This window comes from Pelophylax lessonae (assembly GCF_965119305.1).
Source record: "Pelophylax lessonae genome assembly, chromosome: 11".
NCBI classification, from domain to species: domain Eukaryota; kingdom Metazoa; phylum Chordata; class Amphibia; order Anura; family Ranidae; genus Pelophylax; species Pelophylax lessonae.
In genome coordinates, this window is record NC_138778.1 from 81,801,721 (window position 1) to 81,873,809 (window position 72,089).

Here is a 72,089-nt window from a genome sequence, read left to right on the forward strand (position 1 = left end):
AGGGAGGCAGAAAATGTGTCAAAACTGGATCAAAAGTCCCCAAAACGGATACAACAACACTTTAAAGCCCAAAATGTGAAGGAGAAAAGTGTTTTAATGCCACTTCCGGTTTTAAGGAGGTCACTTCCGGTTTGTCACTTCCGGTTTCAGACAATGCCAGTTTCCCAGGTAATTTCAAAGCTTTTTAAGTGCCCGTTCACACTTGTGCGGCTGAGGAGATCGCATTTAATTCAGAGCGCACTGCTCCTTCATGACATGAGATCTCATGTGCGGTGCGAATTTCAGCCATACACTTTGTATGGCTGAATTCGCACTGCATCCACACCAAAGACGCACAGGAGGCATTTTTTGAGCCGCATCAAAATCAAATCGCACAGTGGTTCACACTTGTGCGATCCGATTCTGTGCGTTCTTGCAGATCGCATTGCGATATGCAATCAAACTGGGGGTGTCGTTAACTTTTAATTGACACCCCCTGCGTATGGCATATGGCAGTGGGAACTGCTAGATGTGTGGATGCGATGCGGTAACACGCTGCATATTCGCAGCGTCCCCGCATCGCACAAGTGTGAACCGAGCCTAAGACTGAAATCCAGTCATTTTTCATCTCTCTGGTCATTTCTTGGTAAAAGGAAGCAAACACAGGTAAAATGGTCCCAAAATTAAATTTTTGCATATTTTGGGGGTTTTGCCCTTAAAATGTTCACATCTTTGGCCAAAGGCTGAGGGAGGCAGAAAAATGTGTCAAAACGGGACCAAAAGTCCCCAAAACAGATACAACAACACTTTAAAGCCCAAAATGTGAAGGAGAAAAGTGTTTTAATGCCACTTCCGGTTTTAAGGAGGTCACTTCCGGTTTGTCACTTCCGGTTTCAGACAATGCCAGTTTCCCAGGTAATTTCAAAGCTTTTTAAGTGCCCGTTCACACTTGTACGGCTGCGGAGATCGCATTTAATTCGGAGCGCACTGCTCCTTCAAGACATGCGATCTCATGTGCGGTGCGAATTTCAGCCATACACTTTGTATGGCTGAATTTGCACTGCATCCGCACCAAAGACGCACAGGAGGCATTTTTTGAGCAGCATCAAAATCAAATCGCACCGTGGTTCACACTTGTGCGATCCGATTCTGTGCGTTCTTGCAGATCGCATTGCGATATGCAATCAAACTGGCGGTGTCGTTAACTTTTAATTGACACCCCCTGCGTATGGCATATGGCAGTGGGAACTGCTAGATGTGTGGATGCGATGCGGTAACACGCTGCATATTCGCAGCGTCCCCGCATCGCACAAGTGTGAACCGAGCCTAAGACTGAAATCCAGTCATTTTTCATCTCTCTGGTCATTTCTTGGTAAAAGGAAGCAAACACAGGTAAAATGGTCCCAAAATTAAATTTTTGCATATTTTGGGGGTTTTGCCCTTAAAATGTTCACATCTTTGGCCAAAGGCTGAGGGAGGCAGAAAAATGTGTCAAAACGGGATCAAAAGTCCCCAAAACGGATACAACAAAACTTTAAAGCCCAAAATGTGAAGGAGAAAAGTGTTTTAATGCCACTTCCGGTTTTAAGGAGGTCACTTCCGGTTTGTCACTTCCGGTTTCAGACAATGCCAGTTTCCCAGGTAATTTCAAAGCTTTTTAAGTGCCCGTTCACACTTGTGCGGCTGCGGAGATCGCATTTAATTCGGAGCGCACTGCTCCTTCAAAACATGCGATCTCATGTGCGGTGCGAATTTCAGCCATACACTTTGTATGGCTGAATTTGCACTGCATCCGCACCAAAGACGCACAGGAGGCATTTTTTGAGCCGCATAAAAATCAAATCGCACAGTGGTTCACACTTGTGCGATCCGATTCTGTGCGTTCTTTCAGATCGCATTGCGATATGCAATCAAACTGGGGGTGTCGTTAACTTTTAATTGACACCCCCTGCGTATGGCATATGGCAGTGGGAACTGCTAGATGTGTGGATGCGATGCGGTAACACGCTGCATATTCGCAGCGTCCCCGCATCGCACAAGTGTAAACCGAGCCTAAGACTGAAATCCAGTCATTTTTCATCTCTCTGGTCATTTCTTGGTAAAAGGAAGCAAACACAGGTAAAATGGTCCCAAAATTAAATTTTTGCATATTTTGGGGGTTTTGCCCTTAAAATGTTCACATCTTTGGCCAAAGGCTGAGGGAGGCAGAAAATGTGTCAAAACTGGATCAAAAGTCCCCAAAACGGATAAAACAACACTTTAAAGCCCAAAATGTGAAGGAGAAAAGTGTTTTAATGCCACTTCCGGTTTTAAGGAGGTCACTTCCGGTTTGTCACTTCCGGTTTCAGACAATGCCAGTTTCCCAGGTAATTTCAAAGCTTTTTAAGTGCCCGTTCACACTTGTGCGGCTGCGGAGATCGCATTTAATTCGGAGCGCACTGCTCCTTCATGACATGCGATCTCATGTGTGGTGCGAATTTCAGACATACACTTTGTATGGCTGAATTTGCACTGCATCCGCACCAAAGACGCACAGGAGGCATTTTTTGAGCTGCATCAAAATCAAATCGCACAGTGGTTCACACTTGTGCGATCCGATTCTGTGCGTTCTTGCAGATCGCATTGCGATATGCAATCAAACTGGGGGTGTCGTTAACTTTTAATTGACACCCCCTGCGTATGGCATATGGCAGTGGGAACTGCTAGATGTGTGGATGCGATGCGGTAACACGCTGCATATTCGCAGCGTCCCCGCATCGCACAAGTGTGAACCGAGCCTAAGACTGAAATCCAGTCATTTTTCATCTCTCTGGTCATTTCTTGGTAAAAGGAAGCAAACACAGGTAAAATGGTCCCAAAATTAAATTTTTGCATATTTTGGGGGTTTTGCCCTTAAAATGTTCACATCTTTGGCCAAAGGCTGAGGGAGGCAGAAAAATGTGTCAAAACGGGATCAAAAGTCCCCAAAACAGATACAACAACACTTTAAAGCCCAAAATGTGAAGGAGAAAAGTGTTTTAATGCCACTTCCGGTTTTAAGGAGGTCACTTCCGGTTTGTCACTTCCGGTTTCAGACAATGCCAGTTTCCCAGGTAATTTCAAAGCTTTTTAAGTGCCCGTTCACACTTGTACGGCTGCGGAGATCGCATTTAATTCGGAGCGCACTGCTCCTTCAAGACATGCGATCTCATGTGCGGTGCGAATTTCAGCCATACACTTTGTATGGCTGAATTTGCACTGCATCCGCACCAAAGACGCACAGGAGGCATTTTTTGAGCCGCATCAAAATCAAATCGCACAGTGGTTCACACTTGTGCGATCCGATTCTGTGCGTTCTTGCAGATCGCATTGCGATATGCAATCAAACTGGGGGTGTCGTTAACTTTTAATTGACACCCCCTGCGTATGGCATATGGCAGTGGGAACTGCTAGATGTGTGGATGCGATGCGGTAACACGCTGCATATTCGCAGCGTCCCCGCATCGCACAAGTGTAAACCGAGCCTAAGACTGAAATCCAGTCATTTTTCATCTCTCTGGTCATTTCTTGGTAAAAGGAAGCAAACACAGGTAAAATGGTCCCAAAATTAAATTTTTGCATATTTTGGGGGTTTTGCCCTTAAAATGTTCACATCTTTGGCCAAAGGCTGAGGGAGGCAGAAAATGTGTCAAAACTGGATCAAAAGTCCCCAAAACGGATACAACAACACTTTAAAGCCCAAAATGTGAAGGAGAAAAGTGTTTTAATGCCACTTCCAGTTTTAAGGAGGTCACTTCCGGTTTGTCACTTCCGGTTTCAGACAATGCCAGTTTCCCAGGTAATTTCAAAGCTTTTTAAGTGCCCGTTCACACTTGTGCGGCTGCGGAGATCGCATTTAATTCGGAGCGCACTGCTCCTTCAAGACATGCGATCTCATGTGCGGTGCGAATTTCAGCCATACACTTTGTATGGCTGAATTTGCACTGCATCCGCACCAAAGACGCACAGGAGGCATTTTTTGAGCCGCATCAAAATCAAATCGCACAGTGGTTCACACTTGTGCAATCCGATTCTGTGCGTTCTTGCAGATCGCATTGCGATATGCAATCAAACTGGGGGTGTCGTTAACTTTTAATTGACACCCCCTGCGTATGGCATATGGCAGTGGGAACTGCTAGATGTGTGGATGCGATGCGGTAACACGCTGCATATTCGCAGCGTCCCCGCATCGCACAAGTGTAAACCGAGCCTAAGACTGAAATCCAGTCATTTTTCATCTCTCTGGTCATTTCTTGGTAAAAGGAAGCAAACACAGGTAAAATGGTCCCAAAATTAAATTTTTGCATATTTTGGGGGTTTTGCCCTTAAAATGTTCACATCTTTGGCCAAAGGCTGAGGGAGGCAGAAAATGTGTCAAAACAGGATCAAAAGTCCCCAAAACGGATACAACAACACTTTAAAGCCCAAAATGTGAAGGAGAAAAGTGTTTTAATGCCACTTCCGGTTTTAAGGAGGTCACTTCCGGTTTATCACTTCCGATTTCAGACATTGCCAGTTTCCCAGGTAATTTCAAAGCTTTTTAAGTGCCCGTTCACACTTGTGCGGCTGAGGAGATCGCATTTAATTCAGAGCGCACTGCTCCTTCATGACATGAGATCTCATGTGCGGTGCGAATTTCAGCCATACACTTTGTATGGCTGAATTCGCACTGCATCCGCACCAAAGACGCACAGGAGGCATTTTTTGAGCCGCATCAAAATCAAATCGCACAGTGGTTCACACTTGTGCGATCCGATTCTGTGCGTTCTTGCAGATCGCATTGCGATATGCAATCAAACTGGGGGTGTCGTTAACTTTTAATTGACACCCCCTGCGTATGGCATATGGCAGTGGGAACTGCTAGATGTGTGGATGCGATGCGGTAACACGCTGCATATTCGCAGCGTCCCCGCATCGCACAAGTGTGAACCGAGCCTAAGACTGAAATCCAGTCATTTTTCATCTCTCTGGTCATTTCTTGGTAAAAGGAAGCAAACACAGGTAAAATGGTCCCAAAATTAAATTTTTGCATATTTTGGGGGTTTTGCCCTTAAAATGTTCACATCTTTGGCCAAAGGCTGAGGGAGGCAGAAAAATGTGTCAAAACGGGATCAAAAGTCCCCAAAACGGATACAACAACACTTTAAAGCCCAAAATGTGAAGGAGAAAAGTGTTTTAATGCCACTTCCGGTTTTAAGGAGGTCACTTCCGGTTTGTCACTTCCGGTTTCAGACAATGCCAGTTTCCCAGGTAATTTCAAAGCTTTTTAAGTGCCCGTTCACACTTGTGCGGCTGCGGAGATCGCATTTAATTCGGAGCGCACTGCTCCTTCAAAACATGCGATCTCATGTGCGGTGCGAATTTCAGCCATACACTTTGTATGGCTGAATTTGCACTGCATCCGCACCAAAGACGCACAGGAGGCATTTTTTGAGCCGCATAAAAATCAAATCGCACAGTGGTTCACACTTGTGCGATCCGATTCTGTGCGTTCTTGCAGATCGCATTGCGATATGCAATCAAACTGGGGGTGTCGTTAACTTTTAATTGACACCCCCTGCGTATGGCATATGGCAGTGGGAACTGCTAGATGTGTGGATGCGATGCGGTAACACGCTGCATATTCGCAGCGTCCCCACATCGCACAAGTGTAAACCGAGCCTAAGACTGAAATCCAGTCATTTTTCATCTCTCTGGTCATTTCTTGGTAAAAGGAAGCAAACACAGGTAAAATGGTCCCAAAATTAAATTTTTGCATATTTTGGGGGTTTTGCCCTTAAAATGTTCACATCTTTGGCCAAAGGCTGAGGGAGGCAGAAAATGTGTCAAAACTGGATCAAAAGTCCCCAAAACTGATACAACAACACTTTAAAGCCCAAAATGTGAAGGAGAAAAGTGTTTTAATGCCACTTCCGGTTTTAAGGAGGTCACTTCCGGTTTGTCACTTCCGGTTTCAGACAATGCCAGTTTCCCAGGTAATTTCAAAGCTTTTTAAGTGCCCGTTCACACTTGTGCGGCTGAGGAGATCGCATTTAATTCAGAGCGCACTGCTCCTTCATGACATGAGATCTCATGTGCGGTGCGAATTTCAGCCATACACTTTGTATGGCTGAATTCGCACTGCATCCACACCAAAGACGCACAGGAGGCATTTTTTGAGCCGCATCAAAATCAAATCGCACAGTGGTTCACACTTGTGCGATCCGATTCTGTGCGTTCTTGCAGATCGCATTGCAATATGCAATCAAACTGGGGGTGTCGTTAACTTTTAATTGACACCCCCTGCGTATGGCATATGGCAGTGGGAACTGCTAGATGTGTGGATGCGATGCGGTAACACGCTGCATATTTGCAGCGTCCCCACATCGCACAAGTGTGAACCGAGCCTAAGTCTGAAATCCAGTCATTTTTCATCTCTCTGGTCATTTCTTGGTAAAAGGAAGCAAACACAGATAAAATGGTCCCAAAATTAAATTTTTGCATATTTTGGGGGTTTTGCCCTTAAAATGTTCACATCTTTGGCCAAAGGCTGAGGGAGGCAGAAAAATGTGTCAAAACGGGACCAAAAGTCCCCAAAACAGATACAACAACACTTTAAAGCCCAAAATGTGAAGGAGAAAAGTGTTTTAATGCCACTTCCGGTTTTAAGGAGGTCACTTCCGGTTTGTCACTTCCGGTTTCAGACAATGCCAGTTTCCCAGGTAATTTCAAAGCTTTTTAAGTGCCCGTTCACACTTGTACGGCTGCGGAGATCGCATTTAATTCGGAGCGCACTGCTCCTTCAAGACATGCGATCTCATGTGCGGTGCGAATTTCAGCCATACACTTTGTATGGCTGAATTTGCACTGCATCCGCACCAAAGACGCACAGGAGGCATTTTTTGAGCAGCATCAAAATCAAATCGCACCGTGGTTCACACTTGTGCGATCCGATTCTGTGCGTTCTTGCAGATCGCATTGCGATATGCAATCAAACTGGCGGTGTCGTTAACTTTTAATTGACACCCCCTGCGTATGGCATATGGCAGTGGGAACTGCTAGATGTGTGGATGCGATGCGGTAACACGCTGCATATTCGCAGCGTCCCCGCATCGCACAAGTGTGAACCGAGCCTAAGACTGAAATCCAGTCATTTTTCATCTCTCTGGTCATTTCTTGGTAAAAGGAAGCAAACACAGGTAAAATGGTCCCAAAATTAAATTTTTGCATATTTTGGGGGTTTTGCCCTTAAAATGTTCACATCTTTGGCCAAAGGCTGAGGGAGGCAGAAAATGTGTCAAAACTGGATCAAAAGTCCCCAAAACGGATACAACAACACTTTAAAGCCCAAAATGTGAAGGAGAAAAGTGTTTTAATGCCACTTCCGGTTTTAAGGAGGTCACTTCCGGTTTGTCACTTCCGGTTTCAGACAATGCCAGTTTCCCAGGTAATTTCAAAGCTTTTTAAGTGCCCGTTCACACTTGTGCGGCTGAGGAGATCACATTTAATTCAGAGCGCACTGCTCCTTCATGACATGAGATCTCATGTGCGGTGCGAATTTCAGCCATACACTTTGTATGGCTGAATTCGCACTGCATCCGCACCAAAGACGCACAGGAGGCATTTTTTGAGCCGCATCAAAATCAAATCGCACAGTGGTTCACACTTGTGCGATCCGATTCTGTGCGTACTTGCAGATCGCACTGCGATATGCAATCAAACTGGGGGTGTCGTTAACTTTTAATTGACACCCCCTGCGTATGGCATATGGCAGTGGGAACTGCTAGATGTGTGGATAAGATGCGGTAACACGCTGCATATTCGCAGCGTCCCCGCATCGCACAAGTGTGAACCGAGCCTAAGACTGAAATCCAGTCATTTTTCATCTCTCTGGTCATTTCTTGGTAAAAGGAAGCAAACACAGGTAAAATGGTCCCAAAATTAAATTTTTGCATATTTTGGGGGTTTTGCCCTTAAAATGTTCACATCTTTGGCCAAAGGCTGAGGGAGGCAGAAAAATGTGTCAAAACGGGATCAAAAGTCCCCAAAACGGATACAACTACACTTTAAAGCCCAAAATGTGAAGGAGAAAAGTGTTTTAATGCCACTTCCGGTTTTAAGGAGGTCACTTCCGGTTTGTCACTTCCGGTTTCAGACAATGCCAGTTTCCCAGGTAATTTCAAAGCTTTTTAAGTGCCCGTTCACACTTGTGCGGCTGCGGAGATCGCATTTAATTCGGAGCGCACTGCTCCTTCAAAACATGCGATCTCATGTGCGGTGCGAATTTCAGCCATACACTTTGTATGGCTGAATTTGCACTACATCCGCACCAAAGACGCACAGGAGGCATTTTTTTGAGCCGCATAAAAATCAAATCGCACAGTGGTTCACACTTGTGCGATCCGATTCTGTGCGTTCTTGCAGATCGCATTGCGATATGCAATCAAACTGGGGGTGTCGTTAACTTTTAATTGACACCCCCTGCGTATGGCATATGGCAGTGGGAACTGCTAGATGTGTGGATGCGATGCGGTAACACGCTGCATATTCGCAGCGTCCCCGCATCGCACAAGTGTAAACCGAGCCTAAGACTGAAATCCAGTCATTTTTCATCTCTCTGGTCATTTCTTGGTAAAAGGAAGCAAACACAGGTAAAATGGTCCCAAAATTAAATGTTTGCATATTTTGGGGGTTTTGCCCTTAAAATGTTCACATCTTTGGCCAAAGGCTGAGGGAGGCAGAAAATGTGTCAAAACTGGATCAAAAGTCCCCAAAACGGATACAACAACACTTTAAAGCCCAAAATGTGAAGGAGAAAAGTGTTTTAATGCCACTTCCGGTTTTAAGGAGGTCACTTCCGGTTTGTCACTTCCGGTTTCAGACAATGCCAGTTTCCCAGGTAATTTCAAAGCTTTTTAAGTGCCCGTTCACACTTGTGCGGCTGAGGAGATCGCATTTAATTCAGAGCGCACTGCTCCTTCATGACATGAGATCTCATGTGCGGTGCGAATTTCAGCCATACACTTTGTATGGCTGAATTCGCACTGCATCCACACCAAAGACGCACAGGAGGCATTTTTTGAGCCGCATCAAAATCAAATCGCACAGTGGTTCACACTTGTGCGATCCGATTCTGTGCGTTCTTGCAGATCGCATTGCGATATGCAATCAAACTGGGGGTGTCGTTAACTTTTAATTGACACCCCCTGCGTATGGCATATGGCAGTGGGAACTGCTAGATGTGTGGATGCGATGCGGTAACACGCTGCATATTCGCAGCGTCCCCGCATCGCACAAGTGTGAACCGAGCCTAAGACTGAAATCCAGTCATTTTTCATCTCTCTGGTCATTTCTTGGTAAAAGGAAGCAAACACAGGTAAAATGGTCCCAAAATTAAATTTTTGCATATTTTGGGGGTTTTGCCCTTAAAATGTTCACATCTTTGGCCAAAGGCTGAGGGAGGCAGAAAAATGTGTCAAAACGGGACCAAAAGTCCCCAAAACAGATACAACAACACTTTAAAGCCCAAAATGTGAAGGAGAAAAGTGTTTTAATGCCACTTCCGGTTTTAAGGAGGTCACTTCCGGTTTGTCACTTCCGGTTTCAGACAATGCCAGTTTCCCAGGTAATTTCAAAGCTTTTTAAGTGCCCGTTCACACTTGTACGGCTGCGGAGATCGCATTTAATTCGGAGCGCACTGCTCCTTCAAGACATGCGATCTCATGTGCGGTGCGAATTTCAGCCATACACTTTGTATGGCTGAATTTGCACTGCATCCGCACCAAAGACGCACAGGAGGCATTTTTTGAGCAGCATCAAAATCAAATCGCACCGTGGTTCACACTTGTGCGATCCGATTCTGTGCGTTCTTGCAGATCGCATTGCGATATGCAATCAAACTGGCGGTGTCGTTAACTTTTAATTGACACCCCCTGCGTATGGCATATGGCAGTGGGAACTGCTAGATGTGTGGATGCGATGCGGTAACACGCTGCATATTCGCAGCGTCCCCGCATCGCACAAGTGTAAACCGAGCCTAAGACTGAAATCCAGTCATTTTTCATCTCTCTGGTCATTTCTTGGTAAAAGGAAGCAAACACAGGTAAAATGGTCCCAAAATTAAATTTTTGCATATTTTGGGGGTTTTGCCCTTAAAATGTTCACATCTTTGGCCAAAGGCTGAGGGAGGCAGAAAATGTGTCAAAACTGGATCAAAAGTCCCCAAAACGGATACAACAACACTTTAAAGCCCAAAATGTGAAGGAGAAAAGTGTTTTAATGCCACTTCCGGTTTTAAGGAGGTCACTTCCGGTTTGTCACTTCCGGTTTCAGACAATGCCAGTTTCCCAGGTAATTTCAAAGCTTTTTAAGTGCCCGTTCACACTTGTGCGGCTGAGGAGATCGCATTTAATTCAGAGCGCACTGCTCCTTCATGACATGAGATCTCATGTGCGGTGCGAATTTCAGCCATACACTTTGTATGGCTGAATTCGCACTGCATCCACACCAAAGACGCACAGGAGGCATTTTTTGAGCCGCATCAAAATCAAATCGCACAGTGGTTCACACTTGTGCGATCCGATTCTGTGCGTTCTTGCAGATCGCATTGCGATATGCAATCAAACTGGGGGTGTCGTTAACTTTTAATTGACACCCCCTGCGTATGGCATATGGCAGTGGGAACTGCTAGATGTGTGGATGCGATGCGGTAACACGCTGCATATTCGCAGCGTCCCCGCATCGCACAAGTGTGAACCGAGCCTAAGACTGAAATCCAGTCATTTTTCATCTCTCTGGTCATTTCTTGGTAAAAGGAAGCAAACACAGGTAAAATGGTCCCAAAATTAAATTTTTGCATATTTTGGGGGTTTTGCCCTTAAAATGTTCACATCTTTGGCCAAAGGCTGAGGGAGGCAGAAAAATGTGTCAAAACGGGACCAAAAGTCCCCAAAACAGATACAACAACACTTTAAAGCCCAAAATGTGAAGGAGAAAAGTGTTTTAATGCCACTTCCGGTTTTAAGGAGGTCACTTCCGGTTTGTCACTTCCGGTTTCAGACAATGCCAGTTTCCCAGGTAATTTCAAAGCTTTTTAAGTGCCCGTTCACACTTGTACGGCTGCGGAGATCGCATTTAATTCGGAGCGCACTGCTCCTTCAAGACATGCGATCTCATGTGCGGTGCGAATTTCAGCCATACACTTTGTATGGCTGAATTTGCACTGCATCCGCACCAAAGACGCACAGGAGGCATTTTTTGAGCAGCATCAAAATCAAATCGCACCGTGGTTCACACTTGTGCGATCCGATTCTGTGCGTTCTTGCAGATCGCATTGCGATATGCAATCAAACTGGCGGTGTCGTTAACTTTTAATTGACACCCCCTGCGTATGGCATATGGCAGTGGGAACTGCTAGATGTGTGGATGCGATGCGGTAACACGCTGCATATTCGCAGCGTCCCCGCATCGCACAAGTGTGAACCGAGCCTAAGACTGAAATCCAGTCATTTTTCATCTCTCTGGTCATTTCTTGGTAAAAGGAAGCAAACACAGGTAAAATGGTCCCAAAATTAAATTTTTGCATATTTTGGGGGTTTTGCCCTTAAAATGTTCACATCTTTGGCCAAAGGCTGAGGGAGGCAGAAAAATGTGTCAAAACGGGATCAAAAGTCCCCAAAACGGATACAACAAAACTTTAAAGCCCAAAATGTGAAGGAGAAAAGTGTTTTAATGCCACTTCCGGTTTTAAGGAGGTCACTTCCGGTTTGTCACTTCCGGTTTCAGACAATGCCAGTTTCCCAGGTAATTTCAAAGCTTTTTAAGTGCCCGTTCACACTTGTGCGGCTGCGGAGATCGCATTTAATTCGGAGCGCACTGCTCCTTCAAAACATGCGATCTCATGTGCGGTGCGAATTTCAGCCATACACTTTGTATGGCTGAATTTGCACTGCATCCGCACCAAAGACGCACAGGAGGCATTTTTTGAGCCGCATAAAAATCAAATCGCACAGTGGTTCACACTTGTGCGATCCGATTCTGTGCGTTCTTTCAGATCGCATTGCGATATGCAATCAAACTGGGGGTGTCGTTAACTTTTAATTGACACCCCCTGCGTATGGCATATGGCAGTGGGAACTGCTAGATGTGTGGATGCGATGCGGTAACACGCTGCATATTCGCAGCGTCCCCGCATCGCACAAGTGTAAACCGAGCCTAAGACTGAAATCCAGTCATTTTTCATCTCTCTGGTCATTTCTTGGTAAAAGGAAGCAAACACAGGTAAAATGGTCCCAAAATTAAATGTTTGCATATTTTGGGGGTTTTGCCCTTAAAATGTTCACATCTTTGGCCAAAGGCTGAGGGAGGCAGAAAATGTGTCAAAACTGGATCAAAAGTCCCCAAAACGGATACAACAACACTTTAAAGCCCAAAATGTGAAGGAGAAAAGTGTTTTAATGCCACTTCCGGTTTTAAGGAGGTCACTTCCGGTTTGTCACTTCCGGTTTCAGACAATGCCAGTTTCCCAGGTAATTTCAAAGCTTTTTAAGTGCCCGTTCACACTTGTGCGGCTGAGGAGATCGCATTTAATTCAGAGCGCACTGCTCCTTCATGACATGAGATCTCATGTGCGGTGCGAATTTCAGCCATACACTTTGTATGGCTGAATTCGCACTGCATCCACACCAAAGACGCACAGGAGGCATTTTTTGAGCCGCATCAAAATCAAATCGCACAGTGGTTCACACTTGTGCGATCCGATTCTGTGCGTTCTTGCAGATCGCATTGCGATATGCAATCAAACTGGGGGTGTCGTTAACTTTTAATTGACACCCCCTGCGTATGGCATATGGCAGTGGGAACTGCTAGATGTGTGGATGCGATGCGGTAACACGCTGCATATTCGCAGCGTCCCCGCATCGCACAAGTGTGAACCGAGCCTAAGACTGAAATCCAGTCATTTTTCATCTCTCTGGTCATTTCTTGGTAAAAGGAAGCAAACACAGGTAAAATGGTCCCAAAATTAAATTTTTGCATATTTTGGGGGTTTTGCCCTTAAAATGTTCACATCTTTGGCCAAAGGCTGAGGGAGGCAGAAAAATGTGTCAAAACGGGACCAAAAGTCCCCAAAACAGATACAACAACACTTTAAAGCCCAAAATGTGAAGGAGAAAAGTGTTTTAATGCCACTTCCGGTTTTAAGGAGGTCACTTCCGGTTTGTCACTTCCGGTTTCAGACAATGCCAGTTTCCCAGGTAATTTCAAAGCTTTTTAAGTGCCCGTTCACACTTGTACGGCTGCGGAGATCGCATTTAATTCGGAGCGCACTGCTCCTTCAAGACATGCGATCTCATGTGCGGTGCGAATTTCAGCCATACACTTTGTATGGCTGAATTTGCACTGCATCCGCACCAAAGACGCACAGGAGGCATTTTTTGAGCAGCATCAAAATCAAATCGCACCGTGGTTCACACTTGTGCGATCCGATTCTGTGCGTTCTTGCAGATCGCATTGCGATATGCAATCAAACTGGCGGTGTCGTTAACTTTTAATTGACACCCCCTGCGTATGGCATATGGCAGTGGGAACTGCTAGATGTGTGGATGCGATGCGGTAACACGCTGCATATTCGCAGCGTCCCCGCATCGCACAAGTGTAAACCGAGCCTAAGACTGAAATCCAGTCATTTTTCATCTCTCTGGTCATTTCTTGGTAAAAGGAAGCAAACACAGGTAAAATGGTCCCAAAATTAAATTTTTGCATATTTTGGGGGTTTTGCCCTTAAAATGTTCACATCTTTGGCCAAAGGCTGAGGGAGGCAGAAAATGTGTCAAAACTGGATCAAAAGTCCCCAAAACGGATACAACAACACTTTAAAGCCCAAAATGTGAAGGAGAAAAGTGTTTTAATGCCACTTCCGGTTTTAAGGAGGTCACTTCCGGTTTGTCACTTCCGGTTTCAGACAATGCCAGTTTCCCAGGTAATTTCAAAGCTTTTTAAGTGCCCGTTCACACTTGTGCGGCTGAGGAGATCGCATTTAATTCAGAGCGCACTGCTCCTTCATGACATGAGATCTCATGTGCGGTGCGAATTTCAGCCATACACTTTGTATGGCTGAATTCGCACTGCATCCACACCAAAGACGCACAGGAGGCATTTTTTGAGCCGCATCAAAATCAAATCGCACAGTGGTTCACACTTGTGCGATCCGATTCTGTGCGTTCTTGCAGATCGCATTGCGATATGCAATCAAACTGGGGGTGTCGTTAACTTTTAATTGACACCCCCTGCGTATGGCATATGGCAGTGGGAACTGCTAGATGTGTGGATGCGATGCGGTAACACGCTGCATATTCGCAGCGTCCCCGCATCGCACAAGTGTGAACCGAGCCTAAGACTGAAATCCAGTCATTTTTCATCTCTCTGGTCATTTCTTGGTAAAAGGAAGCAAACACAGGTAAAATGGTCCCAAAATTAAATTTTTGCATATTTTGGGGGTTTTGCCCTTAAAATGTTCACATCTTTGGCCAAAGGCTGAGGGAGGCAGAAAAATGTGTCAAAACGGGACCAAAAGTCCCCAAAACAGATACAACAACACTTTAAAGCCCAAAATGTGAAGGAGAAAAGTGTTTTAATGCCACTTCCGGTTTTAAGGAGGTCACTTCCGGTTTGTCACTTCCGGTTTCAGACAATGCCAGTTTCCCAGGTAATTTCAAAGCTTTTTAAGTGCCCGTTCACACTTGTACGGCTGCGGAGATCGCATTTAATTCGGAGCGCACTGCTCCTTCAAGACATGCGATCTCATGTGCGGTGCGAATTTCAGCCATACACTTTGTATGGCTGAATTTGCACTGCATCCGCACCAAAGACGCACAGGAGGCATTTTTTGAGCAGCATCAAAATCAAATCGCACCGTGGTTCACACTTGTGCGATCCGATTCTGTGCGTTCTTGCAGATCGCATTGCGATATGCAATCAAACTGGCGGTGTCGTTAACTTTTAATTGACACCCCCTGCGTATGGCATATGGCAGTGGGAACTGCTAGATGTGTGGATGCGATGCGGTAACACGCTGCATATTCGCAGCGTCCCCGCATCGCACAAGTGTGAACCGAGCCTAAGACTGAAATCCAGTCATTTTTCATCTCTCTGGTCATTTCTTGGTAAAAGGAAGCAAACACAGGTAAAATGGTCCCAAAATTAAATTTTTGCATATTTTGGGGGTTTTGCCCTTAAAATGTTCACATCTTTGGCCAAAGGCTGAGGGAGGCAGAAAAATGTGTCAAAACGGGATCAAAAGTCCCCAAAACGGATACAACAAAACTTTAAAGCCCAAAATGTGAAGGAGAAAAGTGTTTTAATGCCACTTCCGGTTTTAAGGAGGTCACTTCCGGTTTGTCACTTCCGGTTTCAGACAATGCCAGTTTCCCAGGTAATTTCAAAGCTTTTTAAGTGCCCGTTCACACTTGTGCGGCTGCGGAGATCGCATTTAATTCGGAGCGCACTGCTCCTTCAAAACATGCGATCTCATGTGCGGTGCGAATTTCAGCCATACACTTTGTATGGCTGAATTTGCACTGCATCCGCACCAAAGACGCACAGGAGGCATTTTTTGAGCCGCATAAAAATCAAATCGCACAGTGGTTCACACTTGTGCGATCCGATTCTGTGCGTTCTTTCAGATCGCATTGCGATATGCAATCAAACTGGGGGTGTCGTTAACTTTTAATTGACACCCCCTGCGTATGGCATATGGCAGTGGGAACTGCTAGATGTGTGGATGCGATGCGGTAACACGCTGCATATTCGCAGCGTCCCCGCATCGCACAAGTGTAAACCGAGCCTAAGACTGAAATCCAGTCATTTTTCATCTCTCTGGTCATTTCTTGGTAAAAGGAAGCAAACACAGGTAAAATGGTCCCAAAATTAAATTTTTGCATATTTTGGGGGTTTTGCCCTTAAAATGTTCACATCTTTGGCCAAAGGCTGAGGGAGGCAGAAAATGTGTCAAAACTGGATCAAAAGTCCCCAAAACGGATAAAACAACACTTTAAAGCCCAAAATGTGAAGGAGAAAAGTGTTTTAATGCCACTTCCGGTTTTAAGGAGGTCACTTCCGGTTTGTCACTTCCGGTTTCAGACAATGCCAGTTTCCCAGGTAATTTCAAAGCTTTTTAAGTGCCCGTTCACACTTGTGCGGCTGCGGAGATCGCATTTAATTCGGAGCGCACTGCTCCTTCATGACATGCGATCTCATGTGTGGTGCGAATTTCAGACATACACTTTGTATGGCTGAATTTGCACTGCATCCGCACCAAAGACGCACAGGAGGCATTTTTTGAGCTGCATCAAAATCAAATCGCACAGTGGTTCACACTTGTGCGATCCGATTCTGTGCGTTCTTGCAGATCGCATTGCGATATGCAATCAAACTGGGGGTGTCGTTAACTTTTAATTGACACCCCCTGCGTATGGCATATGGCAGTGGGAACTGCTAGATGTGTGGATGCGATGCGGTAACACGCTGCATATTCGCAGCGTCCCCGCATCGCACAAGTGTAAACCGAGCCTAAGACTGAAATCCAGTCATTTTTCATCTCTCTGGTCATTTCTTGGTAAAAGGAAGCAAACACAGGTAAAATGGTCCCAAAATTAAATTTTTGCATATTTTGGGGGTTTTGCCCTTAAAATGTTCACATCTTTGGCCAAAGGCTGAGGGAGGCAGAAAATGTGTCAAAACAGGATCAAAAGTCCCCAAAACGGATACAACAACACTTTAAAGCCCAAAATGTGAAGGAGAAAAGTGTTTTAATGCCACTTCCGGTTTTAAGGAGGTCACTTCCGGTTTATCACTTCCGATTTCAGACATTGCCAGTTTCCCAGGTAATTTCAAAGCTTTTTAAGTGCCCGTTCACACTTGTGCGGCTGAGGAGATCGCATTTAATTCAGAGCGCACTGCTCCTTCATGACATGAGATCTCATGTGCGGTGCGAATTTCAGCCATACACTTTGTATGGCTGAATTCGCACTGCATCCGCACCAAAGACGCACAGGAGGCATTTTTTGAACCGCATCAAAATCAAATCGCACAGTGGTTCACACTTGTGCGATCCGATTCTGTGCGTTCTTGCAGATCGCATTGCGATATGCAATCAAACTGGGGGTGTCGTTAACTTTTAATTGACACCCCCTGCGTATGGCATATGGCAGTGGGAACTGCTAGATGTGTGGATGCGATGCGGTAACACGCTGCATATTCGCAGCGTCCCCGCATCGCACAAGTGTGAACCGAGCCTAAGACTGAAATCCAGTCATTTTTCATCTCTCTGGTCATTTCTTGGTAAAAGGAAGCAAACACAGGTAAAATGGTCCCAAAATTAAATTTTTGCATATTTTGGGGGTTTTGCCCTTAAAATGTTCACATCTTTGGCCAAAGGCTGAGGGAGGCAGAAAAATGTGTCAAAACGGGATCAAAAGTCCCCAAAACGGATACAACAACACTTTAAAGCCCAAAATGTGAAGGAGAAAAGTGTTTTAATGCCACTTCCGGTTTTAAGGAGGTCACTTCCGGTTTGTCACTTCCGGTTTCAGACAATGCCAGTTTCCCAGGTAATTTCAAAGCTTTTTAAGTGCCCGTTCACACTTGTGCGGCTGCAGAGATCGCATTTAATTCGGAGCGCACTGCTCCTTCAAGACATGCGATCTCATGTGCGGTGCGAATTTCAGCCATACACTTTGTATGGCTGAATTTGCACTGCATCCGCACCAAAGACGCACAGGAGGCATTTTTTGAGCCGCATAAAAATCAAATCGCACAGTGGTTCACACTTGTGCGATCCGATTCTGTGCGTTCTTGCAGATCGCATTGCGATATGCAATCAAACTGGGGGTGTCGTTAACTTTTAATTGACACCCCCTGCGTATGGCATATGGCAGTGGGAACTGCTAGATGTGTGGATGCGATGCGGTAACACGCTGCATATTCGCAGCGTCCCCACATCGCACAAGTGTAAACCGAGCCTAAGACTGAAATCCAGTCATTTTTCATCTCTCTGGTCATTTCTTGGTAAAAGGAAGCAAACACAGGTAAAATGGTCCCAAAATTAAATTTTTGCATATTTTGGGGGTTTTGCCCTTAAAATGTTCACATCTTTGGCCAAAGGCTGAGGGAGGCAGAAAATGTGTCAAAACTGGATCAAAAGTCCCCAAAACTGATACAACAACACTTTAAAGCCCAAAATGTGAAGGAGAAAAGTGTTTTAATGCCACTTCCGGTTTTAAGGAGGTCACTTCCGGTTTGTCACTTCCGGTTTCAGACAATGCCAGTTTCCCAGGTAATTTCAAAGCTTTTTAAGTGCCCGTTCACACTTGTGCGGCTGAGGAGATCGCATTTAATTCAGAGCGCACTGCTCCTTCATGACATGAGATCTCATGTGCGGTGCGAATTTCAGCCATACACTTTGTATGGCTGAATTCGCACTGCATCCACACCAAAGACGCACAGGAGGCATTTTTTGAGCCGCATCAAAATCAAATCGCACAGTGGTTCACACTTGTGCGATCCGATTCTGTGCGTTCTTGCAGATCGCATTGCAATATGCAATCAAACTGGGGGTGTCGTTAACTTTTAATTGACACCCCCTGCGTATGGCATATGGCAGTGGGAACTGCTAGATGTGTGGATGCGATGCGGTAACACGCTGCATATTTGCAGCGTCCCCACATCGCACAAGTGTGAACCGAGCCTAAGTCTGAAATCCAGTCATTTTTCATCTCTCTGGTCATTTCTTGGTAAAAGGAAGCAAACACAGGTAAAATGGTCCCAAAATTAAATTTTTGCATATTTTGGGGGTTTTGCCCTTAAAATGTTCACATCTTTGGCCAAAGGCTGAGGGAGGCAGAAAAATGTGTCAAAACGGGACCAAAAGTCCCCAAAACAGATACAACAACACTTTAAAGCCCAAAATGTGAAGGAGAAAAGTGTTTTAATGCCACTTCCGGTTTTAAGGAGGTCACTTCCGGTTTGTCACTTCCGGTTTCAGACAATGCCAGTTTCCCAGGTAATTTCAAAGCTTTTTAAGTGCCCGTTCACACTTGTACGGCTGCGGAGATCGCATTTAATTCGGAGCGCACTGCTCCTTCAAGACATGCGATCTCATGTGCGGTGCGAATTTCAGCCATACACTTTGTATGGCTGAATTTGCACTGCATCCGCACCAAAGACGCACAGGAGGCATTTTTTGAGCAGCATCAAAATCAAATCGCACCGTGGTTCACACTTGTGCGATCCGATTCTGTGCGTTCTTGCAGATCGCATTGCGATATGCAATCAAACTGGCGGTGTCGTTAACTTTTAATTGACACCCCCTGCGTATGGCATATGGCAGTGGGAACTGCTAGATGTGTGGATGCGATGCGGTAACACGCTGCATATTCGCAGCGTCCCCGCATCGCACAAGTGTGAACCGAGCCTAAGACTGAAATCCAGTCATTTTTCATCTCTCTGGTCATTTCTTGGTAAAAGGAAGCAAACACAGGTAAAATGGTCCCAAAATTAAATTTTTGCATATTTTGGGGGTTTTGCCCTTAAAATGTTCACATCTTTGGCCAAAGGCTGAGGGAGGCAGAAAATGTGTCAAAACTGGATCAAAAGTCCCCAAAACGGATACAACAACACTTTAAAGCCCAAAATGTGAAGGAGAAAAGTGTTTTAATGCCACTTCCGGTTTTAAGGAGGTCACTTCCGGTTTGTCACTTCCGGTTTCAGACAATGCCAGTTTCCCAGGTAATTTCAAAGCTTTTTAAGTGCCCGTTCACACTTGTGCGGCTGAGGAGATCACATTTAATTCAGAGCGCACTGCTCCTTCATGACATGAGATCTCATGTGCGGTGCGAATTTCAGCCATACACTTTGTATGGCTGAATTCGCACTGCATCCGCACCAAAGACGCACAGGAGGCATTTTTTGAGCCGCATCAAAATCAAATCGCACAGTGGTTCACACTTGTGCGATCCGATTCTGTGCGTACTTGCAGATCGCACTGCGATATGCAATCAAACTGGGGGTGTCGTTAACTTTTAATTGACACCCCCTGCGTATGGCATATGGCAGTGGGAACTGCTAGATGTGTGGATAAGATGCGGTAACACGCTGCATATTCGCAGCGTCCCCGCATCGCACAAGTGTGAACCGAGCCTAAGACTGAAATCCAGTCATTTTTCATCTCTCTGGTCATTTCTTGGTAAAAGGAAGCAAACACAGGTAAAATGGTCCCAAAATTAAATTTTTGCATATTTTGGGGGTTTTGCCCTTAAAATGTTCACATCTTTGGCCAAAGGCTGAGGGAGGCAGAAAAATGTGTCAAAACGGGATCAAAAGTCCCCAAAACGGATACAACTACACTTTAAAGCCCAAAATGTGAAGGAGAAAAGTGTTTTAATGCCACTTCCGGTTTTAAGGAGGTCACTTCCGGTTTGTCACTTCCGGTTTCAGACAATGCCAGTTTCCCAGGTAATTTCAAAGCTTTTTAAGTGCCCGTTCACACTTGTGCGGCTGCGGAGATCGCATTTAATTCGGAGCGCACTGCTCCTTCAAAACATGCGATCTCATGTGCGGTGCGAATTTCAGCCATACACTTTGTATGGCTGAATTTGCACTACATCCGCACCAAAGACGCACAGGAGGCATTTTTTTGAGCCGCATAAAAATCAAATCGCACAGTGGTTCACACTTGTGCGATCCGATTCTGTGCGTTCTTGCAGATCGCATTGCGATATGCAATCAAACTGGGGGTGTCGTTAACTTTTAATTGACACCCCCTGCGTATGGCATATGGCAGTGGGAACTGCTAGATGTGTGGATGCGATGCGGTAACACGCTGCATATTCGCAGCGTCCCCGCATCGCACAAGTGTAAACCGAGCCTAAGACTGAAATCCAGTCATTTTTCATCTCTCTGGTCATTTCTTGGTAAAAGGAAGCAAACACAGGTAAAATGGTCCCAAAATTAAATGTTTGCATATTTTGGGGGTTTTGCCCTTAAAATGTTCACATCTTTGGCCAAAGGCTGAGGGAGGCAGAAAATGTGTCAAAACTGGATCAAAAGTCCCCAAAACGGATACAACAACACTTTAAAGCCCAAAATGTGAAGGAGAAAAGTGTTTTAATGCCACTTCCGGTTTTAAGGAGGTCACTTCCGGTTTGTCACTTCCGGTTTCAGACAATGCCAGTTTCCCAGGTAATTTCAAAGCTTTTTAAGTGCCCGTTCACACTTGTGCGGCTGAGGAGATCGCATTTAATTCAGAGCGCACTGCTCCTTCATGACATGAGATCTCATGTGCGGTGCGAATTTCAGCCATACACTTTGTATGGCTGAATTCGCACTGCATCCACACCAAAGACGCACAGGAGGCATTTTTTGAGCCGCATCAAAATCAAATCGCACAGTGGTTCACACTTGTGCGATCCGATTCTGTGCGTTCTTGCAGATCGCATTGCGATATGCAATCAAACTGGGGGTGTCGTTAACTTTTAATTGACACCCCCTGCGTATGGCATATGGCAGTGGGAACTGCTAGATGTGTGGATGCGATGCGGTAACACGCTGCATATTCGCAGCGTCCCCGCATCGCACAAGTGTGAACCGAGCCTAAGACTGAAATCCAGTCATTTTTCATCTCTCTGGTCATTTCTTGGTAAAAGGAAGCAAACACAGGTAAAATGGTCCCAAAATTAAATTTTTGCATATTTTGGGGGTTTTGCCCTTAAAATGTTCACATCTTTGGCCAAAGGCTGAGGGAGGCAGAAAAATGTGTCAAAACGGGACCAAAAGTCCCCAAAACAGATACAACAACACTTTAAAGCCCAAAATGTGAAGGAGAAAAGTGTTTTAATGCCACTTCCGGTTTTAAGGAGGTCACTTCCGGTTTGTCACTTCCGGTTTCAGACAATGCCAGTTTCCCAGGTAATTTCAAAGCTTTTTAAGTGCCCGTTCACACTTGTACGGCTGCGGAGATCGCATTTAATTCGGAGCGCACTGCTCCTTCAAGACATGCGATCTCATGTGCGGTGCGAATTTCAGCCATACACTTTGTATGGCTGAATTTGCACTGCATCCGCACCAAAGACGCACAGGAGGCATTTTTTGAGCAGCATCAAAATCAAATCGCACCGTGGTTCACACTTGTGCGATCCGATTCTGTGCGTTCTTGCAGATCGCATTGCGATATGCAATCAAACTGGCGGTGTCGTTAACTTTTAATTGACACCCCCTGCGTATGGCATATGGCAGTGGGAACTGCTAGATGTGTGGATGCGATGCGGTAACACGCTGCATATTCGCAGCGTCCCCGCATCGCACAAGTGTAAACCGAGCCTAAGACTGAAATCCAGTCATTTTTCATCTCTCTGGTCATTTCTTGGTAAAAGGAAGCAAACACAGGTAAAATGGTCCCAAAATTAAATTTTTGCATATTTTGGGGGTTTTGCCCTTAAAATGTTCACATCTTTGGCCAAAGGCTGAGGGAGGCAGAAAATGTGTCAAAACTGGATCAAAAGTCCCCAAAACGGATACAACAACACTTTAAAGCCCAAAATGTGAAGGAGAAAAGTGTTTTAATGCCACTTCCGGTTTTAAGGAGGTCACTTCCGGTTTGTCACTTCCGGTTTCAGACAATGCCAGTTTCCCAGGTAATTTCAAAGCTTTTTAAGTGCCCGTTCACACTTGTGCGGCTGAGGAGATCGCATTTAATTCAGAGCGCACTGCTCCTTCATGACATGAGATCTCATGTGCGGTGCGAATTTCAGCCATACACTTTGTATGGCTGAATTCGCACTGCATCCACACCAAAGACGCACAGGAGGCATTTTTTGAGCCGCATCAAAATCAAATCGCACAGTGGTTCACACTTGTGCGATCCGATTCTGTGCGTTCTTGCAGATCGCATTGCGATATGCAATCAAACTGGGGGTGTCGTTAACTTTTAATTGACACCCCCTGCGTATGGCATATGGCAGTGGGAACTGCTAGATGTGTGGATGCGATGCGGTAACACGCTGCATATTCGCAGCGTCCCCGCATCGCACAAGTGTGAACCGAGCCTAAGACTGAAATCCAGTCATTTTTCATCTCTCTGGTCATTTCTTGGTAAAAGGAAGCAAACACAGGTAAAATGGTCCCAAAATTAAATTTTTGCATATTTTGGGGGTTTTGCCCTTAAAATGTTCACATCTTTGGCCAAAGGCTGAGGGAGGCAGAAAAATGTGTCAAAACGGGACCAAAAGTCCCCAAAACAGATACAACAACACTTTAAAGCCCAAAATGTGAAGGAGAAAAGTGTTTTAATGCCACTTCCGGTTTTAAGGAGGTCACTTCCGGTTTGTCACTTCCGGTTTCAGACAATGCCAGTTTCCCAGGTAATTTCAAAGCTTTTTAAGTGCCCGTTCACACTTGTACGGCTGCGGAGATCGCATTTAATTCGGAGCGCACTGCTCCTTCAAGACATGCGATCTCATGTGCGGTGCGAATTTCAGCCATACACTTTGTATGGCTGAATTTGCACTGCATCCGCACCAAAGACGCACAGGAGGCATTTTTTGAGCAGCATCAAAATCAAATCGCACCGTGGTTCACACTTGTGCGATCCGATTCTGTGCGTTCTTGCAGATCGCATTGCGATATGCAATCAAACTGGCGGTGTCGTTAACTTTTAATTGACACCCCCTGCGTATGGCATATGGCAGTGGGAACTGCTAGATGTGTGGATGCGATGCGGTAACACGCTGCATATTCGCAGCGTCCCCGCATCGCACAAGTGTGAACCGAGCCTAAGACTGAAATCCAGTCATTTTTCATCTCTCTGGTCATTTCTTGGTAAAAGGAAGCAAACACAGGTAAAATGGTCCCAAAATTAAATTTTTGCATATTTTGGGGGTTTTGCCCTTAAAATGTTCACATCTTTGGCCAAAGGCTGAGGGAGGCAGAAAAATGTGTCAAAACGGGATCAAAAGTCCCCAAAACGGATACAACAAAACTTTAAAGCCCAAAATGTGAAGGAGAAAAGTGTTTTAATGCCACTTCCGGTTTTAAGGAGGTCACTTCCGGTTTGTCACTTCCGGTTTCAGACAATGCCAGTTTCCCAGGTAATTTCAAAGCTTTTTAAGTGCCCGTTCACACTTGTGCGGCTGCGGAGATCGCATTTAATTCGGAGCGCACTGCTCCTTCAAAACATGCGATCTCATGTGCGGTGCGAATTTCAGCCATACACTTTGTATGGCTGAATTTGCACTGCATCCGCACCAAAGACGCACAGGAGGCATTTTTTGAGCCGCATAAAAATCAAATCGCACAGTGGTTCACACTTGTGCGATCCGATTCTGTGCGTTCTTTCAGATCGCATTGCGATATGCAATCAAACTGGGGGTGTCGTTAACTTTTAATTGACACCCCCTGCGTATGGCATATGGCAGTGGGAACTGCTAGATGTGTGGATGCGATGCGGTAACACGCTGCATATTCGCAGCGTCCCCGCATCGCACAAGTGTAAACCGAGCCTAAGACTGAAATCCAGTCATTTTTCATCTCTCTGGTCATTTCTTGGTAAAAGGAAGCAAACACAGGTAAAATGGTCCCAAAATTAAATTTTTGCATATTTTGGGGGTTTTGCCCTTAAAATGTTCACATCTTTGGCCAAAGGCTGAGGGAGGCAGAAAATGTGTCAAAACTGGATCAAAAGTCCCCAAAACGGATAAAACAACACTTTAAAGCCCAAAATGTGAAGGAGAAAAGTGTTTTAATGCCACTTCCGGTTTTAAGGAGGTCACTTCCGGTTTGTCACTTCCGGTTTCAGACAATGCCAGTTTCCCAGGTAATTTCAAAGCTTTTTAAGTGCCCGTTCACACTTGTGCGGCTGCGGAGATCGCATTTAATTCAGAGCGCACTGCTCCTTCATGACATGCGATCTCATGTGTGGTGCGAATTTCAGACATACACTTTGTATGGCTGAATTTGCACTGCATCCGCACCAAAGACGCACAGGAGGCATTTTTTGAGCTGCATCAAAATCAAATCGCACAGTGGTTCACACTTGTGCGATCCGATTCTGTGCGTTCTTGCAGATCGCATTGCGATATGCAATCAAACTGGGGGTGTCGTTAACTTTTAATTGACACCCCCTGCGTATGGCATATGGCAGTGGGAACTGCTAGATGTGTGGATGCGATGCGGTAACACGCTGCATATTCGCAGCGTCCCCGCATCGCACAAGTGTGAACCGAGCCTAAGACTGAAATCCAGTCATTTTTCATCTCTCTGGTCATTTCTTGGTAAAAGGAAGCAAACACAGGTAAAATGGTCCCAAAATTAAATTTTTGCATATTTTGGGGGTTTTGCCCTTAAAATGTTCACATCTTTGGCCAAAGGCTGAGGGAGGCAGAAAAATGTGTCAAAACGGGATCAAAAGTCCCCAAAACAGATACAACAACACTTTAAAGCCCAAAATGTGAAGGAGAAAAGTGTTTTAATGCCACTTCCGGTTTTAAGGAGGTCACTTCCGGTTTGTCACTTCCGGTTTCAGACAATGCCAGTTTCCCAGGTAATTTCAAAGCTTTTTAAGTGCCCGTTCACACTTGTACGGCTGCGGAGATCGCATTTAATTCGGAGCGCACTGCTCCTTCAAGACATGCGATCTCATGTGCGGTGCGAATTTCAGCCATACACTTTGTATGGCTGAATTTGCACTGCATCCGCACCAAAGACGCACAGGAGGCATTTTTTGAGCCGCATCAAAATCAAATCGCACAGTGGTTCACACTTGTGCGATCCGATTCTGTGCGTTCTTGCAGATCGCATTGCGATATGCAATCAAACTGGGGGTGTCGTTAACTTTTAATTGACACCCCCTGCGTATGGCATATGGCAGTGGGAACTGCTAGATGTGTGGATGCGATGCGGTAACACGCTGCATATTCGCAGCGTCCCCGCATCGCACAAGTGTAAACCGAGCCTAAGACTGAAATCCAGTCATTTTTCATCTCTCTGGTCATTTCTTGGTAAAAGGAAGCAAACACAGGTAAAATGGTCCCAAAATTAAATTTTTGCATATTTTGGGGGTTTTGCCCTTAAAATGTTCACATCTTTGGCCAAAGGCTGAGGGAGGCAGAAAATGTGTCAAAACTGGATCAAAAGTCCCCAAAACGGATACAACAACACTTTAAAGCCCAAAATGTGAAGGAGAAAAGTGTTTTAATGCCACTTCCAGTTTTAAGGAGGTCACTTCCGGTTTGTCACTTCCGGTTTCAGACAATGCCAGTTTCCCAGGTAATTTCAAAGCTTTTTAAGTGCCCGTTCACACTTGTGCGGCTGCGGAGATCGCATTTAATTCGGAGCGCACTGCTCCTTCAAGACATGCGATCTCATGTGCGGTGCGAATTTCAGCCATACACTTTGTATGGCTGAATTTGCACTGCATCCGCACCAAAGACGCACAGGAGGCATTTTTTGAGCCGCATCAAAATCAAATCGCACAGTGGTTCACACTTGTGCAATCCGATTCTGTGCGTTCTTGCAGATCGCATTGCGATATGCAATCAAACTGGGGGTGTCGTTAACTTTTAATTGACACCCCCTGCGTATGGCATATGGCAGTGGGAACTGCTAGATGTGTGGATGCGATGCGGTAACACGCTGCATATTCGCAGCGTCCCCGCATCGCACAAGTGTAAACCGAGCCTAAGACTGAAATCCAGTCATTTTTCATCTCTCTGGTCATTTCTTGGTAAAAGGAAGCAAACACAGGTAAAATGGTCCCAAAATTAAATTTTTGCATATTTTGGGGGTTTTGCCCTTAAAATGTTCACATCTTTGGCCAAAGGCTGAGGGAGGCAGAAAATGTGTCAAAACAGGATCAAAAGTCCCCAAAACGGATACAACAACACTTTAAAGCCCAAAATGTGAAGGAGAAAAGTGTTTTAATGCCACTTCCGGTTTTAAGGAGGTCACTTCCGGTTTATCACTTCCGATTTCAGACATTGCCAGTTTCCCAGGTAATTTCAAAGCTTTTTAAGTGCCCGTTCACACTTGTGCGGCTGAGGAGATCGCATTTAATTCAGAGCGCACTGCTCCTTCATGACATGAGATCTCATGTGCGGTGCGAATTTCAGCCATACACTTTGTATGGCTGAATTCGCACTGCATCCGCACCAAAGACGCACAGGAGGCATTTTTTGAGCCGCATCAAAATCAAATCGCACAGTGGTTCACACTTGTGCGATCCGATTCTGTGCGTTCTTGCAGATCGCATTGCGATATGCAATCAAACTGGGGGTGTCGTTAACTTTTAATTGACACCCCCTGCGTATGGCATATGGCAGTGGGAACTGCTAGATGTGTGGATGCGATGCGGTAACACGCTGCATATTCGCAGCGTCCCCGCATCGCACAAGTGTGAACCGAGCCTAAGACTGAAATCCAGTCATTTTTCATCTCTCTGGTCATTTCTTGGTAAAAGGAAGCAAACACAGGTAAAATGGTCCCAAAATTAAATTTTTGCATATTTTGGGGGTTTTGCCCTTAAAATGTTCACATCTTTGGCCAAAGGCTGAGGGAGGCAGAAAAATGTGTCAAAACGGGATCAAAAGTCCCCAAAACGGATACAACAACACTTTAAAGCCCAAAATGTGAAGGAGAAAAGTGTTTTAATGCCACTTCCGGTTTTAAGGAGGTCACTTCCGGTTTGTCACTTCCGGTTTCAGACAATGCCAGTTTCCCAGGTAATTTCAAAGCTTTTTAAGTGCCCGTTCACACTTGTGCGGCTGCGGAGATCGCATTTAATTCGGAGCGCACTGCTCCTTCAAAACATGCGATCTCATGTGCGGTGCGAATTTCAGCCATACACTTTGTATGGCTGAATTTGCACTACATCCGCACCAAAGACGCACAGGAGGCATTTTTTTGAGCCGCATAAAAATCAAATCGCACAGTGGTTCACACTTGTGCGATCCGATTCTGTGCGTTCTTGCAGATCGCATTGCGATATGCAATCAAACTGGGGGTGTCGTTAACTTTTAATTGACACCCCCTGCGTATGGCATATGGCAGTGGGAACTGCTAGATGTGTGGATGCGATGCGGTAACACGCTGCATATTCGCAGCGTCCCCGCATCGCACAAGTGTAAACCGAGCCTAAGACTGAAATCCAGTCATTTTTCATCTCTCTGGTCATTTCTTGGTAAAAGGAAGCAAACACAGGTAAAATGGTCCCAAAATTAAATTTTTGCATATTTTGGGGGTTTTGCCCTTAAAATGTTCACATCTTTGGCCAAAGGCTGAGGGAGGCAGAAAATGTGTCAAAACTGGATCAAAAGTCCCCAAAACGGATACAACAACACTTTAAAGCCCAAAATGTGAAGGAGAAAAGTGTTTTAATGCCACTTCCGGTTTTAAGGAGGTCACTTCCGGTTTGTCACTTCCGGTTTCAGACAATGCCAGTTTCCCAGGTAATTTCAAAGCTTTTTAAGTGCCCGTTCACACTTGTGCGGCTGAGGAGATTGCATTTAATTCAGAGCGCACTGCTCCTTCATGACATGAGATCTCATGTGCGGTGCGAATTTCAGCCATACACTTTGTATGGCTGAATTCGCACTGCATCCACACCAAAGACGCACAGGAGGCATTTTTTGAGCCGCATCAAAATCAAATCGCACAGTGGTTCACACTTGTGCGATCCGATTCTGTGCGTTCTTGCAGATCGCATTGCGATATGCAATCAAACTGGGGGTGTCGTTAACTTTTAATTGACACCCCCTGCGTATGGCATATGGCAGTGGGAACTGCTAGATGTGTGGATGCGATGCGGTAACACGCTGCATATTCGCAGCGTCCCCGCATCGCACAAGTGTGAACCGAGCCTAAGACTGAAATCCAGTCATTTTTCATCTCTCTGGTCATTTCTTGGTAAAAGGAAGCAAACACAGGTAAAATGGTCCCAAAATTAAATTTTTGCATATTTTGGGGGTTTTGCCCTTAAAATGTTCACATCTTTGGCCAAAGGCTGAGGGAGGCAGAAAAATGTGTCAAAACGGGACCAAAAGTCCCCAAAACAGATACAACAACACTTTAAAGCCCAAAATGTGAAGGAGAAAAGTGTTTTAATGCCACTTCCGGTTTTAAGGAGGTCACTTCCGGTTTGTCACTTCCGGTTTCAGACAATGCCAGTTTCCCAGGTAATTTCAAAGCTTTTTAAGTGCCCGTTCACACTTGTACGGCTGCGGAGATCGCATTTAATTCGGAGCGCACTGCTCCTTCAAGACATGCGATCTCATGTGCGGTGCGAATTTCAGCCATACACTTTGTATGGCTGAATTTGCACTGCATCCGCACCAAAGACGCACAGGAGGCATTTTTTGAGCAGCATCAAAATCAAATCGCACCGTGGTTCACACTTGTGCGATCCGATTCTGTGCGTTCTTGCAGATCGCATTGCGATATGCAATCAAACTGGGGGTGTCGTTAACTTTTAATTGACACCCCCTGCGTATGGCATATGGCAGTGGGAACTGCTAGATGTGTGGATGCGATGCGGTAACACGCTGCATATTCGCAGCGTCCCCGCATCGCACAAGTGTAAACCGAGCCTAAGACTGAAATCCAGTCATTTTTCATCTCTCTGGTCATTTCTTGGTAAAAGGAAGCAAACACAGGTAAAATGGTCCCAAAATTAAATTTTTGCATATTTTGGGGGTTTTGCCCTTAAAATGTTCACATCTTTGGCCAAAGGCTGAGGGAGGCAGAAAATGTGTCAAAACAGGATCAAAAGTCCCCAAAACGGATACAACAACACTTTAAAGCCCAAAATGTGAAGGAGAAAAGTGTTTTAATGCCACTTCCGGTTTTAAGGAGGTCACTTCCGGTTTATCACTTCCGATTTCAGACATTGCCAGTTTCCCAGGTAATTTCAAAGCTTTTTAAGTGCCCGTTCACACTTGTGCGGCTGAGGAGATCGCATTTAATTCAGAGCGCACTGCTCCTTCATGACATGAGATCTCATGTGCGGTGCGAATTTCAGCCATACACTTTGTATGGCTGAATTCGCACTGCATCCGCACCAAAGACGCACAGGAGGCATTTTTTGAGCCGCATCAAAATCAAATCGCACAGTGGTTCACACTTGTGCGATCCGATTCTGTGCGTTCTTGCAGATCGCATTGCGATATGCAATCAAACTGGGGGTGTCGTTAACTTTTAATTGACACCCCCTGCGTATGGCATATGGCAGTGGGAACTGCTAGATGTGTGGATGCGATGCGGTAACACGCTGCATATTCGCAGCGTCCCCGCATCGCACAAGTGTGAACCGAGCCTAAGACTGAAATCCAGTCATTTTTCATCTCTCTGGTCATTTCTTGGTAAAAGGAAGCAAACACAGGTAAAATGGTCCCAAAATTAAATTTTTGCATATTTTGGGGGTTTTGCCCTTAAAATGTTCACATCTTTGGCCAAAGGCTGAGGGAGGCAGAAAAATGTGTCAAAACGGGATCAAAAGTCCCCAAAACGGATACAACAACACTTTAAAGCCCAAAATGTGAAGGAGAAAAGTGTTTTAATGCCACTTCCGGTTTTAAGGAGGTCACTTCCGGTTTGTCACTTCCGGTTTCAGACAATGCCAGTTTCCCAGGTAATTTCAAAGCTTTTTAAGTGCCCGTTCACACTTGTGCGGCTGCGGAGATCGCATTTAATTCGGAGCGCACTGCTCCTTCAAAACATGCGATCTCATGTGCGGTGCGAATTTCAGCCATACACTTTGTATGGCTGAATTTGCACTGCATCCGCACCAAAGACGCACAGGAGGCATTTTTTGAGCCGCATAAAAATCAAATCGCACAGTGGTTCACACTTGTGCGATCCGATTCTGTGCGTTCTTGCAGATCGCATTGCGATATGCAATCAAACTGGGGGTGTCGTTAACTTTTAATTGACACCCCCTGCGTATGGCATATAGCAGTGGGAACTGCTAGATGTGTGGATGCGATGCGGTAACACGCTGCATATTCGCAGCGTCCCCACATCGCACAAGTGTAAACCGAGCCTAAGACTGAAATCCAGTCATTTTTCATCTCTCTGGTCATTTCTTGGTAAAAGGAAGCAAACACAGGTAAAATGGTCCCAAAATTAAATTTTTGCATATTTTGGGGGTTTTGCCCTTAAAATGTTCACATCTTTGGCCAAAGGCTGAGGGAGGCAGAAAATGTGTCAAAACTGGATCAAAAGTCCCCAAAACTGATACAACAACACTTTAAAGCCCAAAATGTGAAGGAGAAAAGTGTTTTAATGCCACTTCCGGTTTTAAGGAGGTCACTTCCGGTTTGTCACTTCCGGTTTCAGACAATGCCAGTTTCCCAGGTAATTTCAAAGCTTTTTAAGTGCCCGTTCACACTTGTGCGGCTGCGGAGATCGCATTTAATTCAGAGCGCACTGCTCCTTCATGACATGAGATCTCATGTGCGGTGCGAATTTCAGCCATACACTTTGTATGGCTGAATTCGCACTGCATCCACACCAAAGACGCACAGGAGGCATTTTTTGAGCCGCATCAAAATCAAATCGCACAGTGGTTCACACTTGTGCGATCCGATTCTGTGCGTTCTTGCAGATCGCATTGCGATATGCAATCAAACTGGGGGTGTCGTTAACTTTTAATTGACACCCCCTGCGTATGGCATATGGCAGTGGGAACTGCTAGATGTGTGGATGCGATGCGGTAACACGCTGCATATTCGCAGCGTCCCCGCATCGCACAAGTGTAAACCGAGCCTAAGACTGAAATCCAGTCATTTTTCATCTCTCTGGTCATTTCTTGGTAAAAGGAAGCAAACACAGGTAAAATGGTCCCAAAATTAAATTTTTGCATATTTTGGGGGTTTTGCCCTTAAAATGTTCACATCTTTGGCCAAAGGCTGAGGGAGGCAGAAAATGTGTCAAAACTGGATCAAAAGTCCCCAAAACGGATAAAACAACACTTTAAAGCCCAAAATGTGAAGGAGAAAAGTGTTTTAATGCCACTTCCGGTTTTAAGGAGGTCACTTCCGGTTTGTCACTTCCGGTTTCAGACAATGCCAGTTTCCCAGGTCATTTCAAAGCTTTTTAAGTGCCCGTTCACACTTGTGCGGCTGCGGAGATCGCATTTAATTCGGAGCGCACTGCTCCTTCATGACATGCGATCTCATGTGTGGTGCGAATTTCAGACATACACTTTGTATGGCTGAATTTGCACTGCATCCGCACCAAAGACGCACAGGAGGCATTTTTTGAGCTGCATCAAAATCAAATCGCACAGTGGTTCACACTTGTGCGATCCGATTCTGTGCGTTCTTGCAGATCGCATTGCGATATGCAATCAAACTGGGGGTGTCGTTAACTTTTAATTGACACCCCCTGCGTATGGCATATGGCAGTGGGAACTGCTAGATGTGTGGATGCGATGCGGTAACACGCTGCATATTCGCAGCGTCCCCGCATCGCACAAGTGTGAACCGAGCCTAAGACTGAAATCCAGTCATTTTTCATCTCTCTGGTCATTTCTTGGTAAAAGGAAGCAAACACAGGTAAAATGGTCCCAAAATTAAATTTTTGCATATTTTGGGGGTTTTGCCCTTAAAATGTTCACATCTTTGGCCAAAGGCTGAGGGAGGCAGAAAAATGTGTCAAAACGGGATCAAAAGTCCCCAAAACAGATACAACAACACTTTAAAGCCCAAAATGTGAAGGAGAAAAGTGTTTTAATGCCACTTCCGGTTTTAAGGAGGTCACTTCCGGTTTGTCACTTCCGGTTTCAGACAATGCCAGTTTCCCAGGTAATTTCAAAGCTTTTTAAGTGCCCGTTCACACTTGTACGGCTGCGGAGATCGCATTTAATTCGGAGCGCACTGCTCCTTCAAGACATGCGATCTCATGTGCGGTGCGAATTTCAGCCATACACTTTGTATGGCTGAATTTGCACTGCATCCGCACCAAAGACGCACAGGAGGCATTTTTTGAGCCGCATCAAAATCAAATCGCACAGTGGTTCACACTTGTGCGATCCGATTCTGTGCGTTCTTGCAGATCGCATTGCGATATGCAATCAAACTGGGGGTGTCGTTAACTTTTAATTGACACCCCCTGCGTATGGCATATGGCAGTGGGAACTGCTAGATGTGTGGATGCGATGCGGTAACACGCTGCATATTCGCAGCGTCCCCGCATCGCACAAGTGTAAACCGAGCCTAAGACTGAAATCCAGTCATTTTTCATCTCTCTGGTCATTTCTTGGTAAAAGGAAGCAAACACAGGTAAAATGGTCCCAAAATTAAATTTTTGCATATTTTGGGGGTTTTGCCCTTAAAATGTTCACATCTTTGGCCAAAGGCTGAGGGAGGCAGAAAATGTGTCAAAACTGGATCAAAAGTCCCCAAAACGGATACAACAACACTTTAAAGCCCAAAATGTGAAGGAGAAAAGTGTTTTAATGCCACTTCCAGTTTTAAGGAGGTCACTTCCGGTTTGTCACTTCCGGTTTCAGACAATGCCAGTTTCCCAGGTAATTTCAAAGCTTTTTAAGTGCCCGTTCACACTTGTGCGGCTGCGGAGATCGCATTTAATTCGGAGCGCACTGCTCCTTCAAGACATGCGATCTCATGTGCGGTGCGAATTTCAGCCATACACTTTGTATGGCTGAATTTGCACTGCATCCGCACCAAAGACGCACAGGAGGCATTTTTTGAGCCGCATCAAAATCAAATCGCACAGTGGTTCACACTTGTGCAATCCGATTCTGTGCGTTCTTGCAGATCGCATTGCGATATGCAATCAAACTGGGGGTGTCGTTAACTTTTAATTGACACCCCCTGCGTATGGCATATGGCAGTGGGAACTGCTAGATGTGTGGATGCGATGCGGTAACACGCTGCATATTCGCAGCGTCCCCGCATCGCACAAGTGTAAACCGAGCCTAAGACTGAAATCCAGTCATTTTTCATCTCTCTGGTCATTTCTTGGTAAAAGGAAGCAAACACAGGTAAAATGGTCCCAAAATTAAATTTTTGCATATTTTGGGGGTTTTGCCCTTAAAATGTTCACATCTTTGGCCAAAGGCTGAGGGAGGCAGAAAATGTGTCAAAACAGGATCAAAAGTCCCCAAAACGGATACAACAACACTTTAAAGCCCAAAATGTGAAGGAGAAAAGTGTTTTAATGCCACTTCCGGTTTTAAGGAGGTCACTTCCGGTTTATCACTTCCGATTTCAGACATTGCCAGTTTCCCAGGTAATTTCAAAGCTTTTTAAGTGCCCGTTCACACTTGTGCGGCTGAGGAGATCGCATTTAATTCAGAGCGCACTGCTCCTTCATGACATGAGATCTCATGTGCGGTGCGAATTTCAGCCATACACTTTGTATGGCTGAATTCGCACTGCATCCGCACCAAAGACGCACAGGAGGCATTTTTTGAGCCGCATCAAAATCAAATCGCACAGTGGTTCACACTTGTGCGATCCGATTCTGTGCGTTCTTGCAGATCGCATTGCGATATGCAATCAAACTGGGGGTGTCGTTAACTTTTAATTGACACCCCCTGCGTATGGCATATGGCAGTGGGAACTGCTAGATGTGTGGATGCGATGCGGTAACACGCTGCATATTCGCAGCGTCCCCACATCGCACAAGTGTAAACCGAGCCTAAGACTGAAATCCAGTCATTTTTCATCTCTCTGGTCATTTCTTGGTAAAAGGAAGCAAACACAGGTAAAATGGTCCCAAAATTAAATTTTTGCATATTTTGGGGGTTTTGCCCTTAAAATGTTCACATCTTTGGCCAAAGGCTGAGGGAGGCAGAAAAATGTGTCAAAACGGGATCAAAAGTCCCCAAAACGGATACAACAACACTTTAAAGCCCAAAATGTGAAGGAGAAAAGTGTTTTAATGCCACTTCCGGTTTTAAGGAGGTCACTTCCGGTTTGTCACTTCCGGTTTCAGACAATGCCAGTTTCCCAGGTAATTTCAAAGCTTTTTAAGTGCCCGTTCACACTTGTGCGGCTGCGGAGATCGCATTTAATTCGGAGCGCACTGCTCCTTCAAAACATGCGATCTCATGTGCGGTGCGAATTTCAGCCATACACTTTGTATGGCTGAATTTGCACTGCATCCGCACCAAAGACGCACAGGAGGCATTTTTTGAGCCGCATAAAAATCAAATCGCACAGTGGTTCACACTTGTGCGATCCGATTCTGTGCGTTCTTGCAGATCGCATTGCGATATGCAATCAAACTGGGGGTGTCGTTAACTTTTAATTGACACCCCCTGCGTATGGCATATGGCAGTGGGAACTGCTAGATGTGTGGATGCGATGCGGTAACACGCTGCATATTCGCAGCGTCCCCACATCGCACAAGTGTAAACCGAGCTTAAGACTGAAATCCAGTCATTTTTCATCTCTCTGGTCATTTCTTGGTAAAAGGAAGCAAACACAGGTAAAATGGTCCCAAAATTAAATTTTTGCATATTTTGGGGGTTTTGCCCTTAAAATGTTCACATCTTTGGCCAAAGGCTGAGGGAGGCAGAAAATGTGTCAAAACTGGATCAAAAGTCCCCAAAACTGATACAACAACACTTTAAAGCCCAAAATGTGAAGGAGAAAAGTGTTTTAATGCCACTTCCGGTTTTAAGGAGGTCACTTCCGGTTTGTCACTTCCGGTTTCAGACAATGCCAGTTTCCCAGGTAATTTCAAAGCTTTTTAAGTGCCCGTTAACACTTGTGCGGCTGAGGAGATCGCATTTAATTCAGAGCGCACTGCTCCTTCATGACATGAGATCTCATGTGCGGTGCGAATTTCAGCCATACACTTTGTATGGCTGAATTCGCACTGCATCCACACCAAAGACGCACAGGAGGCATTTTTTGAGCCGCATCAAAATCAAATCGCACAGTGGTTCACACTTGTGCGATCCGATTCTGTGCGTTCTTGCAGATCGCATTGCGATATGCAATCAAACTGGGGGTGTCGTTAACTTTTAATTGACACCCCCTGCGTATGGCATATGGCAGTGGGAACTGCTAGATGTGTGGATGCGATGCGGTAACACGCTGCATATTCGCAGCGTCCCCGCATCGCACAAGTGTGAACCGAGCCTAAGACTGAAATCCAGTCATTTTTCATCTCTCTGGTCATTTCTTGGTAAAAGGAAGCAAACACAGGTAAAATGGTCCCAAAATTAAATTTTTGCATATTTTGGGGGTTTTGCCCTTAAAATGTTCACATCTTTGGCCAAAGGCTGAGGGAGGCAGAAAAATGTGTCAAAACGGGACCAAAAGTCCCCAAAACAGATACAACAACACTTTAAAGCCCAAAATGTGAAGGAGAAAAGTGTTTTAATGCCACTTCCGGTTTTAAGGAGGTCACTTCCGGTTTGTCACTTCCGGTTTCAGACAATGCCAGTTTCCCAGGTAATTTCAAAGCTTTTTAAGTGCCCGTTCACACTTGTACGGCTGCGGAGATCGCATTTAATTCGGAGCGCACTGCTCCTTCAAGACATGCGATCTCATGTGCGGTGCGAATTTCAGCCATACACTTTGTATGGCTGAATTTGCACTGCATCCGCACCAAAGACGCACAGGAGGCATTTTTTGAGCAGGATCAAAATCAAATCGCACAGTGGTTCACACTTGTGCGATCCGATTCTGTGCGTTCTTGCAGATCGCATTGCGATATGCAATCAAACTGGCGGTGTCGTTAACTTTTAATTGACACCCCCTGCGTATGGCATATGGCAGTGGGAACTGCTAGATGTGTGGATGCGATGCGGTAACACGCTGCATATTCGCAGCGTCCCCGCATCGCACAAGTGTGAACCGAGCCTAAGACTGAAATCCAGTCATTTTTCATCTCTCTGGTCATTTCTTGGTAAAAGGAAGCAAACACAGGTAAAATGGTCCCAAAATTAAATTTTTGCATATTTTGGGGGTTTTGCCCTTAAAATGTTCACATCTTTGGCCAAAGGCTGAGGGAGGCAGAAAAATGTGTCAAAACGGGATCAAAAGTCCCCAAAACGGATACAACAAAACTTTAAAGCCCAAAATGTGAAGGAGAAAAGTGTTTTAATGCCACTTCCGGTTTTAAGGAGGTCACTTCCGGTTTGTCACTTCCGGTTTCAGACAATGCCAGTTTCCCAGGTAATTTCAAAGCTTTTTAAGTGCCCGTTCACACTTGTGCGGCTGTGGAGATCGCATTTAATTCGGAGCGCACTGCTCCTTCAAAACATGCGATCTCATGTGCGGTGCGAATTTCAGCCATACACTTTGTATGGCTGAATTTGCACTGCATCCGCACCAAAGACGCACAGGAGGCATTTTTTGAGTCGCATAAAAATCAAATCGCACAGTGGTTCACACTTGTGCGATCCGATTCTGTGTGTTCTTGCAGATCGCATTGCGATATGCAATCAAACTGGGGGTGTCGTTAACTTTTAATTGACACCCCCTGCGTATGGCATATGGCAGTGGGAACTGCTAGATGTGTGGATGCGATGCGGTAACACGCTGCATATTCGCAGCGTCCCCGCATCGCACAAGTGTAAACCGAGCCTAAGACTGAAATCCAGTCATTTTTCATCTCTCTGGTCATTTCTTGGTAAAAGGAAGCAAACACAGGTAAAATGGTCCCAAAATTAAATTTTTGCATATTTTGGGGGTTTTGCCCTTAAAATGTTCACATCTTTGGCCAAAGGCTGAGGGAGGCAGAAAAATGTGTCAAAACGGGATCAAAAGTCCCCAAAACAGATACAACAACACTTTAAAGCCCAAAATGTGAAGGAGAAAAGTGTTTTAATGCCACTTCCGGTTTTAAGGAGGTCACTTCCGGTTTGTCACTTCCGGTTTCAGACAATGCCAGTTTCCCAGGTAATTTCAAAGCTTTTTAAGTGCCCGTTCACACTTGTACGGCTGCGGAGATCGCATTTAATTCGGAGCGCACTGCTCCTTCAAGACATGCGATCTCATGTGCGGTGCGAATTTCAGCCATACACTTTGTATGGCTGAATTTGCACTACATCCGCACCAAAGACGCACAGGAGGCATTTTTTGAGCCGCATCAAAATCAAATCGCACAGTGGTTCACACTTGTGCGATCCGATTCTGTGCATTCTTGCAGATCGCATTGCGATATGCAATCAAACTGGGGGTGTCGTTAACTTTTAATTGACACCCCCTGCGTATGGCATATGGCAGTGGGAACTGCTAGATGTGTGGATGCGATGCGGTAACACGCTGCATATTCGCAGCGTCCCCGCATCGCACAAGTGTGAACCGAGCCTAAGACTGAAATCCAGTCATTTTTCATCTCTCTGGTCATTTCTTGGTAAAAGGAAGCAAACACAGGTAAAATGGTCCCAAAATTTAATTTTTGCATATTTTGGGGGTTTTGCCCTTAAAATGTTCACATCTTTGGCCAAAGGCTGAGGGAGGCAGAAAAATGTGTCAAAACGGGATCAAAAGTCCCCAAAACAGATACAACAACACTTTAAAGCCCAAAATGTGAAGGAGAAAAGTGTTTTAATGCCACTTCCGGTTTTAAGGAGGTCACTTCCGGCTTGTCACTTCCGGTTTCAGACAATGCCAGTTTCCCAGGTAATTTCAAAGCTTTTTAAGTGCCCGTTCACACTTGTGCGGCTGCGGAGATCGCATTTAAATTTGGAGCGCACTGCTCCTTCAAGACATGCGATCTCATGTGCGGTGCGAATTTCAGCCATACACTTTGTATGGCTGAATTTGCACTGCATCCGCACCAAAGACGCACAGGAGGCATTTTTTGAGCCGCATGAAAATCAAATCGCACAGTGGTTCACACTTGTGCGATCCGATTCTGTGCGTTCTTGCAGATCGCATTGCGATATGCAATCAAACTGGGGGTGTCGTTAACTTTTAATTGACACCCCCTGCGTATGGCATATGGCAGTGGGAACTGCTAGATGTGTGGATGCGATGCGGTAACACGCTGCATATTCGCAGCGTCCCCGCATCGCACAAGTGTAAACCGAGCCTAAGACTGAAATCCAGTCATTTTTCATCTCTCTGGTCATTTCTTGGTAAAAGGAAGCAAACACAGGTAAAATGGTCCCAAAATTAAATTTTTGCATGTTTTGGGGGTTTTGCCCTTAAAATGTTCACATCTTTGGCCAAAGGCTGAGGGAGGCAGAAAAATGTGTCAAAACGGGATCAAAAGTCCCCAAAACGGATACAACAAAACTTTAAAGCCCAAAATGTGAAGGAGAAAAGTGTTTTAATGCCACTTCCGGTTTTAAGGAGGTCACTTCCGGTTTGTCACTTCCGGTTTCAGACAATGCCAGTTTCCCAGGTAATTTCAAAGCTTTTTAAGTGCCCGTTCACACTTGTGCGGCTGAGGAGATTGCATTTAATTCAGAGCGCACTGCTCCTTCATGACATGAGATCTCATGTGCGGTGCGAATTTCAGCCATACACTTTGTATGGCTGAATTCGCACTGCATCCGCACCAAAGACGCACAGGAGGCATTTTTTGAGCCGCATCAAAATCAAATCGCACAGTGGTTCACACTTGTGCGATCCGATTCTGTGCGTACTTGCAGATCGCACTGCGATATGCAATCAAACTGGGGGTGTCGTTAACTTTTAATTGACACCCACTGCGTATGGCATATGGCAGTGGGAACTGCTAGATGTGTGGATGCGATGCGGTAACACGCTGCATATTCGCAGCGTCCCCGCATCGCACAAGTGTGAACTGAGCCTAAGACTGAAATCCAGTCATTTTTCATCTCTCTGGTCATTTCTTGGTAAAAGGAAGCAAACACAGGTAAAATGGTCCCAAAATTAAATTTTTGCATATTTTGGGGGTTTTGCCCTTAAAATGTTCACATCTTTGGCCAAAGGCTGAGGGAGGCAGAAAAATGTGTCAAAACGGGATCAAAAGTCCCCAAAACGGATACAACAACACTTTAAAGCCCAAAATGTGAAGGAGAAAAGTGTTTTAATGCCACTTCCGGTTTTAAGGAGGTCACTTCCGGTTTGTCACTTCCGGTTTCAGACAATGCCAGTTTCCCAGGTAATTTCAAAGCTTTTTAAGTGCCCGTTCACACTTGTGCGGCTGTGGAGATCGCATTTAATTCAGAGCGCACTGCTCCTTCATGACATGAGATCTCATGTGCGGTGCGAATTTCAGCCATACACTTTGTATGGCTGAATTTGCACTGCATCCGCACCAAAGACGCACAGGAGGCATTTTTTGAGCAGCATCAAAATCAAATCGCACAGTGGTTCACACTTGTGCGATCCGATTCTGTGCGTTCTTGCAGATCGCATTGCGATATGCAATCAAACTGGCGGTGTCGTTAACTTTTAATTGACACCCCCTGCGTATGGCATATGGCAGTGGGAACTGCTAGATGTGTGGATGCGATGCGGTAACACGCTGCATATTCGCAGCGTCCCCGCATCGCACAAGTGTGAACCGAGCCTAAGACTGAAATCCAGTCATTTTTCATCTCTCTGGTCATTTCTTGGTAAAAGGAAGCAAACACAGGTAAAATGGTCCCAAAATTAAATTTTTGCATATTTTGGGGGTTTTGCCCTTAAAATGTTCACATCTTTGGCCAAAGGCTGAGGGAGGCAGAAAAATGTGTCAAAACGGGATCAAAAGTCCCCAAAACGGATACAACAAAACTTTAAAGCCCAAAATGTGAAGGAGAAAAGTGTTTTAATGCCACTTCCGGTTTTAAGGAGGTCACTTCCGGTTTGTCACTTCCGGTTTCAGACAATGCCAGTTTCCCAGGTAATTTCAAAGCTTTTTAAGTGCCCGTTCACACTTGTGCGGCTGTGGAGATCGCATTTAATTCGGAGCGCACTGCTCCTTCAAAACATGCGATCTCATGTGCGGTGCGAATTTCAGCCATACACTTTGTATGGCTGAATTTGCACTGCATCCGCACCAAAGACGCACAGGAGGCATTTTTTGAGTCGCATAAAAATCAAATCGCACAGTGGTTCACACTTGTGCGATCCGATTCTGTGTGTTCTTGCAGATCGCATTGCGATATGCAATCAAACTGGGGGTGTCGTTAACTTTTAATTGACACCCCCTGCGTATGGCATATGGCAGTGGGAACTGCTAGATGTGTGGATGCGATGCGGTAACACGCTGCATATTCGCAGCGTCCCCGCATCGCACAAGTGTAAACCGAGCCTAAGACTGAAATCCAGTCATTTTTCATCTCTCTGGTCATTTCTTGGTAAAAGGAAGCAAACACAGGTAAAATGGTCCCAAAATTAAATTTTTGCATATTTTGGGGGTTTTGCCCTTAAAATGTTCACATCTTTGGCCAAAGGCTGAGGGAGGCAGAAAAATGTGTCAAAACGGGATCAAAAGTCCCCAAAACAGATACAACAACACTTTAAAGCCCAAAATGTGAAGGAGAAAAGTGTTTTAATGCCACTTCCGGTTTTAAGGAGGTCACTTCCGGTTTGTCACTTCCGGTTTCAGACAATGCCAGTTTCCCAGGTAATTTCAAAGCTTTTTAAGTGCCCGTTCACACTTGTACGGCTGCGGAGATCGCATTTAATTCGGAGCGCACTGCTCCTTCAAGACATGCGATCTCATGTGCGGTGCGAATTTCAGCCATACACTTTGTATGGCTGAATTTGCACTGCATCCGCACCAAAGACGCACAGGAGGCATTTTTTGAGCCGCATCAAAATCAAATCGCACAGTGGTTCACACTTGTGCGATCCGATTCTGTGCATTCTTGCAGATCGCATTGCGATATGCAATCAAACTGGGGGTGTCGTTAACTTTTAATTGACACCCCCTGCGTATGGCATATGGCAGTGGGAACTGCTAGATGTGTGGATGCGATGCGGTAACACGCTGCATATTCGCAGCGTCCCCGCATCGCACAAGTGTGAACCGAGCCTAAGACTGAAATCCAGTCATTTTTCATCTCTCTGGTCATTTCTTGGTAAAAGGAAGCAAACACAGGTAAAATGGTCCCAAAATTTAATTTTTGCATATTTTGGGGGTTTTGCCCTTAAAATGTTCACATCTTTGGCCAAAGGCTGAGGGAGGCAGAAAAATGTGTCAAAACGGGATCAAAAGTCCCCAAAACAGATACAACAACACTTTAAAGCCCAAAATGTGAAGGAGAAAAGTGTTTTAATGCCACTTCCGGTTTTAAGGAGGTCACTTCCGGCTTGTCACTTCCGGTTTCAGACAATGCCAGTTTCCCAGGTAATTTCAAAGCTTTTTAAGTGCCCGTTCACACTTGTGCGGCTGCGGAGATCGCATTTAAATTTGGAGCGCACTGCTCCTTCAAGACATGCGATCTCATGTGCGGTGCGAATTTCAGCCATACACTTTGTATGGCTGAATTTGCACTGCATCCGCACCAAAGACGCACAGGAGGCATTTTTTGAGCCGCATGAAAATCAAATCGCACAGTGGTTCACACTTGTGCGATCCGATTCTGTGCGTTCTTGCAGATCGCATTGCGATATGCAATCAAACTGGGGGTGTCGTTAACTTTTAATTGACACCCCCTGCGTATGGCATATGGCAGTGGGAACTGCTAGATGTGTGGATGCGATGCGGTAACACGCTGCATATTCGCAGCGTCCCCGCATCGCACAAGTGTAAACCGAGCCTAAGACTGAAATCCAGTCATTTTTCATCTCTCTGGTCATTTCTTGGTAAAAGGAAGCAAACACAGGTAAAATGGTCCCAAAATTAAATTTTTGCATGTTTTGGGGGTTTTGCCCTTAAAATGTTCACATCTTTGGCCAAAGGCTGAGGGAGGCAGAAAAATGTGTCAAAACGGGATCAAAAGTCCCCAAAACGGATACAACAAAACTTTAAAGCCCAAAATGTGAAGGAGAAAAGTGTTTTAATGCCACTTCCGGTTTTAAGGAGGTCACTTCCGGTTTGTCACTTCCGGTTTCAGACAATGCCAGTTTCCCAGGTAATTTCAAAGCTTTTTAAGTGCCCGTTCACACTTGTGCGGCTGAGGAGATTGCATTTAATTCAGAGCGCACTGCTCCTTCATGACATGAGATCTCATGTGCGGTGCGAATTTCAGCCATACACTTTGTATGGCTGAATTCGCACTGCATCCGCACCAAAGACGCACAGGAGGCATTTTTTGAGCCGCATCAAAATCAAATCGCACAGTGGTTCACACTTGTGCGATCCGATTCTGTGCGTACTTGCAGATCGCACTGCGATATGCAATCAAACTGGGGGTGTCGTTAACTTTTAATTGACACCCACTGCGTATGGCATATGGCAGTGGGAACTGCTAGATGTGTGGATGCGATGCGGTAACACGCTGCATATTCGCAGCGTCCCCGCATCGCACAAGTGTGAACTGAGCCTAAGACTGAAATCCAGTCATTTTTCATCTCTCTGGTCATTTCTTGGTAAAAGGAAGCAAACACAGGTAAAATGGTCCCAAAATTAAATTTTTGCATATTTTGGGGGTTTTGCCCTTAAAATGTTCACATCTTTGGCCAAAGGCTGAGGGAGGCAGAAAAATGTGTCAAAACGGGATCAAAAGTCCCCAAAACGGATACAACAACACTTTAAAGCCCAAAATGTGAAGGAGAAAAGTGTTTTAATGCCACTTCCGGTTTTAAGGAGGTCACTTCCGGTTTGTCACTTCCGGTTTCAGACAATGCCAGTTTCCCAGGTAATTTCAAAGCTTTTTAAGTGCCCGTTCACACTTGTGCGGCTGAGGAGATCGCATTTAATTCAGAGCGCACTGCTCCTTCATGACATGAGATCTCATGTGCGGTGCGAATTTCAGCCATACACTTTGTATGGCTGAATTCGCACTGCATCCGCACCAAAGACGCACAGGAGGCATTTTTTGAGCCGCATCAAAATCAAATCGCACAGTGGTTCACACTTGTGCGATCCGATTCTGTGCGTACTTGCAGATCGCACTGCGATATGCAATCAAACTGGGGGTGTCGTTAACTTTTAATTGACACCCCCTGCGTATGGCATATGGCAGTGGGAACTGCTAGATGTGTGGATGCGATGCGGTAACACGCTGCATATTCGCAGCGTCCCCGCATCGCACAAGTGTGAACTGAGCCTAAGACTGAAATCCAGTCATTTTTCATCTCTCTGGTCATTTCTTGGTAAAGGGAAGCAAACACAGGTAAAATGGTCCCAAAATTAAATTTTTGCATATTTTGGGGGTTTTGCCCTTAAAATGTTCACATCTTTGGCCAAAGGCTGAGGGAGGCAGAAAAATGTGTCAAAACGGGATCAAAAGTCCCCAAAACGGATACAACAAAACTTTAAAGCCCAAAATGTGAAGGAGAAAAGTGTTTTAATGCCACTTCCGGTTTTAAGGAGGTCACTTCCGGTTTGTCACTTCCGGTTTCAGACAATGCCAGTTTCCCAGGTAATTTCAAAGCTTTTTAAGTGCCCGTTCACACTTGTGCGGCTGTGGAGATCGCATTTAATTCGGAGCGCACTGCTCCTTCAAAACATGCGATCTCATGTGCGGTGCGAATTTCAGCCATACACTTTGTATGGCTGAATTTGCACTGCATCCGCACCAAAGACGCACAGGAGGCATTTTTTGAGCCGCATAAAAATCAAATCGCACAGTGGTTCACACTTGTGCGATCCGATTCTGTGCGTTCTTGCAGATCGCATTGCGATATGCAATCAAACTGGGGGTGTCGTTAACTTTTAATTGACACCCCCTGCGTATGGCATATGGCAGTGGGAACTGCTAGATGTGTGGATGCGATGCGGTAACACGCTGCATATTCGCAGCGTCCCCGCATCGCACAAGTGTAAACCGAGCCTAAGACTGAAATCCAGTCATTTTTCATCTCTCTGGTCATTTCTTGGTAAAAGGAAGCAAACACAGGTAAAATGGTCCCAAAATTAAATTTTTGCATATTTTGGGGGTTTTGCCCTTAAAATGTTCACATCTTTGGCCAAAGGCTGAGGGAGGCAGAAAAATGTGTCAAAACGGGATCAAAAGTCCCCAAAACAGATACAACAACACTTTAAAGCCCAAAATGTGAAGGAGAAAAGTGTTTTAATGCCACTTCCGGTTTTAAGGAGGTCACTTCCGGTTTGTCACTTCCGGTTTCAGACAATGCCAGTTTCCCAGGTAATTTCAAAGCTTTTTAAGTGCCCGTTCACACTTGTACGGCTGCGGAGATCGCATTTAATTCGGAGCGCACTGCTCCTTCAAGACATGCGATCTCATGTGCGGTGCAAATTTCAGCCATACACTTTGTATGGCTGAATTTGCACTGCATCCGCACCAAAGACGCACAGGAGGCATTTTTTGAGCCGCATCAAAATCAAATCGCACAGTGGTTCACACTTGTGCGATTCGATTCTGTGCATTCTTGCAGATCGCATTGCGATATGCAATCAAACTGGGGGTGTCGTTAACTTTTAATTGACACCCCCTGCGTATGGCATATGGCAGTGGGAACTGCTAGATGTGTGGATGCGATGCGGTAACACGCTGCATATTCGCAGCGTCCCCGCATCGCACAAGTGTGAACCGAGCCTAAGACTGAAATCCAGTCATTTTTCATCTCTCTGGTCATTTCTTGGTAAAAGGAAGCAAACACAGGTAAAATGGTCCCAAAATTAAATTTTTGCATATTTTGGGGGTTTTGCCCTTAAAATGTTCACATCTTTGGCCAAAGGCTGAGGGAGGCAGAAAAATGTGTCAAAACGGGATCAAAAGTCCCCAAAACAGATACAACAACACTTTAAAGCCCAAAATCTGAAGGAGAAAAGTGTTTTAATGCCACTTCCGGTTTTAAGGAGGTCACTTCCGGCTTGTCACTTCCGGTTTCAGACAATGCCAGTTTCCCAGGTAATTTCAAAGCTTTTTAAGTGCCCGTTCACACTTGTGCGGCTGCGGAGATCGCATTTAAATTCGGAGCGCACTGCTCCTTCAAGACATGCGATCTCATGTGCGGTGCGAATTTCAGCCATACACTTTGTATGGCTGAATTTGCACTGCATCCGCACCAAAGACGCACAGGAGGCATTTTTTGAGCCGCATGAAAATCAAATCGCACAGTGGTTCACACTTGTGCGATCCGATTCTGTGCGTTCTTGCAGATCGCATTGCGATATGCAATCAAACTGGGGGTGTCGTTAACTTTTAATTGACACCCCCTGCGTATGGCATATGGCAGTGGGAACTGCTAGATGTGTGGATGCGATGCGGTAACACGCTGCATATTCGCAGCGTCCCCGCATCGCACAAGTGTAAACCGAGCCTAAGACTGAAATCCAGTCATTTTTCATCTCTCTGGTCATTTCTTGGTAAAAGGAAGCAAACACAGGTAAAATGGTCCCAAAATTAAATTTTTGCATGTTTTGGGGGTTTTGCCCTTAAAATGTTCACATCTTTGGCCAAAGGCTGAGGGAGGCAGAAAAATGTGTCAAAACGGGATCAAAAGTCCCCAAAACGGATACAACAACACTTTAAAGCCCAAAATGTGAAGGAGAAAAGTGTTTTAATGCCACTTCCGGTTTTAAGGAGGTCACTTCCGGTTTGTCACTTCCGGTTTCAGACAATGCCAGTTTCCCAGGTAATTTCAAAGCTTTTTAAGTGCCCGTTCACACTTGTACGGCTGCGGAGATCGCATTTAATTCGGAGCGCACTGCTCCTTCAAGACATGCGATCTCATGTGCGGTGCAAATTTCAGCCATACACTTTGTATGGCTGAATTTGCACTGCATCCGCACCAAAGACGCACAGGAGGCATTTTTTGAGCCGCATCAAAATCAAATCGCACAGTGGTTCACACTTGTGCGATCCGATTCTGTGCATTCTTGCAGATCGCATTGCGATATGCAATCAAACTGGGGGTGTCGTTAACTTTTAATTGACACCCCCTGCGTATGGCATATGGCAGTGGGAACTGCTAGATGTGTGGATGCGATGCGGTAACACGCTGCATATTCGCAGCGTCCCCGCATCGCACAAGTGTGAACCGAGCCTAAGACTGAAATCCAGTCATTTTTCATCTCTATGGTCATTTCTTGGTAAAAGGAAGCAAACACAGGTAAAATGGTCCCAAAATTAAATTTTTGCATATTTTGGGGGTTTTGCCCTTAAAATGTTCACATCTTTGGCCAAAGGCTGAGGGAGGCAGAAAAATGTGTCAAAACGGGATCAAAAGTCCCCAAAACAGATACAACAACACTTTAAAGCCCAAAATCTGAAGGAGAAAAGTGTTTTAATGCCACTTCCGGTTTTAAGGAGGTCACTTCCGGCTTGTCACTTCCGGTTTCAGACAATGCCAGTTTCCCAGGTAATTTCAAAGCTTTTTAAGTGCCCGTTCACACTTGTGCGGCTGCGGAGATCGCATTTAAATTCGGAGCGCACTGCTCCTTCAAGACATGCGATCTCATGTGCGGTGCGAATTTCAGCCATACACTTTGTATGGCTGAATTTGCACTGCATCCGCACCAAAGACGCACAGGAGGCATTTTTTGAGCCGCATGAAAATCAAATCGCACAGTGGTTCACACTTGTGCGATCCGATTCTGTGCGTTCTTGCAGATCGCATTGCGATATGCAATCAAACTGGGGGTGTCGTTAACTTTTAATTGACACCCCCTGCGTATGGCATATGGCAGTGGGAACTGCTAGATGTGTGGATGCGATGCGGTAACACGCTGCATATTCGCAGCGTCCCCGCATCGCACAAGTGTAAACCGAGCCTAAGACTGAAATCCAGTCATTTTTCATCTCTCTGGTCATTTCTTGGTAAAAGGAAGCAAACACAGGTAAAATGGTCCCAAAATTAAATTTTTGCATGTTTTGGGGGTTTTGCCCTTAAAATGTTCACATCTTTGGCCAAAGGCTGAGGGAGGCAGAAAAATGTGTCAAAACGGGATCAAAAGTCCCCAAAACGGATACAACAACACTTTAAAGCCCAAAATGTGAAGGAGAAAAGTGTTTTAATGCCACTTCCGGTTTTAAGGAGGTCACTTCCGGTTTGTCACTTCCGGTTTCAGACAATGCCAGTTTCCCAGGTAATTTCAAAGCTTTTTAAGTGCCCGTTCACACTTGTACGGCTGCGGAGATCGCATTTAATTCGGAGCGCACTGCTCCTTCAAGACATGCGATCTCATGTGCGGTGCAAATTTCAGCCATACACTTTGTATGGCTGAATTTGCACTGCATCCGCACCAAAGACGCACAGGAGGCATTTTTTGAGCCGCATCAAAATCAAATCGCACAGTGGTTCACACTTGTGCGATCCGATTCTGTGCATTCTTGCAGATCGCATTGCGATATGCAATCAAACTGGGGGTGTCGTTAACTTTTAATTGACACCCCCTGCGTATGGCATATGGCAGTGGGAACTGCTAGATGTGTGGATGCGATGCGGTAACACGCTGCATATTCGCAGCGTCCCCGCATCGCACAAGTGTGAACCGAGCCTAAGACTGAAATCCAGTCATTTTTCATCTCTATGGTCATTTCTTGGTAAAAGGAAGCAAACACAGGTAAAATGGTCCCAAAATTAAATTTTTGCATATTTTGGGGGTTTTGCCCTTAAAATGTTCACATCTTTGGCCAAAGGCTGAGGGAGGCAGAAAAATGTGTCAAAACGGGATCAAAAGTCCCCAAAACAGATACAACAACACTTTAAAGCCCAAAATCTGAAGGAGAAAAGTGTTTTAATGCCACTTCCGGTTTTAAGGAGGTCACTTCCGGCTTGTCACTTCCGGTTTCAGACAATGCCAGTTTCCCAGGTAATTTCAAAGCTTTTTAAGTGCCCGTTCACACTTGTGCGGCTGCGGAGATCGCATTTAAATTCGGAGCGCACTGCTCCTTCAAGACATGCGATCTCATGTGCGGTGCGAATTTCACCATACACTTTGTATGGCTGAATTTGCACTGCATCCGCACCAAAGACGCACAGGAGGCATTTTTTGAGCCGCATGAAAATCAAATCGCACAGTGGTTCACACTTGTGCGATCCGATTCTGTGCGTTCTTGCAGATCGCATTGCGATATGCAATCAAACTGGGGGTGTCGTTAACTTTTAATTGACACCCCCTGCGTATGGCATATGGCAGTGGGAACTGCTAGATGTGTGGATGCGATGCGGTAACACGCTGCATATTCGCAGCGTCCCCGCATCGCACAAGTGTAAACCGAGCCTAAGACTGAAATCCAGTCATTTTTCATCTCTCTGGTCATTTCTTGGTAAAAGGAAGCAAACACAGGTAAAATGGTCCCAAAATTAAATTTTTGCATGTTTTGGGGGTTTTGCCCTTAAAATGTTCACATCTTTGGCCAAAGGCTGAGGGAGGCAGAAAAATGTGTCAAAACGTGATCAAAAGTCCCCAAAACGGATACAACAAAACTTTAAAGCCCAAAATGTGAAGGAGAAAAGTGTTTTAATGCCACTTCCGGTTTTAAGGAGGTCACTTCCGGTTTGTCACTTCCGGTTTCAGACAATGCCAGTTTCCCAGGTAATTTCAAAGCTTTTTAAGTGCCCGTTCACACTTGTACGGCTGCGGAGATCGCATTTAATTCGGAGCGCACTGCTCCTTCAAGACATGCGATCTCATGTGCGGTGCGAATTTCAGCCATACACTTTGTATGGCTGAATTTGCACTGCATCCGCACCAAAGACGCACAGGAGGCATTTTTTTAGCAGCATCAAAATCAAATCGCACAGTGGTTCACACTTGTGCGATCCGATTCTGTGCGTTCTTGCAGATCGCATTGCGATATGCAATCAAACTGGCGGTGTCGTTAACTTTTAATTGACACCCCCTGCGTATGGCATATGGCAGTGGGAACTGCTAGATGTGTGGATGCGATGCGGTAACACGCTGCATATTCGCAGCGTCCCCGCATCGCACAAGTGTAAACCGAGCCTAAGACTGAAATCCAGTCATTTTTCATCTCTCTGGTCATTTCTTGGTAAAAGGAAGCAAACACAGGTAAAATGGTCCCAAAATTAAATTTTTGCATATTTTGGGGGTTTTGCCCTTAAAATTTTCACATCTTTGGCCAAAGGCTGAGGGAGGCAGAAAAATGTGTCAAAACGGGACCAAAAGTCCCCAAAACAGATACAACAACACTTTAAAGCCCAAAATGTGAAGGAGAAAAGTGTTTTAATGCCACTTCCGGTTTTAAGGAGGTCACTTCCGGTTTGTCACTTCCGGTTTCAGACAATGCCAGTTTCCCAGGTAATTTCAAAGCTTTTTAAGTGCCCGTTCACACTTGTACGGCTGCGGAGATCGCATTTAATTCGGAGCGCACTGCTCCTTCAAGACATGCGATCTCATGTGCGGTGCGAATTTCAGCCATACACTTTGTATGGCTGAATTTGCACTGCATCCGCACCAAAGACGCACAGGAGGCATTTTTTGAGCAGCATCAAAATCAAATCGCACAGTGGTTCACACTTGTGCGATCCGATTCTGTGCGTTCTTGCAGATCGCATTGCGATATGCAATCAAACTGGCGGTGTCGTTAACTTTTAATTGACACCCCCTGCGTATGGCATATGGCAGTGGGAACTGCTAGATGTGTGGATGCGATGCGGTAACACGCTGCATATTCGCAGCGTCCCCGCATCGCACAAGTGTGAACCGAGCCTAAGACTGAAATCCAGTCATTTTTCATCTCTCTGGTCATTTCTTGGTAAAAGGAAGCAAACACAGGTAAAATGGTCCCAAAATTAAATTTTTGCATATTTTGGGGGTTTTGCCCTTAAAATGTTCACATCTTTGGCCAAAGGCTGAGGGAGGCAGAAAAATGTGTCAAAACGGGATCAAAAGTCCCCAAAACGGATACAACAAAACTTTAAAGCCCAAAATGTGAAGGAGAAAAGTGTTTTAATGCCACTTCCGGTTTTAAGGAGGTCACTTCCGGTTTGTCACTTCCGGTTTCAGACAATGCCAGTTTCCCAGGTAATTTCAAAGCTTTTTAAGTGCCCGTTCACACTTGTGCGGCTGTGGAGATCGCATTTAATTCGGAGCGCACTGCTCCTTCAAAACATGCGATCTCATGTGCGGTGCGAATTTCAGCCATACACTTTGTATGGCTGAATTTGCACTGCATCCGCACCAAAGACGCACAGGAGGCATTTTTTGAGCCGCATAAAAATCAAATCGCACAGTGGTTCACACTTGTGCGATCCGATTCTGTGCGTTCTTGCAGATCGCATTGCGATATGCAATCAAACTGGGGGTGTCGTTAACTTTTAATTGACACCCCCTGCGTATGGCATATGGCAGTGGGAACTGCTAGATGTGTGGATGCGATGCGGTAACACGCTGCATATTCGCAGCGTCCCCGCATCGCACAAGTGTAAACCGAGCCTAAGACTGAAATCCAGTCATTTTTCATCTCTCTGGTCATTTCTTGGTAAAAGGAAGCAAACACAGGTAAAATGGTCCCAAAATTAAATTTTTGCATATTTTGGGGGTTTTGCCCTTAAAATGTTCACATCTTTGGCCAAAGGCTGAGGGAGGCAGAAAAATGTGTCAAAACGGGATCAAAAGTCCCCAAAACAGATACAACAACACTTTAAAGCCCAAAATGTGAAGGAGAAAAGTGTTTTAATGCCACTTCCGGTTTTAAGGAGGTCACTTCCGGCTTGTCACTTCCGGTTTCAGACAATGCCAGTTTCCCAGGTAATTTCAAAGCTTTTTAAGTGCCCGTTCACACTTGTGCGGCTGCGGAGATCGCATTTAAATTCGGAGCGCACTGCTCCTTCAAGACATGCGATCTCATGTGCGGTGCGAATTTCAGCCATACACTTTGTATGGCTGAATTTGCACTGCATCCGCACCAAAGACGCACAGGAGGCATTTTTTGAGCCGCATGAAAATCAAATCGCACAGTGGTTCACACTTGTGCGATCCGATTCTGTGCGTTCTTGCAGATCGCATTGCGATATGCAATCAAACTGGGGGTGTCGTTAACTTTTAATTGACACCCCCTGCGTATGGCATATGGCAGTGGGAACTGCTAGATGTGTGGATGCGATGCGGTAACACGCTGCATATTCGCAGCGTCCCCGCATCGCACAAGTGTAAACCGAGCCTAAGACTGAAATCCAGTCATTTTTCATCTCTCTGGTCATTTCTTGGTAAAAGGAAGCAAACACAGGTAAAATGGTCCCAAAATTAAATTTTTGCATGTTTTGGGGGTTTTGCCCTTAAAATGTTCACATCTTTGGCCAAAGGCTGAGGGAGGCAGAAAAATGTGTCAAAACGGGATCAAAAGTCCCCAAAACGGATACAACAACACTTTAAAGCCCAAAATGTGAAGGAGAAAAGTGTTTTAATGCCACTTCCGGTTTTAAGGAGGTCACTTCCGGTTTGTCACTTCCGGTTTCAGACAATGCCAGTTTCCCAGGTAATTTCAAAGCTTTTTAAGTGCCCGTTCACACTTGTACGGCTGCGGAGATCGCATTTAATTCGGAGCGCACTGCTCCTTCAAGACATGCGATCTCATGTGCGGTGCAAATTTCAGCCATACACTTTGTATGGCTGAATTTGCACTGCATCCGCACCAAAGACGCACAGGAGGCATTTTTTGAGCCGCATCAAAATCAAATCGCACAGTGGTTCACACTTGTGCGATCCGATTCTGTGCATTCTTGCAGATCGCATTGCGATATGCAATCAAACTGGGGGTGTCGTTAACTTTTAATTGACACCCCCTGCGTATGGCATATGGCAGTGGGAACTGCTAGATGTGTGGATGCGATGCGGTAACACGCTGCATATTCGCAGCGTCCCCGCATCGCACAAGTGTGAACCGAGCCTAAGACTGAAATCCAGTCATTTTTCATCTCTATGGTCATTTCTTGGTAAAAGGAAGCAAACACAGGTAAAATGGTCCCAAAATTAAATTTTTGCATATTTTGGGGGTTTTGCCCTTAAAATGTTCACATCTTTGGCCAAAGGCTGAGGGAGGCAGAAAAATGTGTCAAAACGGGATCAAAAGTCCCCAAAACAGATACAACAACACTTTAAAGCCCAAAATCTGAAGGAGAAAAGTGTTTTAATGCCACTTCCGGTTTTAAGGAGGTCACTTCCGGCTTGTCACTCCCGGTTTCAGACAATGCCAGTTTCCCAGGTAATTTCAAAGCTTTTTAAGTGCCCGTTCACACTTGTGCGGCTGCGGAGATCGCATTTAAATTCGGAGCGCACTGCTCCTTCAAGACATGCGATCTCATGTGCGGTGCGAATTTCAGCCATACACTTTGTATGGCTGAATTTGCACTGCATCCGCACCAAAGACGCACAGGAGGCATTTTTTGAGCCGCATGAAAATCAAATCGCACAGTGGTTCACACTTGTGCGATCCGATTCTGTGCGTTCTTGCAGATCGCATTGCGATATGCAATCAAACTGGGGGTGTCGTTAACTTTTAATTGACACCCCCTGCGTATGGCATATGGCAGTGGGAACTGCTAGATGTGTGGATGCGATGCGGTAACACGCTGCATATTCGCAGCGTCCCCGCATCGCACAAGTGTAAACCGAGCCTAAGACTGAAATCCAGTCATTTTTCATCTCTCTGGTCATTTCTTGGTAAAAGGAAGCAAACACAGGTAAAATGGTCCCAAAATTAAATTTTTGCATGTTTTGGGGGTTTTGCCCTTAAAATTTTCACATCTTTGGCCAAAGGCTGAGGGAGGCAGAAAAATGTGTCAAAACGGGACCAAAAGTCCCCAAAACAGATACAACAACACTTTAAAGCCCAAAATGTGAAGGAGAAAAGTGTTTTAATGCCACTTCCGGTTTTAAGGAGGTCACTTCCGGTTTGTCACTTCCGGTTTCAGACAATGCCAGTTTCCCAGGTAATTTCAAAGCTTTTTAAGTGCCCGTTCACACTTGTACGGCTGCGGAGATCGCATTTAATTCGGAGCGCACTGCTCCTTCAAGACATGCGATCTCATGTGCGGTGCGAATTTCAGCCATACACTTTGTATGGCTGAATTTGCACTGCATCCGCACCAAAGACGCACAGGAGGCATTTTTTGAGCAGCATCAAAATCAAATCGCACAGTGGTTCACACTTGTGCGATCCGATTCTGTGCGTTCTTGCAGATCGCATTGCGATATGCAATCAAACTGGCGGTGTCGTTAACTTTTAATTGACACCCCCTGCGTATGGCATATGGCAGTGGGAACTGCTAGATGTGTGGATGCGATGCGGTAACACGCTGCATATTCGCAGCGTCCCCGCATCGCACAAGTGTGAACCGAGCCTAAGACTGAAATCCAGTCATTTTTCATCTCTCTGGTCATTTCTTGGTAAAAGGAAGCAAACACAGGTAAAATGGTCCCAAAATTAAATTTTTGCATATTTTGGGGGTTTTGCCCTTAAAATGTTCACATCTTTGGCCAAAGGCTGAGGGAGGCAGAAAAATGTGTCAAAACGGGATCAAAAGTCCCCAAAACGGATACAACAAAACTTTAAAGCCCAAAATGTGAAGGAGAAAAGTGTTTTAATGCCACTTCCGGTTTTAAGGAGGTCACTTCCGGTTTGTCACTTCCGGTTTCAGACAATGCCAGTTTCCCAGGTAATTTCAAAGCTTTTTAAGTGCCCGTTCACACTTGTGCGGCTGTGGAGATCGCATTTAATTCGGAGCGCACTGCTCCTTCAAAACATGCGATCTCATGTGCGGTGCGAATTTCAGCCATACACTTTGTATGGCTGAATTTGCACTGCATCCGCACCAAAGACGCACAGGAGGCATTTTTTGAGCCGCATAAAAATCAAATCGCACAGTGGTTCACACTTGTGCGATCCGATTCTGTGCGTTCTTGCAGATCGCATTGCGATATGCAATCAAACTGGGGGTGTCGTTAACTTTTAATTGACACCCCCTGCGTATGGCATATGGCAGTGGGAACTGCTAGATGTGTGGATGCGATGCGGTAACACGCTGCATATTCGCAGCGTCCCCGCATCGCACAAGTGTAAACCGAGCCTAAGACTGAAATCCAGTCATTTTTCATCTCTCTGGTCATTTCTTGGTAAAAGGAAGCAAACACAGGTAAAATGGTCCCAAAATTAAATTTTTGCATATTTTGGGGGTTTTGCCCTTAAAATGTTCACATCTTTGGCCAAAGGCTGAGGGAGGCAGAAAAATGTGTCAAAACGGGATCAAAAGTCCCCAAAACAGATACAACAACACTTTAAAGCCCAAAATGTGAAGGAGAAAAGTGTTTTAATGCCACTTCCGGTTTTAAGGAGGTCACTTCCGGTTTGTCACTTCCGGTTTCAGACAATGCCAGTTTCCCAGGTAATTTCAAAGCTTTTTAAGTGCCCGTTCACACTTGTACGGCTGCGGAGATCGCATTTAATTCGGAGCGCACTGCTCCTTCAAGACATGCGATCTCATGTGCGGTGCAAATTTCAGCCATACACTTTGTATGGCTGAATTTGCACTGCATCCGCACCAAAGACGCACAGGAGGCATTTTTTGAGCCGCATCAAAATCAAATCGCACAGTGGTTCACACTTGTGCGATTCGATTCTGTGCATTCTTGCAGATCGCATTGCGATATGCAATCAAACTGGGGGTGTCGTTAACTTTTAATTGACACCCCCTGCGTATGGCATATGGCAGTGGGAACTGCTAGATGTGTGGATGCGATGCGGTAACACGCTGCATATTCGCAGCGTCCCCGCATCGCACAAGTGTGAACCGAGCCTAAGACTGAAATCCAGTCATTTTTCATCTCTCTGGTCATTTCTTGGTAAAAGGAAGCAAACACAGGTAAAATGGTCCCAAAATTAAATTTTTGCATATTTTGGGGGTTTTGCCCTTAAAATGTTCACATCTTTGGCCAAAGGCTGAGGGAGGCAGAAAAATGTGTCAAAACGGGATCAAAAGTCCCCAAAACAGATACAACAACACTTTAAAGCCCAAAATCTGAAGGAGAAAAGTGTTTTAATGCCACTTCCGGTTTTAAGGAGGTCACTTCCGGCTTGTCACTTCCGGTTTCAGACAATGCCAGTTTCCCAGGTAATTTCAAAGCTTTTTAAGTGCCCGTTCACACTTGTGCGGCTGCGGAGATCGCATTTAAATTCGGAGCGCACTGCTCCTTCAAGACATGCGATCTCATGTGCGGTGCGAATTTCAGCCATACACTTTGTATGGCTGAATTTGCACTGCATCCGCACCAAAGACGCACAGGAGGCATTTTTTGAGCCGCATGAAAATCAAATCGCACAGTGGTTCACACTTGTGCGATCCGATTCTGTGCGTTCTTGCAGATCGCATTGCGATATGCAATCAAACTGGGGGTGTCGTTAACTTTTAATTGACACCCCCTGCGTATGGCATATGGCAGTGGGAACTGCTAGATGTGTGGATGCGATGCGGTAACACGCTGCATATTCGCAGCGTCCCCGCATCGCACAAGTGTAAACCGAGCCTAAGACTGAAATCCAGTCATTTTTCATCTCTCTGGTCATTTCTTGGTAAAAGGAAGCAAACACAGGTAAAATGGTCCCAAAATTAAATTTTTGCATGTTTTGGGGGTTTTGCCCTTAAAATGTTCACATCTTTGGCCAAAGGCTGAGGGAGGCAGAAAAATGTGTCAAAACGGGATCAAAAGTCCCCAAAACGGATACAACAACACTTTAAAGCCCAAAATGTGAAGGAGAAAAGTGTTTTAATGCCACTTCCGGTTTTAAGGAGGTCACTTCCGGTTTGTCACTTCCGGTTTCAGACAATGCCAGTTTCCCAGGTAATTTCAAAGCTTTTTAAGTGCCCGTTCACACTTGTACGGCTGCGGAGATCGCATTTAATTCGGAGCGCACTGCTCCTTCAAGACATGCGATCTCATGTGCGGTGCAAATTTCAGCCATACACTTTGTATGGCTGAATTTGCACTGCATCCGCACCAAAGACGCACAGGAGGCATTTTTTGAGCCGCATCAAAATCAAATCGCACAGTGGTTCACACTTGTGCGATCCGATTCTGTGCATTCTTGCAGATCGCATTGCGATATGCAATCAAACTGGGGGTGTCGTTAACTTTTAATTGACACCCCCTGCGTATGGCATATGGCAGTGGGAACTGCTAGATGTGTGGATGCGATGCGGTAACACGCTGCATATTCGCAGCGTCCCCGCATCGCACAAGTGTGAACCGAGCCTAAGACTGAAATCCAGTCATTTTTCATCTCTCTGGTCATTTCTTGGTAAAAGGAAGCAAACACAGGTAAAATGGTCCCAAAATTAAATTTTTGCATATTTTGGGGGTTTTGCCCTTAAAATGTTCACATCTTTGGCCAAAGGCTGAGGGAGGCAGAAAAATGTGTCAAAACGGGATCAAAAGTCCCCAAAACAGATACAACAACACTTTAAAGCCCAAAATCTGAAGGAGAAAAGTGTTTTAATGCCACTTCCGGTTTTAAGGAGGTCACTTCCGGCTTGTCACTTCCGGTTTCAGACAATGCCAGTTTCCCAGGTAATTTCAAAGCTTTTTAAGTGCCCGTTCACACTTGTGCGGCTGCGGAGATCGCATTTAAATTCGGAGCGCACTGCTCCTTCAAGACATGCGATCTCATGTGCGGTGCGAATTTCAGCCATACACTTTGTATGGCTGAATTTGCACTGCATCCGCACCAAAGACGCACAGGAGGCATTTTTTGAGCCGCATGAAAATCAAATCGCACAGTGGTTCACACTTGTGCGATCCGATTCTGTGCGTTCTTGCAGATCGCATTGCGATATGCAATCAAACTGGGGGTGTCGTTAACTTTTAATTGACACCCCCTGCGTATGGCATATGGCAGTGGGAACTGCTAGATGTGTGGATGCGATGCGGTAACACGCTGCATATTCGCAGCGTCCCCGCATCGCACAAGTGTAAACCGAGCCTAAGACTGAAATCCAGTCATTTTTCATCTCTCTGGTCATTTCTTGGTAAAAGGAAGCAAACACAGGTAAAATGGTCCCAAAATTAAATTTTTGCATGTTTTGGGGGTTTTGCCCTTAAAATGTTCACATCTTTGGCCAAAGGCTGAGGGAGGCAGAAAAATGTGTCAAAACGGGATCAAAAGTCCCCAAAACGGATACAACAAAACTTTAAAGCCCAAAATGTGAAGGAGAAAAGTGTTTTAATGCCACTTCCGGTTTTAAGGAGGTCACTTCCGGTTTGTCACTTCCGGTTTCAGACAATGCCAGTTTCCCAGGTAATTTCAAAGCTTTTTAAGTGCCCGTTCACACTTGTACGGCTGCGGAGATCGCATTTAATTCGGAGCGCACTGCTCCTTCAAGACATGCGATCTCATGTGCGGTGCGAATTTCAGCCATACACTTTGTATGGCTGAATTTGCACTGCATCCGCACCAAAGACGCACAGGAGGCATTTTTTGAGCAGCATCAAAATCAAATCGCACAGTGGTTCACACTTGTGCGATCCGATTCTGTGCGTTCTTGCAGATCGCATTGCGATATGCAATCAAACTGGCGGTGTCGTTAACTTTTAATTGACACCCCCTGCGTATGGCATATGGCAGTGGGAACTGCTAGATGTGTGGATGCGATGCGGTAACACGCTGCATATTCGCAGCGTCCCCGCATCGCACAAGTGTGAACCGAGCCTAAGACTGAAATCCAGTCATTTTTCATCTCTCTGGTCATTTCTTGGTAAAAGGAAGCAAACACAGGTAAAATGGTCCCAAAATTAAATTTTTGCATATTTTGGGGGTTTTGCCCTTAAAATGTTCACATCTTTGGCCAAAGGCTGAGGGAGGCAGAAAAATGTGTCAAAACGGGATCAAAAGTCCCCAAAACGGATACAACAAAACTTTAAAGCCCAAAATGTGAAGGAGAAAAGTGTTTTAATGCCACTTCCGGTTTCAAGGAGGTCACTTCCGGTTTGTCACTTCCGGTTTCAGACAATGCCAGTTTCCCAGGTAATTTCAAAGCTTTTTAAGTGCCCGTTCACACTTGTGCGGCTGTGGAGATCGCATTTAATTCGGAGCGCACTGCTCCTTCAAAACATGCGATCTCATGTGCGGTGCGAATTTCAGCCATACACTTTGTATGGCTGAATTTGCACTGCATCCGCACCAAAGACGCACAGGAGGCATTTTTTGAGCCGCATAAAAATCAAATCGCACAGTGGTTCACACTTGTGCGATCCGATTCTGTGCGTTCTTGCAGATCGCATTGCGATATGCAATCAAACTGGGGGTGTCGTTAACTTTTAATTGACACCCCCTGCGTATGGCATATGGCAGTGGGAACTGCTAGATGTGTGGATGCGATGCGGTAACACGCTGCATATTCGCAGCGTCCCCGCATCGCACAAGTGTAAACCGAGCCTAAGACTGAAATCCAGTCATTTTTCATCTCTCTGGTCATTTCTTGGTAAAAGGAAGCAAACACAGGTAAAATGGTCCCAAAATTAAATTTTTGCATATTTTGGGGGTTTTGCCCTTAAAATTTTCACATCTTTGGCCAAAGGCTGAGGGAGGCAGAAAAATGTGTCAAAACGGGACCAAAAGTCCCCAAAACAGATACAACAACACTTTAAAGCCCAAAATGTGAAGGAGAAAAGTGTTTTAATGCCACTTCCGGTTTTAAGGAGGTCACTTCCGGTTTGTCACTTCCGGTTTCAGACAATGCCAGTTTCCCAGGTAATTTCAAAGCTTTTTAAGTGCCCGTTCACACTTGTACGGCTGCGGAGATCGCATTTAATTCGGAGCGCACTGCTCCTTCGAGACATGCGATCTCATGTGCGGTGCGAATTTCAGCCATACACTTTGTATGGCTGAATTTGCACTGCATCCGCACCAAAGACGCACAGGAGGCATTTTTTGAGCAGCATCAAAATCAAATCGCACAGTGGTTCACACTTGTGCGATCCGATTCTGTGCGTTCTTGCAGATCGCATTGCGATATGCAATCAAACTGGCGGTGTCGTTAACTTTTAATTGACACCCCCTGCGTATGGCATATGGCAGTGGGAACTGCTAGATGTGTGGATGCGATGCGGTAACACGCTGCATATTCGCAGCGTCCCCGCATCGCACAAGTGTGAACCGAGCCTAAGACTGAAATCCAGTCATTTTTCATCTCTCTGGTCATTTCTTGGTAAAAGGAAGCAAACACAGGTAAAATGGTCCCAAAATTAAATTTTTGCATATTTTGGGGGTTTTGCCCTTAAAATGTTCACATCTTTGGCCAAAGGCTGAGGGAGGCAGAAAAATGTGTCAAAACGGGATCAAAAGTCCCCAAAACAGATACAACAACACTTTAAAGCCCAAAATGTGAAGGAGAAAAGTGTTTTAATGCCACTTCCGGTTTTAAGGAGGTCACTTCCGGTTTGTCACTTCCGGTTTCAGACAATGCCAGTTTCCCAGGTAATTTCAAAGCTTTTTAAGTGCCCGTTCACACTTGTGCGGCTGTGGAGATCGCATTTAATTCGGAGCGCACTGCTCCTTCAAAACATGCGATCTCATGTGCGGTGCGAATTTCAGCCATACACTTTGTATGGCTGAATTTGCACTGCATCCGCACCAAAGACGCACAGGAGGCATTTTTTGAGCCGCATAAAAATCAAATCGCACAGTGGTTCACACTTGTGCGATCCGATTCTGTGCGTTCTTGCAGATCGCATTGCGATATGCAATCAAACTGGGGGTGTCGTTAACTTTTAATTGACACCCCCTGCGTATGGCATATGGCAGTGGGAACTGCTAGATGTGTGGATGCGATGCGGTAACACGCTGCATATTCGCAGCGTCCCCGCATCGCACAAGTGTAAACCGAGCCTAAGACTGAAATCCAGTCATTTTTCATCTCTCTGGTCATTTCTTGGTAAAAGGAAGCAAACACAGGTAAAATGGTCCCAAAATTAAATTTTTGCATATTTTGGGGGTTTTGCCCTTAAAATGTTCACATCTTTGGCCAAAGGCTGAGGGAGGCAGAAAAATGTGTCAAAACGGGATCAAAAGTCCCCAAAACAGATACAACAACACTTTAAAGCCCAAAATGTGAAGGAGAAAAGTGTTTTAATGCCACTTCCGGTTTTAAGGAGGTCACTTCCGGTTTGTCACTTCCGGTTTCAGACAATGCCAGTTTCCCAGGTAATTTCAAAGCTTTTTAAGTGCCCGTTCACACTTGTACGGCTGCGGAGATCGCATTTAATTCGGAGCGCACTGCTCCTTCAAGACATGCGATCTCATGTGCGGTGCAAATTTCAGCCATACACTTTGTATGGCTGAATTTGCACTGCATCCGCACCAAAGACGCACAGGAGGCATTTTTTGAGCCGCATCAAAATCAAATCGCACAGTGGTTCACACTTGTGCGAACCGATTCTGTGCATTCTTGCAGATCGCATTGCGATATGCAATCAAACTGGGGGTGTCGTTAACTTTTAATTGACACCCCCTGCGTATGGCATATGGCAGTGGGAACTGCTAGATGTGTGGATGCGATGCGGTAACACGCTGCATATTCGCAGCGTCCCCGCATCGCACAAGTGTGAACCGAGCCTAAGACTGAAATCCAGTCATTTTTCATCTCTCTGGTCATTTCTTGGTAAAAGGAAGCAAACACAGGTAAAATGGTCCCAAAATTAAATTTTTGCATATTTTGGGGGTTTTGCCCTTAAAATGTTCACATCTTTGGCCAAAGGCTGAGGGAGGCAGAAAAATGTGTCAAAACGGGATCAAAAGTCCCCAAAACAGATACAACAACACTTTAAAGCCCAAAATGTGAAGGAGAAAAGTGTTTTAATGCCACTTCCGGTTTTAAGGAGGTCACTTCCGGCTTGTCACTTCCGGTTTCAGACAATGCCAGTTTCCCAGGTAATTTCAAAGCTTTTTAAGTGCCCGTTCACACTTGTGCGGCTGCGGAGATCGCATTTAAATTCGGAGCGCACTGCTCCTTCAAGACATGCGATCTCATGTGCGGTGCGAATTTCAGCCATACACTTTGTATGGCTGAATTTGCACTGCATCCGCACCAAAGACGCACAGGAGGCATTTTTTGAGCCGCATGAAAATCAAATCGCACAGTGGTTCACACTTGTGCGATCCGATTCTGTGCGTTCTTGCAGATCGCATTGCGATATGCAATCAAACTGGGGGTGTCTTTAACTTTTAATTGACACCCCCTGCGTATGGCATATGGCAGTGGGAACTGCTAGATGTGTGGATGCGATGCGGTAACACGCTGCATATTCGCAGCGTCCCCGCATCGCACAAGTGTAAACCGAGCCTAAGACTGAAATCCAGTCATTTTTCATCTCTCTGGTCATTTCTTGGTAAAAGGAAGCAAACACAGGTAAAATGGTCCCAAAATTAAATTTTTGCATGTTTTGGGGGTTTTGCCCTTAAAATGTTCACATCTTTGGCCAAAGGCTGAGGGAGGCAGAAAAATGTGTCAAAACGGGATCAAAAGTCCCCAAAACAGATACAACAACACTTTAAAGCCCAAAATCTGAAGGAGAAAAGTGTTTTAATGCCACTTCCGGTTTTAAGGAGGTCACTTCCGGCTTGTCACTTCCGGTTTCAGACAATGCCAGTTTCCCAGGTAATTTCAAAGCTTTTTAAGTGCCCGTTCACACTTGTGCGGCTGCGGAGATCGCATTTAAATTCGGAGCGCACTGCTCCTTCAAGACATGCGATCTCATGTGCGGTGCGAATTTCAGCCATACACTTTGTATGGCTGAATTTGCACTGCATCCGCACCAAAGACGCACAGGAGGCATTTTTTGAGCCGCATGAAAATCAAATCGCACAGTGGTTCACACTTGTGCGATCCGATTCTGTGCGTTCTTGCAGATCGCATTGCGATATGCAATCAAACTGGGGGTGTCGTTAACTTTTAATTGACACCCCCTGCGTATGGCATATGGCAGTGGGAACTGCTAGATGTGTGGATGCGATGCGGTAACACGCTGCATATTCGCAGCGTCCCCGCATCGCACAAGTGTAAACCGAGCCTAAGACTGAAATCCAGTCATTTTTCATCTCTCTGGTCATTTCTTGGTAAAAGGAAGCAAACACAGGTAAAATGGTCCCAAAATTAAATTTTTGCATGTTTTGGGGGTTTTGCCCTTAAAATTTTCACATCTTTGGCCAAAGGCTGAGGGAGGCAGAAAAATGTGTCAAAACGGGACCAAAAGTCCCCAAAACAGATACAACAACACTTTAAAGCCCAAAATGTGAAGGAGAAAAGTGTTTTAATGCCACTTCCGGTTTTAAGGAGGTCACTTCCGGTTTGTCACTTCCGGTTTCAGACAATGCCAGTTTCCCAGGTAATTTCAAAGCTTTTTAAGTGCCCGTTCACACTTGTACGGCTGCGGAGATCGCATTTAATTCGGAGCGCACTGCTCCTTCAAGACATGCGATCTCATGTGCGGTGCGAATTTCAGCCATACACTTTGTATGGCTGAATTTGCACTGCATCCGCACCAAAGACGCACAGGAGGCATTTTTTGAGCAGCATCAAAATCAAATCGCACAGTGGTTCACACTTGTGCGATCCGATTCTGTGCGTTCTTGCAGATCGCATTGCGATATGCAATCAAACTGGGGGTGTCGTTAACTTTTAATTGACACCCCCTGCGTATGGCATATGGCAGTGGGAACTGCTAGATGTGTGGATGCGATGCGGTAACACGCTGCATATTCGCAGCGTCCCCGCATCGCACAAGTGTAAACCGAGCCTAAGACTGAAATCCAGTCATTTTTCATCTCTCTGGTCATTTCTTGGTAAAAGGAAGCAAACACAGGTAAAATGGTCCCAAAATTAAATTTTTGCATATTTTGGGGGTTTTGCCCTTAAAATTTTCACATCTTTGGCCAAAGGCTGAGGGAGGCAGAAAAATGTGTCAAAACGGGACCAAAAGTCCCCAAAACAGATACAACAACACTTTAAAGCCCAAAATGTGAAGGAGAAAAGTGTTTTAATGCCACTTCCGGTTTTAAGGAGGTCACTTCCGGTTTGTCACTTCCGGTTTCAGACAATGCCAGTTTCCCAGGTAATTTCAAAGCTTTTTAAGTGCCCGTTCACACTTGTACGGCTGCGGAGATCGCATTTAATTCGGAGCGCACTGCTCCTTCGAGACATGCGATCTCATGTGCGGTGCGAATTTCAGCCATACACTTTGTATGGCTGAATTTGCACTGCATCCGCACCAAAGACGCACAGGAGGCATTTTTTGAGCAGCATCAAAATCAAATCGCACAGTGGTTCACACTTGTGCGATCCGATTCTGTGCGTTCTTGCAGATCGCATTGCGATATGCAATCAAACTGGCGGTGTCGTTAACTTTTAATTGACACCCCCTGCGTATGGCATATGGCAGTGGGAACTGCTAGATGTGTGGATGCGATGCGGTAACACGCTGCATATTCGCAGCGTCCCCGCATCGCACAAGTGTGAACCGAGCCTAAGACTGAAATCCAGTCATTTTTCATCTCTCTGGTCATTTCTTGGTAAAAGGAAGCAAACACAGGTAAAATGGTCCCAAAATTAAATTTTTGCATATTTTGGGGGTTTTGCCCTTAAAATGTTCACATCTTTGGCCAAAGGCTGAGGGAGGCAGAAAAATGTGTCAAAACGGGATCAAAAGTCCCCAAAACGGATACAACAAAACTTTAAAGCCCAAAATGTGAAGGAGAAAAGTGTTTTAATGCCACTTCCGGTTTTAAGGAGGTCACTTCCGGTTTGTCACTTCCGGTTTCAGACAATGCCAGTTTCCCAGGTAATTTCAAAGCTTTTTAAGTGCCCGTTCACACTTGTGCGGCTGTGGAGATCGCATTTAATTCGGAGCGCACTGCTCCTTCAAAACATGCGATCTCATGTGCGGTGCGAATTTCAGCCATACACTTTGTATGGCTGAATTTGCACTGCATCCGCACCAAAGACGCACAGGAGGCATTTTTTGAGCCGCATAAAAATCAAATCGCACAGTGGTTCACACTTGTGCGATCCGATTCTGTGCGTTCTTGCAGATCGCATTGCGATATGCAATCAAACTGGGGGTGTCGTTAACTTTTAATTGACACCCCCTGCGTATGGCATATGGCAGTGGGAACTGCTAGATGTGTGGATGCGATGCGGTAACACGCTGCATATTCGCAGCGTCCCCGCATCGCACAAGTGTAAACCGAGCCTAAGACTGAAATCCAGTCATTTTTCATCTCTCTGGTCATTTCTTGGTAAAAGGAAGCAAACACAGGTAAAATGGTCCCAAAATTAAATTTTTGCATATTTTGGGGGTTTTGCCCTTAAAATGTTCACATCTTTGGCCAAAGGCTGAGGGAGGCAGAAAAATGTGTCAAAACGGGATCAAAAGTCCCCAAAACAGATACAACAACACTTTAAAGCCCAAAATGTGAAGGAGAAAAGTGTTTTAATGCCACTTCCGGTTTTAAGGAGGTCACTTCCGGTTTGTCACTTCCGGTTTCAGACAATGCCAGTTTCCCAGGTAATTTCAAAGCTTTTTAAGTGCCCGTTCACACTTGTACGGCTGCGGAGATCGCATTTAATTCGGAGCGCACTGCTCCTTCAAGACATGCGATCTCATGTGCGGTGCAAATTTCAGCCATACACTTTGTATGGCTGAATTTGCACTGCATCCGCACCAAAGACGCACAGGAGGCATTTTTTGAGCCGCATCAAAATCAAATCGCACAGTGGTTCACACTTGTGCGAACCGATTCTGTGCATTCTTGCAGATCGCATTGCGATATGCAATCAAACTGGGGGTGTCGTTAACTTTTAATTGACACCCCCTGCGTATGGCATATGGCAGTGGGAACTGCTAGATGTGTGGATGCGATGCGGTAACACGCTGCATATTCGCAGCGTCCCCGCATCGCACAAGTGTGAACCGAGCCTAAGACTGAAATCCAGTCATTTTTCATCTCTCTGGTCATTTCTTGGTAAAAGGAAGCAAACACAGGTAAAATGGTCCCAAAATTAAATTTTTGCATATTTTGGGGGTTTTGCCCTTAAAATGTTCACATCTTTGGCCAAAGGCTGAGGGAGGCAGAAAAATGTGTCAAAACGGGATCAAAAGTCCCCAAAACAGATACAACAACACTTTAAAGCCCAAAATCTGAAGGAGAAAAGTGTTTTAATGCCACTTCCGGTTTTAAGGAGGTCACTTCCGGCTTGTCACTTCCGGTTTCAGACAATGCCAGTTTCCCAGGTAATTTCAAAGCTTTTTAAGTGCCCGTTCACACTTGTGCGGCTGCGGAGATCGCATTTAAATTCGGAGCGCACTGCTCCTTCAAGACATGCGATCTCATGTGCGGTGCGAATTTCAGCCATACACTTTGTATGGCTGAATTTGCACTGCATCCGCACCAAAGACGCACAGGAGGCATTTTTTGAGCCGCATGAAAATCAAATCGCACAGTGGTTCACACTTGTGCGATCCGATTCTGTGCGTTCTTGCAGATCGCATTGCGATATGCAATCAAACTGGGGGTGTCGTTAACTTTTAATTGACACCCCCTGCGTATGGCATATGGCAGTGGGAACTGCTAGATGTGTGGATGCGATGCGGTAACACGCTGCATATTCGCAGCGTCCCCGCATCGCACAAGTGTAAACCGAGCCTAAGACTGAAATCCAGTCATTTTTCATCTCTCTGGTCATTTCTTGGTAAAAGGAAGCAAACACAGGTAAAATGGTCCCAAAATTAAATTTTTGCATGTTTTGGGGGTTTTGCCCTTAAAATGTTCACATCTTTGGCCAAAGGCTGAGGGAGGCAGAAAAATGTGTCAAAACGGGATCAAAAGTCCCCAAAACGGATACAACAACACTTTAAAGCCCAAAATGTGAAGGAGAAAAGTGTTTTAATGCCACTTCCGGTTTTAAGGAGGTCACTTCCGGTTTGTCACTTCCGGTTTCAGACAATGCCAGTTTCCCAGGTAATTTCAAAGCTTTTTAAGTGCCCGTTCACACTTGTACGGCTGCGGAGATCGCATTTAATTCGGAGCGCACTGCTCCTTCAAGACATGCGATCTCATGTGCGGTGCAAATTTCAGCCATACACTTTGTATGGCTGAATTTGCACTGCATCCGCACCAAAGACGCACAGGAGGCATTTTTTGAGCCGCATCAAAATCAAATCGCACAGTGGTTCACACTTGTGCGATCCGATTCTGTGCATTCTTGCAGATCGCATTGCGATATGCAATCAAACTGGGGGTGTCGTTAACTTTTAATTGACACCCCCTGCGTATGGCATATGGCAGTGGGAACTGCTAGATGTGTGGATGCGATGCGGTAACACGCTGCATATTCGCAGCGTCCCCGCATCGCACAAGTGTGAACCGAGCCTAAGACTGAAATCCAGTCATTTTTCATCTCTCTGGTCATTTCTTGGTAAAAGGAAGCAAACACAGGTAAAATGGTCCCAAAATTAAATTTTTGCATATTTTGGGGGTTTTGCCCTTAAAATGTTCACATCTTTGGCCAAAGGCTGAGGGAGGCAGAAAAATGTGTCAAAACGGGATCAAAAGTCCCCAAAACAGATACAACAACACTTTAAAGCCCAAAATCTGAAGGAGAAAAGTGTTTTAATGCCACTTCCGGTTTTAAGGAGGTCACTTCCGGCTTGTCACTTCCGGTTTCAGACAATGCCAGTTTCCCAGGTAATTTCAAAGCTTTTTAAGTGCCCGTTCACACTTGTGCGGCTGCGGAGATCGCATTTAAATTCGGAGCGCACTGCTCCTTCAAGACATGCGATCTCATGTGCGGTGCGAATTTCAGCCATACACTTTGTATGGCTGAATTTGCACTGCATCCGCACCAAAGACGCACAGGAGGCATTTTTTGAGCCGCATGAAAATCAAATCGCACAGTGGTTCACACTTGTGCGATCCGATTCTGTGCGTTCTTGCAGATCGCATTGCGATATGCAATCAAACTGGGGGTGTCGTTAACTTTTAATTGACACCCCCTGCGTATGGCATATGGCAGTGGGAACTGCTAGATGTGTGGATGCGATGCGGTAACACGCTGCATATTCGCAGCGTCCCCGCATCGCACAAGTGTAAACCGAGCCTAAGACTGAAATCCAGTCATTTTTCATCTCTCTGGTCATTTCTTGGTAAAAGGAAGCAAACACAGGTAAAATGGTCCCAAAATTAAATTTTTGCATGTTTTGGGGGTTTTGCCCTTAAAATGTTCACATCTTTGGCCAAAGGCTGAGGGAGGCAGAAAAATGTGTCAAAACGGGATCAAAAGTCCCCAAAACGGATACAACAAAACTTTAAAGCCCAAAATGTGAAGGAGAAAAGTGTTTTAATGCCACTTCCGGTTTTAAGGAGGTCACTTCCGGTTTGTCACTTCCGGTTTCAGACAATGCCAGTTTCCCAGGTAATTTCAAAGCTTTTTAAGTGCCCGTTCACACTTGTACGGCTGCGGAGATCGCATTTAATTCGGAGCGCACTGCTCCTTCAAGACATGCGATCTCATGTGCGGTGCGAATTTCAGCCATACACTTTGTATGGCTGAATTTGCACTGCATCCGCACCAAAGACGCACAGGAGGCATTTTTTGAGCAGCATCAAAATCAAATCGCACAGTGGTTCACACTTGTGCGATCCGATTCTGTGCGTTCTTGCAGATCGCATTGCGATATGCAATCAAACTGGCGGTGTCGTTAACTTTTAATTGACACCCCCTGCGTATGGCATATGGCAGTGGGAACTGCTAGATGTGTGGATGCGATGCGGTAACACGCTGCATATTCGCAGCGTCCCCGCATCGCACAAGTGTGAACCGAGCCTAAGACTGAAATCCAGTCATTTTTCATCTCTCTGGTCATTTCTTGGTAAAAGGAAGCAAACACAGGTAAAATGGTCCCAAAATTAAATTTTTGCATATTTTGGGGGTTTTGCCCTTAAAATGTTCACATCTTTGGCCAAAGGCTGAGGGAGGCAGAAAAATGTGTCAAAACGGGATCAAAAGTCCCCAAAACGGATACAACAAAACTTTAAAGCCCAAAATGTGAAGGAGAAAAGTGTTTTAATGCCACTTCCGGTTTCAAGGAGGTCACTTCCGGTTTGTCACTTCCGGTTTCAGACAATGCCAGTTTCCCAGGTAATTTCAAAGCTTTTTAAGTGCCCGTTCACACTTGTGCGGCTGTGGAGATCGCATTTAATTCGGAGCGCACTGCTCCTTCAAAACATGCGATCTCATGTGCGGTGCGAATTTCAGCCATACACTTTGTATGGCTGAATTTGCACTGCATCCGCACCAAAGACGCACAGGAGGCATTTTTTGAGCCGCATAAAAATCAAATCGCACAGTGGTTCACACTTGTGCGATCCGATTCTGTGCGTTCTTGCAGATCGCATTGCGATATGCAATCAAACTGGGGGTGTCGTTAACTTTTAATTGACACCCCCTGCGTATGGCATATGGCAGTGGGAACTGCTAGATGTGTGGATGCGATGCGGTAACACGCTGCATATTCGCAGCGTCCCCGCATCGCACAAGTGTAAACCGAGCCTAAGACTGAAATCCAGTCATTTTTCATCTCTCTGGTCATTTCTTGGTAAAAGGAAGCAAACACAGGTAAAATGGTCCCAAAATTAAATTTTTGCATATTTTGGGGGTTTTGCCCTTAAAATGTTCACATCTTTGGCCAAAGGCTGAGGGAGGCAGAAAAATGTGTCAAAACGGGATCAAAAGTCCCCAAAACAGATACAACAACACTTTAAAGCCCAAAATGTGAAGGAGAAAAGTGTTTTAATGCCACTTCCGGTTTTAAGGAGGTCACTTCCGGTTTGTCACTTCCGGTTTCAGACAATGCCAGTTTCCCAGGTAATTTCAAAGCTTTTTAAGTGCCCGTTCACACTTGTACGGCTGCGGAGATCGCATTTAATTCGGAGCGCACTGCTCCTTCAAGACATGCGATCTCATGTGCGGTGCAAATTTCAGCCATACACTTTGTATGGCTGAATTTGCACTGCATCCGCACCAAAGACGCACAGGAGGCATTTTTTGAGCCGCATCAAAATCAAATCGCACAGTGGTTCACACTTGTGCGAACCGATTCTGTGCATTCTTGCAGATCGCATTGCGATATGCAATCAAACTGGGGGTGTCGTTAACTTTTAATTGACACCCCCTGCGTATGGCATATGGCAGTGGGAACTGCTAGATGTGTGGATGCGATGCGGTAACACGCTGCATATTCGCAGCGTCCCCGCATCGCACAAGTGTGAACCGAGCCTAAGACTGAAATCCAGTCATTTTTCATCTCTCTGGTCATTTCTTGGTAAAAGGAAGCAAACACAGGTAAAATGGTCCCAAAATTAAATTTTTGCATATTTTGGGGGTTTTGCCCTTAAAATGTTCACATCTTTGGCCAAAGGCTGAGGGAGGCAGAAAAATGTGTCAAAACGGGATCAAAAGTCCCCAAAACGGATACAACAAAACTTTAAAGCCCAAAATGTGAAGGAGAAAAGTGTTTTAATGCCACTTCCGGTTTTAAGGAGGTCACTTCCGGTTTGTCACTTCCGGTTTCAGACAATGCCAGTTTCCCAGGTAATTTCAAAGCTTTTTAAGTGCCCGTTCACACTTGTGCGGCTGTGGAGATCGCATTTAATTCGGAGCGCACTGCTCCTTCAAAACATGCGATCTCATGTGCGGTGCGAATTTCAGCCATACACTTTGTATGGCTGAATTTGCACTGCATCCGCACCAAAGACGCACAGGAGGCATTTTTTGAGCCGCATAAAAATCAAATCGCACAGTGGTTCACACTTGTGCGATCCGATTCTGTGCGTTCTTGCAGATCGCATTGCGATATGCAATCAAACTGGGGGTGTCGTTAACTTTTAATTGACACCCCCTGCGTATGGCATATGGCAGTGGGAACTGCTAGATGTGTGGATGCGATGCGGTAACACGCTGCATATTCGCAGCGTCCCCGCATCGCACAAGTGTAAACCGAGCCTAAGACTGAAATCCAGTCATTTTTCATCTCTCTGGTCATTTCTTGGTAAAAGGAAGCAAACACAGGTAAAATGGTCCCAAAATTAAATTTTTGCATATTTTGGGGGTTTTGCCCTTAAAATGTTCACATCTTTGGCCAAAGGCTGAGGGAGGCAGAAAAATGTGTCAAAACGGGATCAAAAGTCCCCAAAACAGATACAACAACACTTTAAAGCCCAAAATGTGAAGGAGAAAAGTGTTTTAATGCCACTTCCGGTTTTAAGGAGGTCACTTCCGGTTTGTCACTTCCGGTTTCAGACAATGCCAGTTTCCCAGGTAATTTCAAAGCTTTTTAAGTGCCCGTTCACACTTGTACGGCTGCGGAGATCGCATTTAATTCGGAGCGCACTGCTCCTTCAAGACATGCGATCTCATGTGCGGTGCAAATTTCAGCCATACACTTTGTATGGCTGAATTTGCACTGCATCCGCACCAAAGACGCACAGGAGGCATTTTTTGAGCCGCATCAAAATCAAATCGCACAGTGGTTCACACTTGTGCGATTCGATTCTGTGCATTCTTGCAGATCGCATTGCGATATGCAATCAAACTGGGGGTGTCGTTAACTTTTAATTGACACCCCCTGCGTATGGCATATGGCAGTGGGAACTGCTAGATGTGTGGATGCGATGCGGTAACACGCTGCATATTCGCAGCGTCCCCGCATCGCACAAGTGTGAACCGAGCCTAAGACTGAAATCCAGTCATTTTTCATCTCTCTGGTCATTTCTTGGTAAAAGGAAGCAAACACAGGTAAAATGGTCCCAAAATTAAATTTTTGCATATTTTGGGGGTTTTGCCCTTAAAATGTTCACATCTTTGGCCAAAGGCTGAGGGAGGCAGAAAAATGTGTCAAAACGGGATCAAAAGTCCCCAAAACAGATACAACAACACTTTAAAGCCCAAAATCTGAAGGAGAAAAGTGTTTTAATGCCACTTCCGGTTTTAAGGAGGTCACTTCCGGCTTGTCACTTCCGGTTTCAGACAATGCCAGTTTCCCAGGTAATTTCAAAGCTTTTTAAGTGCCCGTTCACACTTGTGCGGCTGCGGAGATCGCAT